The sequence below is a fragment of the Helianthus annuus genome, chromosome 17, assembly GCF_002127325.2.
Source record: "Helianthus annuus cultivar XRQ/B chromosome 17, HanXRQr2.0-SUNRISE, whole genome shotgun sequence".
Taxonomy (NCBI): Eukaryota; Viridiplantae; Streptophyta; class Magnoliopsida; order Asterales; family Asteraceae; genus Helianthus; species Helianthus annuus.
In genome coordinates this window covers 15761937-15834025 of record NC_035449.2, presented here as the reverse complement: position 1 = coordinate 15834025, position 72089 = coordinate 15761937, and the positions used below count along the sequence as shown (strand labels likewise).

The window sequence follows — 72089 nt, the reverse complement described above, 5'->3', positions numbered from 1 at the left end:
TTGATCACGAGGCGGTCGAGTTTCGATGTGGGGGTACAACCTATAGAACCTCCATGGCACAGTTCGGATCAATCATTGGGTTGTACAAAGACGAAGAAGCGGGGAATGAAGAGAATACCGGGGGATTGCGAGATTTGGACGCAAACTGAACGCCAAGCCGCATGGGCTCAAATCGGTGAGGGGATCTACAACTCCAGCAGCACAAAGAGTACCAAACTGAGAGACCCGTTATATCGCTACATCCACAGGCTCCTCACATACTCGCTGAACCAACGTCACGACAGTAGTGGCGTTGTTGGGGTTAGAGATTTGGTTGTCCTTCACTGCATCCACAACCGGAAGCCTCTCGATGTTCCTTACCTCCTACTGCGGAACATGCACTTGAACCGCCTTGCCTCTGCTCCTACACCAATCTTCTTCGGGGGATGGGTGTACCGTCTTTTCAAGCACTTCGCGAACATCCCGAAGTCCTTCGAAAGGAGTCCATGGTCGGGACGGGTTGATTACCATATCTGCCGGGCCATGAACTTGCTCTATGAAGCGGAGGACGGGACGGTGAGCTTTCAGAGGACGCAAGGCTACGCATGGAACCCGCAAGAGGCTCTAGTTCTTCATGCACCACCTCCACAGTACCAATACCCTCCCCAAGGCGAACAGGGTCAATCCTCCTCTCAAGGAGGCGTTTTTCCTAATTTCCAAAGTTTGCATGATCTTTTGCAGGAAAACCTCATGTGCACCCGGAACACCTACAACCTCGCCAACAACACACACCTCCGGGTAGGAGCTATCGAACGCAGCGTCAACGATATACAAGATGATATCGGTAGCATCCGGGAGTACATGGCGAGGCAGGGAGGCGGAGGTGAAGACAGTGATGAAGATATGGAGTAAGAGGCTGGGAGGAGCAAAGGGCTAGCTGGTGATGAGCCCACAGGTTTGATTACCCTTCTTTTCCATCGAACAATTCATGGCCTGCGTGCCATTTGTCAAGACAATTTACTTTCCTTAACTACTTTTTATCTTTATTTTGTTTTTACTTTATGTTTGGATAATATTTGACTATGGTAAGATTAGGATGGTTTGTGCTTGGTTGGATGGTATTGAATACTTGAACAGGTGCAATGCAAGGGTTAGAATGCTAAACATTAGCACTCGCAGCCCTAGGAGGAAGAAACCGGGAGAAAACCCTATTTTTTCTGGCTAACAGACTGTCCACACGGGGACGTGTCCAGCCGACACGCCCCCGTGTCCATCTCCCAGTTCTGCTGTTTGGCTACTGACCTGCAGATCTTTGTCGAACACGTGGCCGTGTTCACCCAACACGCCCCCGTGTTCACCCTCTGTAAGTTTTTCGTTACTGGCAGTTCGCCACGGGGCCGTGTCCAATGGACACGGGGCCGTGTCCAGAGTGCCAGTAACACAAATCTTTGTTTTTAAACACACTTTTACATATTCTAATCAACCAAAAACTTTATTTTTGGACACATTGAGGACAATGTGTAATTTAAGTGTGGGGGGGATGCTAAAACCTTGGAATTTTGCAAAATCCTAAAACAAGCCTTACACAAAACTCTATTGGAACCGCTAAACACCCCAAATTTTTTCAAAAACTTTTTCAATTTTTTTTTATTTTATTTACTTGTCTTAGTTTAAGTTGGGAATAACAAGTTATAAAAGGGTTATATTTTTACAAACTTACAACCGATAGCGTCGTGATAAAAAGAACTAACATAAGAAAATTATGAAACGGTATAACAAGTCTAGCTAAAATTCGATTATATATGCTTGGTCACATTAAAAACCCATTCCCACAAAAAGTGAGTTTTGAGCCTTTATTGAGCATAAAAATACACATATTTAGATTAAATGCTCATTTTTCGTTTCTTGTGTGAATAGCCGCTCGGTCTTTACAAATCTAGAACTTGCCACGACGATACATTCCCGGTCCTTACCAACTTAAACCCAAGTAAGTAAATGATGGAGGCATTAGGACTAACTATTTTTCTTTCAAAACCATTATTTTTCATTTTTTTTACCTACCCAAAATCCCCCTAGAAAACCCCTTTGAGCCTAAACCTTTCATTTCATTACCCCCAAAACAATTTTTTTTTTACCCACCAAAAACCTTTTTCATTTTTTCACCTTTATTTTAGTGACAAACTCGGTTTTTCATAAACATACCTTTACGTGAAAAAAAAAAAAAAAAAAATGAAGTCAAAAACAAACATAAGCTACAAAAAGCTTGTTTGGAGAAATACTTCAAAAATAAATGTCACCAAAAATAAGGTATTTCACGAAAACCGACACTTGTTACGATTTTCGCCCTTCTTACTAACCACTAACCAACCACCCACCTTTAAACCCAAGCCTTCACCCCAAAAGACCTCTTGATATTTACAAAGGTAAAAAGTTAAAAAGGAGGAGGATTGATCGCTTGGCAAGCATATGGAAAATGTAAATCCGTGCCGCTCTCGAGCGATTCACTTAAATATACACCTTCGGCCGAGTGATTGAGTGATCTCCCGTGAGGTATGTGAACTTGTATATAAATGGAATTTTAATAAGGCATGCTATGCCCAAATAAGTAGTTTATCTTATGAAAAGTTCAAAATAAACCATGACGAATAAGATTGTAAATAAGGTAAAAATAGAACCTATACAAACCTTGGATTCCCGACACTCTAGGACAAGTTAAAAAAAAACTTCTCTTCTACCTATTCCATTTGGGAGTGTAAGCCACATTAAAAGAGTTTTGCTTGAGGACAAGCAAAAGTTCAAGTGTGGGGGTATTTGATGTGTGTAAAATGCAACATATAAAACACATCAATTAAGGCATAAAACTAACCCTTTTTAAGTACTAATGTTGGAAAAAGAGTGTTTTTGTCTTCCTTTTGTATTTTCAGGATGAAATGAGCTCAAAATCACAAAAGAAGCAAAAAGACCACTAATTCTACCATAAATACAAGAAAAGGAACAAAAGTAAACTGCCCGGACCCTCAACGGCACCTCCCAAGACAAAGAGAAAAGAACAGAGTCTGAACACGCCCCGTGTTCAGTGAACACGGGGGCGTGCCCAGGAAGCAGCAGAAAAGACAAACCAGTAGAAGCTTCCATTGCTCACCACGGGGCCGTGCCCAGCGGACACGGGGGCGTGTTGAAAGTACAGCAGGCGCATTAATTGTAATTCGCAATTACAATTAATGAAGAGAGAGAATGTCAGACGGGCACGGGGCCGTGTCCAGCGGACACGGGGCCGTGTCCAGCGTTCTGTTCAGCCTATAAATAGAGGAGCTTGGCTTCATTCTCTCTCATCCCTTGGCACACCACCTCTCTCACACTTCATCCACCACCCACCACCACCATAACACCATCATCCACCACCATCATCCATTGTCCATCATAGAGTGTGTGAGTCGTCTCGGGATCCAAGATTGATCGTAAGAGTTCTTGACAATCAAGGCCATGTTTGCCTAAGTCTCTTACATCACTTGGTGAAGACAAGTGTTTAGTATAATACTTTTTATTTTTAATCTTTTGCACTTTTTATTTGGTTTTGTATTAATGACTTTAATAACTAGTTACTTATGTTGAAGGTGATCTTTCCTTATCGTTTGTCCGTGGTGTCTTGGCGTTATTTTACTGTCTATATAAAATAAAAGATTTTCACCATTCATATCTCCACGGTCTATATGGAGGTATGTTGGCTACCTGGTCGGGGGTTAAGGGAACGGTTTGGTAAAGGTCTTGCCCTTGTTCAGCGTTTAGAGGTCCTGCTTGGGACCTGGGTCAAATTTAGTAGGATCTCCTTCAATGCCCATAGGTATTGGATGGCGGGGATCCAAACTCTTTGACCCCCTCATAAGCTAACTACTATTAATACTATAACCCGGCTATTTAGGACTGTATCCCTGCTGACTCAGACTACTTAGCCGAGGGTAACGTCACCGCCAAAAGCGGGGCCTACCATAATTTGCATTAATAACTTAATTCATTATCTTTCAATAATCCGACCCTTTAGGATTGTATCCTTGCTGACTCAAACTACTGGGTTGAGGGTAACGTCGCCTTCAAAAGAGGGGCCTACTACAATAACTAAGATAATCTCTTAAACAAGTGCAAAAGTGCGAAAATAATCAAAGGTTATACTAATACACGTGTCGGATCCAAGTGATTCATCTTGTCTATCTGTTTTTATTTTATTTTCTTTTTCAGCATTTAGTTAGTTTTTATTTTTCTTAGTTTAAAACATTTTTCTAACTTTTTGATTTGATTAGACGTTGAGGATAAACCGGTATTAAAAGCTCTTGTGTCCTTGGACGACCTCGGTATCTTACCAACACTATACTACGTCCACGATGGGTGCACTTGCCCATATGTGTGTTTAGTGTTAGTAAATATCGTGTTTTATAAATTTAAAACTTGGCTAAAAGTGTAAAAAGGGCTTAAATATATATCTAAAAACATATATACACTAACACGCATCAATAATCTAGGGATAAAACCCCGGTAATTTACAATAAGATGATTTCACTGGGAAATCTTTATTTTACAAAACATGTTTCTTTATTTATTTACATTGAGCCACTTTCTTAAGCTTGAAGTGCTTCACGGCACTTTTCCTGGATCATAACAGATTACCTGAAACATGTTTGAAAAATGTTTTGTCAGCGGGAAATACTGAGTGAGTTCATTCAGGTTTTATAAAATGACACTTAGTTATAAAATTACATCATAAGAGCAATTACAATGGTTTATATCTTATTTTTATCTGGCGCTGTGTCACAATGGTGACATGTCACAATGGTGACGATGGTCATACCACTATTAGGTCAATGAACCCAAATAGTGATGATTATCCCTAGTAGGTCAATGAACCTAACTGGGAGAAAATTAGTAATGTGCACAATACCCCACTAGCCAGTGATTAAGATATCCACGACTTAATCCCTGTAATTATAACATTTGAAAATAATTTGGAGTATTGTAAAACAGTTGATAAAAAGAGAATGACTCACATTGCAGATTTAACGAGCAGAGTATTAGCCTTGATTAACCTAATTTGAATAACAACGCACACACAAACGGGTTAGTAACTAATACAGCAGTTACGACAATTCACGAGATTAAACCCTCACAACGATTTACGAGTGCAATACTTAACAATTCAGCGGATTCACAACGAATGACAGAGTATAGTCCGAGTTCGAACAGCACTCAAACATTCAAGTCGAAATCACTATGAATAACAAAGTATAAACTCAATTTGAGCAGCACTCAAACAATCGTTGGATAGTTACAATCGATCGGACGTTGAATCGTAATAGCGATCGAGTTATTACCCTGATTGCGGCAACAGTGATTCGTGATTTATGTGTTTCTGTAGTATTTCAGTGATATCTCTGTGTATAAACGGAATTTGGACGTCGATTTATCACAGAATTTCAAGTGCCAACATCCCCTATTTATATCTGAAAAATGCCCCCCTTCGCGCCACGCGAAAGAGACATGTGTACCCGTCGCGTGGCGCGACGGGTCTACTTTCTAGCCTAGGTTGTGTCGTGTCTCAGATAGCCTTGGTGAGTAATTTGTACGAACAAATTTCAATTCTACAGCAAATTTAGAAGATAATTATCAGCTAGGGTTTACCCCCCTTGAGTTTTAGGGGCCCTGATCCTGATCCTGATTCTGATTGTTATGAAAATTTTAGGGTTTATGCAGAATTGCTTGGGTTCCTCAATTAGGGTTTCCTTAATAAATAATTATCATCCTAAGTATTTAATTTTTAGTGAGAGTTGTTACATCCTCCCCACCTTAAGAAAAATCTCGTCCTCGAGATTCACTGAAATAGATGAGGGTATTTCCGCTTCATTTCTGATTCCAGCTCCCAAGTGTATTCTGGTCCTCTCTTTGAATCCCATTTGACTTTGACTAATACTAGTGTTTGAGAAACTTGATCTTTCTATCTTCTATTTGTAATGGTTTCTCTATAAATTTCAATTTTTCATTTACCTCTATATCTTGAGGAGGTACTACAAGGGATTCGCCTGATAAACATTTCTTGAGATTGGATATATGAAATACATCATGTACTCTAACTAGCTCTTCTGGTAGTTGTAAACGATAAGCAATTGGTCTTATTTGTTGTATTACTGGAAATGGTCCTATGTACCTTGGACTTAGCTTTCCTTTCTTACTGAATCTAACAACTCCTTTCCAAGGAGATAGCATTTTGTCTCCAACTTGAAATTCCAACGGCTTTTGTCTATTATATGTATAACTCTTCTGGTGATCTCTAGCCGTCTTCAGCCTTTCCTTCGTGATACTGAATATCACAGTTGTAGTCACTTAAGATTTTCATCCATCTCCTTTTCCTTATGTTTATTTCTTCTTGCTTCAATATATATCTTAAATTCTTATGACCCGTATAGACAGTAAACTTACTTTCATACAGATAATGTCTCCATATCTTAAGGGCAAAATTATGGTTCCTAATTCTAAGTAGTGAGTGGTATAGTTTTCTTTCAATTACCTTGAGGCATACGCAGTTACCTTTTTGCGTTTAACACGCATCCAAATCCTAACTTTAAAGCATCACCAAATACTTTAAAATATTCTGTTCCTTCTGGTAAGGCTGGGATTAGGGCATTTGTTAATTTATGCTTTAAGATCCTAAAGGCTTCTTTAGGTCCTTATTCAAACTTAACTGTTTTACAGGTTAGCTTAGTTAGGGGTACAGCTATCTTGGAAAAATTCTTAATAAATCGTCTATAGTATCCGGTTAAACCTACAAAACTCCTAATTTCCATTGCGGATTACGGAATCTTCTATTTGATAATTGCTGCTATCAGGATCTATGTGAATACCTTCATGATTCACCATATGACCTAGAAATTGTACTTCTGGCAGCCAAAATTCACACTTCGAGAATTTGGCGAAAAGCTTCTCTTTTCTTAACAAAGTTAATGAGTGCATGTAAGTGCTAGCAATGTTCTTCCTGACTTTTGGAATAAATACGTATATCGTCGATGAAGACAATTACAAATTTATCCAAATATGGTTTACAGATCCTATTCATCATGTCCATGAATGCTGCAGGTGCATTCGTTAATCCGAAGGGCATGACTGTAAACTTGTAATGACCATACCTAGTTCCGAAAGCAGTTTTAGGTATGTCTTCCTCTTGTATTTTCAATCGATGATATCCGAAATGTAGGTATATTTTAGAAAAATATCTAGCTCCTTGAATTTGATCGAAAAGATCATCAATCCGAGGTAATGGGTATCGATTCTTAATTGTAACCTTATTTAATTCTCTATAATCAATACACATTCTTATCGGACCATCCTTTTTCTTAATAAACAACACTGGTGCCTCCTCCCACGGGGATAACTAGGTTGTATAAATCCTTTGCTTAGTAATTCATCTAACTGTTTCTTCAATTCTAGCATTTCGGTGGGTGCTAATCGATAAGGTGCCTTGGCTATCGGTATAGTTTCTGGAATTAGATGAATCCTAATCTATACTTCTCTATCAGGTGGTAACCCAGGTAATTCTTCCGGAAAGACGTCTGGGTATTCTGAGACTATAGGAATGTCCTGGAGTTCCTTACTTGTAGTGTTAATGATTACCTAAATCACATACACCATTTCTTGTTTTCTTGAATAACTAGCCAACTTCATTACTGAAATGAATTTCAGTGGCTTTCGTGGTTTATGTCCTGTAATTAAAATTACCTCTCCTGTGGGTGTACAAATTTCTATGGAATTCTTATCACAGATAATTTAAGCATGGTTGTTTTACTAACTAATTCATTCCTAACACATCATCAAATTCAACTAAGTTCATAGATAATGGGGTTGCAGAAATTTATGAATTAAAAGTTCTATTTCTACGTTTTGCAGAACCTTATTTATTTTAACCGAATTCTCATCTGCCGTTTCTACTGTAGAAATTTGCCTAATGCTGGTTAAAGGTAAGTTAAGAGTTTGGCAGGATAAAATATTTATAAAACTTTGGTTTGCACCAGAGTCAAATAATTCTTTTGTGTAAACGTTGTAAACCAGGAACGTACCGGCTATCACATCTGGAATGAGCTCTGCTTCCTGAGCAGTCAGTTGGAAGGCTCTTACATTCCTTTTTGCTTCTTCTGCAGGTTTGGCTTTATTGTTAGATAGTTTGTTCAGTTTTGGACAATCTGGCCTAAGATGTCCAGCCTCTCCACAGTTGTAGCAGACTGAAAATCTCTTCCTCCTGCAGTCTTCTTCTTGATGCCCCGGAATTTTGCAAAAATTGCAATATCCTTTGCATTTTCCAAAATGCTTTCTTTTGCAAGAATTGCAAAATACGCTAGTGGAAGATTGCCCATTCCCTCCTTTCTTGAAATTGTTATGGTTACCCGAACGGAATCCTTGGGTAATCTTTCGGGCTACTTCCTTCCTTCTATTTTCTTCTCTTGTCCGTACTAGTTCGTCGGTCAGAGTATTGGCTAAATCCACCGCATCATCAATCGTGCGAGGTTTCGCAGCCTTGACGATATTACGGATTTCAGCAATCAATCCCCAAATATAACAAGAAATAAGTACCGGCTCTGGCGAAGCCAGGGTTGGTACTACTCGAGCATACTCGAAGAATGTCGAAGTATACTTTCGACAATCTACATCTACCATCCGGTGGGTTAAAAACTTATTTGTCATTTGTTCTTTTTCATATTCGGGACAGAATTTTCTTTCTACAAAGCTCTTAAATTCTTCCCAGTTCATAGCATATGCCATCCTTCTTCCTTTTACTTGTAACACCGTATTCCACCATTCTAGCGCCCCTTCTTTAAAAAGGTTTGACGCATACATGACCTGATCATCCTGAGCACATTTACTTATGGCAATTACTGCCTCGGTTTTCTCTAACCAACGCAGTGCCGCAGTTGCTCCTTCATTGCCTGCAAACTCAGATGGTTTACAAGCAAGAAATTCTTTGTAAGTGCAACCAGGCGTTGCAGCTTTCATTTTCTTAGGGAGCGGAGCTTGTCGTGGTTCATTATCATGATTAACATGATTATTGCCTCCGTTTACGCTATTACTGAAGTTATCTTCAGAAATACGTTTGCTAGGAACGATTTGTTGTGGTTCTATTGGATTTTTAACAGCGGCCACAATTGCTGGAATAGCGTTGGCTATCCCTTGAGCAACTATTGCTGGAATAGCGTTGGCTATCCCTTGAGCAATTATATTTTCTATATCCTGCCTAGTCATATATTGATCCCCCGGTTGTTGCTCAGATTGATTAACCTCGTTAACTGGTTCATTATTAGCGTTTTCCATCTGATAACTAATTTATAGATAAATAATTAGTATATAAGAAATAATCCAATGTCACACTTAATTGCACATAATCATGTAAACGAACCAAAATTTGTAAATTTTCTAAAATTTCATTTGTTTTATTGATTATATCATGCTTCTATATACAATCGTTTTATTATTTATTTTACACATACTGATTTTACTATTACTATTACACAACCATAGTTTCATAAATCCTCTGTCCTTTGTCAAATGATATTCTAGTAACGGCATTCCCTCTCATCGTATTTCCAGGAGATCTGTCCCCTAATCTCTTGGATCCTATTCCCAGTATCCATTAGTTCTTCACCAAAGTGAAGTTTAGCCGTATTCTCGTTACTTATTGGTGGATTTGGTAAAGGTTCTGGATTGAACTGAGGAAAAAGCTTATAAGGATGGTTTTGTAACTGTATTTCATTAGTCAACCATTCATCTATTTGCGAGTGGATTGAAGGGTTTAGAATAGCTGGTTCTAATTTCATTGGTAGTTGTGTTTCAAAAGAGTGAATAAAAACATTTTCATTATCAGGCTTAATAGTATTATAGCTTGCCAATATAAAATCTAGCTCTTCCTGAGATGGTAACCTTTCAATTTGCCTAGAACTTTCTCCAATTCCTATTTTCTTAGGCTTGGGTTTCTCGATAGGTAAAGGGTTGAATTCTATAGGTTCTTCTATGTCTGGTATATACCTATTGAAATCTCTGGAAACCTCTATTCTTACTGGATAGAGATTTAAATTCTAAAGGGCGTCAGATAAGTCACTCATGCTGTTTAGCAAAATATACACAATTTCTAATTTAAAATTCATAACAAAATTTTATAGAAAAACTTTTAAATATTCAAAACAACTGAAATTTAAAACACACTAGGTTTTATTTGTAAATTTATTTATTTACTGAATGAGGTTTCTAGACGGTAGATAATAAAGGTACATTAATTGCTACGTTGGCTAGCATATAAAGATCTGCCCATACTTTATACAATTAGTCAGATAATAAAACACATAATAGTAATTAGAAATTCCTAAGTATTTCTTAATTACTTTAATAGGCTAAAATCAATAGTAAGCTTAAATCAGTGGCTCTGATACCACCTTTTTCTGTCACGGCCCCCGACCCGGTTTGACCCGTTTCAGGAGCCGCGGGACAGAAATCCCGTGGTTTTTAATTTAGGCGACAGCGGAAGTCTTTTTAAAACAGGATCTTTCAATATTTAAAACTGCCCGTTTATATAATCTAGGGATAAAACCCCGGTAATTTACAATAAGATGATTTCACTGGGAAATCTTTATTTTACAAAACATGTTTTTTTATTTATTTACACTGAGCCACTTTCTTAAGCTTGAAGTGCTTCACGGCACTTTTCCTGGATCATAACAGATTACCTGAAACATGTTTGAAAAAGGTTTTGTCAGCGGGAAATACTGAGTGAGTTCATTCAGGTTTTATAAAATGACACTTAGTTATAAAATTACAGCATAAGAGCGATTACAATGGTTTATATCTTATTTTTATCTGGCGCTGTGTCACAATGGTGACATGTCACAATGGTGACGATGGTCATACCACTATTAGGTCAATGAACCCAAATAGTGATGATTATCCCTAGTAGGTCAATGAACCTAACTGGGAGAAAATTAGTAATGTGCACAATACCCCACTAGCCAGTGATTAAGATATCCACGACTTAATCCCTGTAATTATAACATTTGAAAATAATTTGGAGTATTGTAAAACAGTTGATAAAAAGAGAATGACTCACATTGCAGATTTAACGAGCAGAGTATTAGCCTTGATTAACCTAATTTGAATAACAACGCACACACAAACGGGTTAGTAACTAATACAGCAGTGACGACAATTCACGAGATTAAACCCTCACAACGATTTACGAGTGCAATACTTAACAATTCAGCGGATTCACAACGAATGACAGAGTATAGTCCGAGTTCGAACAGCACTCAAACATTCAAGTCGAAATCACTATGAATAACAAAGTATAAACTCAATTTGAGCAGCACTCAAACAATCGTTGGATAGTTACAATCGATCGGACGTTGAATCGTAATAGCGATCGAGTTATTACCCTGATTGCGGCAACAGTGATTCGTGATTTGTGTGTTTCTGTAGTATTTCAGTGATATCTCTGTGTATAAACAGAATTTGGACGTCGATTTATCATAGAATTTCAAGTGCCAACATCCCCTATTTATATCTGAAAAATGCCCCCCTTCGCGCCACGCGAAAGAGACATGTGTACCCGTCGCGTGGCGCGACGGGTCTACTTTCTAGCCTAGGTTGTGTCGTGTCTCAGATAGCCTTGGTGAGTAATTTGTACGAACAAATTTCAATTCTACAGCAAATTTAGAAGATAATTATCAGCTAGGGTTTACCCCCCTTGAGTTTTAGGGGCCCTGATCCTGATTCTGATTGTTATGAAAATTTTAGGGTTTATGCAGAATTGCTTGGGTTCCTCAATTAGGGTTTCCTTAATAAATAATTATCATCCTAAGTATTTAATTTTTAGTGAGAGTTGTTACAGCAAGTGCTACAACAATCCCTGAGTTTCAAAATGCCATGGAGGAATTGAAAGCTTTTAACAAAAAAACTCACTTGTGGCTGTCTAAAATCCCCCCTCTACACTGGACAAGGTCCCATTTCTCTGGTATGTACATTGTGGTTTGATTTTAATAGTTATGCACTTATGGTATACACTTCACTAATGGTAAAAACTAATCAACAGGTAGGGCATCAAGGGACATGTTACTTAGGCAAGATAATGGAAGGAAGGGACAAGCCTGTCATTGCTGCTCTAGAGTATATTAGGGAGTACCTAATAAGGAGGATTGTGACAGTGTTGAAGGTTATAGAAAAGACTGAAGGTCTTCTCATACATTGGGCACAAGAACAGCTTCAAACAATTAAGAAAGATGCAGCCTTTTATCATGTGTAGTGGAATGGAGAGGATTAGTATGGGGTGAGTGGTAAACCTGGACACACAAGGGTGGTGGACTAGGCCAAAAAGACTTGTGCTTGTAGAGGCTGGGAAATCACAGGTATATTGTTATCTGATTGTGACTGCCTTTTATCATGTGCAGTGTCTAATGTTAACAGATTATTCATGATTGTGACAGGCATGCCCTGCAGACATGGAGTGGCTGCAATATGGTTCATGGCTACTAATGGTCAAAGAGTTTGTGCTTTGGAAAGCTGGTTTCATCCAGTCTACACAATGGGCACGTGGAAAGAGGTGTATGCTTGCAAGATAAACCCTATAAATGGCAGAGCTCTATGGTCGAAGAGTGATGTTCCTATTAGGATAACACTACTAAACATCACAAACAAGTGGGTATGCCAAAGAAGGCTAGGAAAAGGTCAGCTGTGGAGATGGAGGATAAAAGCTCAAGCAAAAAGAAGGGCAGGTTATCAAAGAAGAATACCAAGGGTGTATGTGGAAAATGTGGGAACACAGGACACAATCAAAGGACTTGCAAGGGGCAAGGTGAAAAAAGGAAGGACTAGATCTGTTGGCAGGGGTTTAACTTTTGACTTTTGGTTTGTTATGTCTTGACTTAGTATTTTATGGGATATGTATTAACTGTAGATGTTTGGAACATGTTTAAAACATGTCTGTTATAACTTACTTATCTATGCCAATGCTGCAGTTTTTGTGCTAGATGTCTATGTCTTGTCTTGTTTGTTTGTCTTGTTTGTTTGCCATTTGCAGCAATTGAATGGGTCACAACAGGTTATGTTGGTCAAATTGTATTGACCTTGTGTTTGATGTCTATGGCTTATGTGTTGTTTGCCATTTGCAACAATTGAATGGGTCACAACAGGTTATGTTTAGGTTAGCATGGTTAATGTACAGGAAAGACTATATTTGCCGAAGCGAAATTGCATTATATTGGTCTTTTGAAAATGTGCCGAAGCCAAAGGTACTGCATTACATTCATTATATTGGTCTTTTGAAATTTGCCGAAGCGAAATTGCATTACATTGGTCTTTTGAAAATGTGCCGAACACATATTACCACATTTTAGTACATCAAAATTGCATTGTAATCATCATACCAAAAACCTGCATTACATCAAAACTACTTACATCACCACATTTTAATACATAAACTACTTGCATTAAACTGCATTACATCAACACTGCTTTGCATTACATAGACAGATACACAATGAAGCACAACCAACTTAAAAACAAAATCTTTTTCAGCTTCTTTGTCTCAGATTTAAGTTCTTTCACCTTCTCCTCTAACAGGTTCCTGTTTCGTAGCAGACCTGGGATGATGTTTACACATGAATGGCAATTGGACTGATCTACCCATCCTATGAATCGGCATGTCGATCCTTGATCAGGACACCCATAACCCCCCCCCCCCCCCCCCCCGTGAAAACCTAAAAAAAACTAACCCCCCCCCCTCCCCCACAAACTTAATGCTAAAAACTAAACCATAAAATTAAACCCCATAACTAAATGCTAAAAAAAATTACAAAATTACGCTACAAGATCAAAATTACTCTACAAGAACATTTTACAAAATTACTCTACAAGATCAAAATTAGAATTAATTACATAGTTAGTCCCTTTGGTTTGCACAAAGTAACATACTTAGGTACTTAATAGTTTAAAATCACATATAGGGTATTAACTTTTAATTTTGTAACGTTTGAAGGTATTAACGTTATTTGTAGGTTCAAAATCACATTCTATTAGTACCTAAGTATGTTATTTTGTGCAAACCACATGGACTAACTATGTTAATACCCTAAAAGTTAATATCTCCAAACGTTACAAAATGAAAAGTTAATACCATAGAAGGTGATTTTAAACTATTAGTACATAAGTATGTTATTTTGTGCAAACCACATGAACTAACTATGTAATTAACTCTCAAAATTACTATACAGGATCATTTTACAAAATTACTCTACATGATCATTTGTAGAGTAAATTTGAATTGTATGTTGTTTGATAAACTTGCAGAGTAATTTTGATTCACCTGTAGAGTAATTTTGATGCAGAGTAATTTTGATACACTTGTACAGTAATTTTGATAATTACCCTACAAGATCAAAATTACTCTACAGGAACATTTTACAAAATTACTCTACAAAGATCAAAATTACTCTATAGGATCATTTGTAGAGTAATTTTGATAATTACTAATAATTATGAAAATGTCACCGCGTTTTTTCAGCCTAACCTTCAGTTCATACGTTTTGTACATTAATTTTATTTGTATTTGATCTTTTGTCATATATCCAAAACAAAACAAAACAAAATAAATGTAAAAAACAGAAACGAAAAGCAAAGAGTAAATTGCCATTTTAGTCCCTGAGGTTTGACCACAATTGCTACTTTAGTTCAAATAGTTTTTTTGTTGCCATTTTAGTTCAAATAGTTTTGTTTTCTGTCATTTTAGTTCCCGACTGAAGAAACAGTGATCTAATTAGGGAGTTAATTAGATTGGTTTATGTTCCTTTCATGATGGTTAATCTTCTTAAGGATATTTGAGCTCCGACTTGGTAATCAATCCTGCAAAACAGAACACCGTTACTCGTTAAGAGGGGAATGTGGGGGTTTCCCTCTTAACCAGGCTCCGGCGTGAGAATAAGCGACTGCTTTGAGAGTAATTAAGTGTAAAGAGTGAGAGTAGAGGGAATAGAATGTTTAACCTGTGGAATGAGGTCTCTATTTATAGCCGGAGAGGTGTAAGAGGTTATGGGCTGATGGGCCTTGGGCCATAAACGGACAACATAACGAATATGCTCTTTGCCTTGCTGGCATCGACCGCTTAGTGGCTTCTAGACGTTCGTTGGTGCTGGCGCACCTTGACTGGAGCCACGTGTCATTGTTGTCGGCCTTGTTGTCCTTCTGTCATCAGCAGACAAGTGGAGATCGTGGGACAGTTGTCTCCGTCGCTTGATTGGTGCCATGTAGGCGTCCTTGTGTACTTTTCTTCAGGCGATCGTGGCGCACGATTGACCAGAGCCTGCTGGACGCTCATTGGCTCCTTTTACTGCCACTTGTACCTTGTGTACCACTGTAGGTAGCTGTGTGCTTCCCTACTGAGTGGTTCTTGTTGGACAGCAACTAACCCGCGCGGGGTTAGTGTGCTCATTTATACCATTATTTATGCTAAGTGTTGATATCTGAGCTTCTTGTCTGCCTTGCCTCGCGCGAGATAGATCGTAACGTGATGTAGGCTGCGCGAGGATTTTGGTAACAAGTTTGTTACAATAAGGAGTATGGTCCCGCGCGTAACCTGGGCAGAGGTTTGCGCGGCTTTTTGGGACCATACCCCTTCAAGTCCCCCCAGTCCAGTGCTGCACCATGCGCAACGCAAGTGGTTGGAGCTCTGGACTTAATAAAAATAAGGGAAATAGGAGTGAAGGGAGATGCTCTTTTGATCTTGATTGGTGCGGCGCATGTGGAAATTGTTGTTTTCAGTTGCGCAAGTACCATTCAAGTCTTGCTCGATTTAGCTCGCGCGGCTCTTGTAACTTCTGTATGAAGCTACTTGTAATGTTTATGGCGGGAAACTTCGAAATTTGAACTTCTGACAGGTTGGTGAGATAAGTCGCTGAGAGTGACGTTTGAGTTGACCCCTGGCACGGATGTCATCATGCCACCTGCGGCGGTTGCACTTCATGTCAGGAGAGTGAGGCCCACGCGCGCGTGGTAACCGTCACCCCTGGTTTTCCGCTTGACGTGGCAACCTCTCGTTGGTTAGCCTAGCGGCGAACGCGGCACGGTTACCCATCGCATTAAATGCGATGGGTATATATATCCGAAGAGAAGGTGAGAGACTCTCACTTCTCTTCGTTTCTTCCCTACTTTCTTCTCAAACCTCTTTGAATCTTCAAAGTTGCTCTTCATATCTTCGAGATTTCTTCAAATCTTCAAAGTTTTTTCCAGAATTTTCAGATATGAGCGAAGAACACCAAGAAGTTGCTGTTACTGAGGAAGGACCAGTTCCTGTCCTCAGATGGGATCTAGGGCTTTTTGAACAAATTGTTCGAAGCTTTCGATTCCCGTCGGAGTGGGATGCCCGGTATCCGGCTCAGGGCCAAACCACGGCTGATGCACCACCCGGATATATTACTTTATATGAAGACCTCTTTCTTCAGGGCAATTTCCGACTGCCGGCGACCAACTTCATGGGCAATATCCTCCATCACTACAACTTCCATCTATCGCAGATGAGCCCACCGGGAATGGTTAGGATACGACACTTCGAGTTTTTGTGCCATTCTCATGGCATTGAGCCGTCGGTGGATAAATTCCGGGCCTTTTATCAGTTGCAAAGGACGATGGGCTTCTTCTCCTTTGCGAGCCGTGGTGCGGCTAAGAAGATCTTGTTAAACCCACCGAAGAGTTTCCACGACTGGAAACCTAAGTTCTTCTTTATCCGGGAGGAGGTTTTGCCGATTGCTATGCCCTTTAGGGACTGGACCGAGGCCATACCGAAGGAAGACCTACCGATTCCCAAAAACGCCCTGTGGTACCAGCAGCTAACCCCAACCCCGAATCGGGTGTTTGGGGAAAACGTTTTGGTCGCAGCGAAGATGAGTGACCAGTGGTCACCTAGCAGCAGGGAGATTCCGGTGTTAAAGCTTGGCGATCAAGGTTAGTTATTTTTTTGTTCTTTTTCCAAGTAGGTTTGCTTTAATTGTTACTTACTTACTTCCATGTGTAGAAGCGCAACTCTATCAAGCTGCCTTCTCTACATTTGGTGGCTCCATGGGCGTTCGCCCGTTGCGCGATGATGAGGAAAGCTGGTATGACCAGATTAAAGTCAACTTCATGTTCCCAGCTGCTGATGCCTTTGCTTCGCCGCCAACCACTACTGAAGGTGCGCAATACCCTAAACCCCGTCCTTTGCGCTATGTGACCTTCGCTGGGAAAGAGACTCTCTATCTTTCCAGCGAGGAGTCAGTAGGTTCTTCCAGCGGCGAGCTAAGTTCCTGGTCTAAAATCTTTGCAGGTGTGTTGCGCGACCTGGGGATTGACCCCGAGGAGAAGAAGAAGAAACCTGTAAAGAAGAAGAAGAAGGTGGAGCCTGAAGTGACCAGCAAGGGCACTGGCACTAGTCATGCGACAACTGCTGCTGTCAAAGGTACTCTTCGCCTTCGTCAACGTGACTTAGATGATTATGTGATCATCAGTGACTCATTTGAAGGCTTGTCACGTGTAGCGAAGGGAAAAACTGGTGCTGGCGGGTCGAAAAGCTCTGGGAGCGCGGGTTCTCGTAACCCTGAAGCTGGCGCGACTCCATCTTTTCCTGAAGATGATGAAGCTGAAGAAGAAGATGCTGGTGCCCAGCTTATTGGGCGGAAGAGGGGTAGGAGCGAAGCCACGACTGGTGTGGCTTCCGCCCCTACATTTGTTGTGATTCCCGCGGTTGGGAAAACGAGCAAGCTGCGCTCGTTATACAAATTTTCTCCTGGTATGTTCTTCGCTTCTCTTCTTAATACTTTTATCTTTGCTTAAATGCACTTGCTTTATTTTTTCAGAAATCAAGAAGAAGACCCCTGAGAAGGGTGTCACGTTCAGTGAGGCTGCGGCGAAGAGGCCCAAGATTACCATCAAGTCCACTGACACTGCTGCTCAGGATGCCGCGAAGGCTGCTGAGGCGCAGCGAAAGGTGGAGGAGGGTCGGAAGAGAGAGGAAGAGAAGAAGAGAGTTGCAGAGAAGAAGAGGAAGGATGAAGAAGAGAGGAAGAGGAAGGAGGAGGAGGAGAAGAAAAAGAAAGAGGAGGAGAGAAAGCAGAAGGCGGAGCAGGAGAGGTTGGCCGAAGCGGCGAAGAAGAGGGCCTTGGAGGAGTCAGAAAAGAAGAAGGCTATGGAACAGCCTGTTAATGTCCAAGGGCCTGAGGTCACAAAATCTACCCACCCCGCGCACGTCCAAGGGCCTAAGGGGTCAGGACGTTTCTCCTCTAGCGGCGCGAGCTCTGGTGGAGCTGGGGGTTATAACCCAAATGTGGTTGGGGCGAAGGACACCGTTGGCGATATCTACTATAAAACTTACAATGAAGAAGAACGCGGCGATGCTCCTCACCAAGCCCCTTGGAGCTTAAAGCAAAAAGATACATTTCATGAATTTGCCCCTTGCCGCGAGTGGTTTTTGAATTCGTTTACCCCTGCAGAGGTCAACCGTCAAAGGGCGAAACCCCATGAAATGTTATATCGCACCTTTATACTTGGAGAAGCCAACGCTCGTGCTGCCAACCACCAGATAGTTCGCGAATGGCGAACAATGGTTAGAGAACGCGCCGACTGGGAGGGTTATCGTGAGCGCTCGTTAAAACGCATTGCTGAGTTTGAGAAGTCCAAGGCTGCTCTTGATGAGGAGAGAGCCAAGTTTGAAGCCGATAAGAAGGCCGAAGAATGGGGCCGCGAAGGCCTGCAAAAGAAACTTCATAATGTTGAAGAGCAACTGGCCAAAGAGAAAGCCGAGTTTAAACGTATTTGTGCCCAAGACAACGAGCGCGCCTACGCGGCTCGACAGAAGATTGTTGATCTTGAGGCTAAAGTTGCTGATTTGACATCGAAGGTAGAGGAGGCGCAGGGAGAGAAGGCTGCCAAGCAACAGGTGGAGGTTAGTCTTATTTGTTTTCCTTTATTCTGGCTATGTTGTTAACAAACCAGCCTAAGTTGTTTTGTCGGCCTTCAGGTTGAGTTGTCTGAGGCCAAGGTGCAGGCTGAGCCGGCTGTGAACAGGGCCTCGCTGAAGGTTTGACGGATAGTCGTAGTAACTATCCGTTTCCCCTCTTGTATCGCGCGTGTCTTGTACGCTTAAACGTCTTGTAGGGGGGCCTGTTGATTCTGCCTTGTAGATTGGCTGGCGGGGGCATTTGGCGCACCCCCTGACTTTGAGGGGTGACCAAGGACGGTTCTGCCGTCAAAACTGCTTGCTGCGCGATCAGCGATTGGTGGCGATGTTCTTGGCATACCACGAGGCTGGGGTTTCACCTTCTGGTAAGCCTAGTAATGCAGATACATTTTGAGGTGGCGCTGTGTTCGACGGTCCTTCACCGTTGTTCCCTGGGGTGACCACTTGGGTGATGCGGGTAATGCTTCCGCGCAGACCCCCGGTATTGTTAATTTCAACTTCGCCGATTTCTTCGATTTGTTGGGCTTGGAAGTTTTGGATTCCTTCACCCAACGCCATGTTAGAGTTGGTTCCGAAACCGAACTCTGGAATGGTTCCTTGACCAGTCATAGTCGAAGGAAGAAAAAGATGTCAAAGGCTCAAATAAAAGAAGATGAGGTTGGTCATAGAAAAAATCGGTGGGTGCCAATGAAGAAACAGTGATCTAATTAGGGAGTTAATTAGATTGGTTTATGTTCCTTTCATGATGGTTAATCTTCTTAAGGATATTTGAGCTCCGACTTGGTAATCAATCCTGCAAAACAGAACACCATTACTCGTTAAGAGGGGAATGTGGGGGTTTCCCTCTTAACCAGGCTCCGGCGTGAGAATAAGCGACTGCTTTGAGAGTAATTAAGTGTAAAGAGTGAGAGTAGAGGGAATAGAATGTTTAACCTGTGGAATGAGGTCTCTATTTATAGCCGGAGAGGTGTAAGAGGTTATGGGCTGATGGGCCTTGGGCCATAAACGGACAACATAACGAATATGCTCTTTGCCTTGCTGGCATCGACCGCTTAGTGGCTTCTAGACGTTCGTTGGTGCTGGCGCACCTTGACTGGAGCCACGTGTCATTGTTGTCGGCCTTGTTGTCCTTCTGTCATCAGCAGACAAGTGGAGATCGTGGGACAGTTGTCTCCGTCGCTTGATTGGTGCCATGTAGGCGTCCTTGTGTACTTTTCTTCAGGCGATCGTGGCGCACGATTGACCAGAGCCTGCTGGACGCTCATTGGCTCCTTTTACTGCCACTTGTACCCTGTGTACCACTGTAGGTAGCTGTGTGCTTCCCTACTGAGTGGTTCTTGTTGGACAGCAACTAACCCGCGCGGGGTTAGTGTGCTCATTTATACCATTATTTATGCTAAGTGTTGATATCTGAGCTTCTTATCTGCCTTGCCTCGCACGAGATAGATCGTAACGTGATGTAGGCTGCGCGAGGATTTTGGTAACAAGTTTGTTACAATAAGGAGTATGGTCCCGCGCGTAACCTGGGCAGAGGTTTGCGCGGCTTTTTGGGACCATACCCCTTCACCGACTTTTGTCATTTTTTGTCATTTTCATCCAACCTACTAACTTCATTCAAAAAAATTTAGTTAACTTAGATGAATTTTGGTCAAAACATATTTTTCTTTCTTTCTTTCTTTTCTTTTTTTTTTTTTGCAGGTGCGATGGTATGGGGATGGTGTTGTGCCGGTTTACAGTGAAGATGATGGTGGTGATTATTGGTTTTACGATGATGGTGGTGGTGTTGGTTGATGACGTAGTTGGCGGAAAAGTGGCCGGTGGTGGTGGAAATGGTGGGTGGTGCTGGTGGTGGTGACGGTGCAGGCAGGTGGTGGCGATGATAGAGTGTTGTGATAGGGTGAGTGGTGGTCGATGAAATGGCAAAAAAATAACAAGTCAGGGATTAAAATGATAGAAAACAAAATTATTTGAACAAATGGTAAGTAAAAAACTATTTAAACTAGGGGCAATTTTTTTCAAAGGTTAGGAATAAAATGACAATTTAATCAAAAGCAAATATCAAATTCAGTTTGTGTAACCGTCGTGGTACCAAACCAACTATTTAACAAATTCAAAGTTCGATAAGCTTGTGAGCACAAAGCAACGAACTGTAGAGAAATCTCATCAACCAAACACAACAGAGGAAGAGCAGCAACAACTAGCAATGTCAATCGTAACCACCACAGTCTCAATCGGAGATCCATGGGAGGTTCAGTACGCTCGCTTCTTCAACTGTCCATCTCACTCCACTTCCGCCGGTGCACTTCATCCCTCACTGGTTCCGTTTTCTAAAAAGTCCAAAGGCTCCTGGATCTCTTCATTCACGTCTCTCGCTTGCCTCAGATTGCTCACCACCGCCACCAGTCACTCCGTCATCATCACAGTTACTCTCGTCGATCACGTCATCGTGAGTTATCGTTGTTTATTACAGATCTATCGGTTTTTGCTCTCCAACGGATTTAGCATCGCTATTTGACTTGTTTCTGTTGTTTATTGTTGATTTGAACTCTGACCGTGTTTATTTCTGCAATTTCTGTGCATTTGATAGCAAATTGAAACGGTTATCAAGCGATTGAGATATTAGTTGATCCTGTAACCATCTCTGTTTGTTGTTAATTGATTATACGCGATTGTGAACCAGTTAACTGTACGAGTTCATGACATATTTTGTTAGAAGTTATATAAGATGGCCAGTTATGTAGATTTATCATTAAATTTCACCAGTTCGTTAGTACACGCAGTTTGCATGTTAATAGTGACGTATCAATAGTCTAATTCATCAATTACGCGTTTCGCCTATGTGATTTAGTATCACTAATTGACTTGTTTGTGTTGCTTATCGTTAATTGAAACTCTGACTGTGTTTATTTTATAATTCCTGTGCATTTGATAGCAAATTGAAACGATTGAGATATGAATTTATCCTGTAACTATCTCTATTTTGTGTTAACTGATTTTACTCAGTTGTGAACGAATTACCTATATCGTATCATAATTTGTTTTTGATCATTTAAGATGGCCAATTGTGTAGGTTGACTAGTAGATTAAACCAGTTCGTTCATGCACGCAGCTTGCTAGTCCGTAGTAAAGTGTAAATAGTCTTGAGTTATCAGTTACACAGTTCGCCTAGGTGATTTAGTTCCAAATTAGGTCTAAATCTCCAGTTACCTATTTTCATGGTTTATTAGAGTAGCATTCACATCCTGTAGAATAATTAGCTGATACTTAAACCTTGCTGTTACACGATGATCTGTGAGTGTTGTTAGGTATCTGATAATATTGTTTGGTTTAGGATATCTTCGGTTGACTCAGTACAATATTTTTAAGCTTCCTATTGCATTTCAGCTTCCTGAAATGTTTTAGGTAGTGTGAATACTGAATAGTGCTCATAATTCATCATCATAGCTCTATTCTTTTAGTGTAAGATATGAATGTATATAGCGGAACTACGATTAATGTTTACTGATAGCTTGATGCTTCTGATCGGAATATTTTGCTTTTCTAAATTCGTGATTAGTGATAAGTAGCAATGTACAATTTGACCAATGATCACGGAACATTCTGATCATTCCTTAAAATAGTTGATTCATACACAATTTAAGACGAAGAAAAATAGAGAAGTTGCATGCTAGCTAGCTATTGTACATTGGAAGGCTTAAAACCTTGCATCTTTTGTAATGTTATCTGTGTCTCTTTGATGCAATTAGGCAAACAGGCATTAGTTTGGTTTACACATTTCCTATATTAATTTTGATTGGTTACTTCTCTTATGCTTATCGTGCCAGTTATGACTATATAGTCTGTTTACTATGCATCTTTATCATAACTTAGCATAAACCTAACAAAACTTTGGGTACTGAATCATTCCAGGAAGAGCATTACATTTCAAAGCTACATTTCACCTGGCCTCAGGTCTCATGTTTGACTGGATACTCTCCTAGGGGTAGCAAAGTTGTATTCATGAGTTATAAAGATCAAGTAGGACAGGCAAGACACTCAAATCTGGTCATTCTGTTTATATATTTACCTACTGTGTATCTTTTGTAATGTATGTGTGTTCTGTCCTGCAACCAAAAACCGATGTTATTTTCGTTTTCTTGGGTAGTGAGCCATGAACTAAGGCATTTTGTTGTTTGCAGATTCAAAAGTTTGCTGTGCGATTTCTCACAACTGACGAGACTGAAAGATTTATAAATTTTTTAAAGGTTCAACCCATTCTCTCCCTTCCCGTAGTTGTAGGGGCACAAGTGTAATTTCATCTTCTGTTATGTAGGAAGCCTTTGGTCATGAAAGTATTAACGCGTCTACATCTGGCATCTCTAAATCCAAAACATCTTGTGAATCTGAGATCGTCCCTTTTGAAGCTGAAAATAGGTTGGTGGAGATAATATAAAAAATGAATCATGTATTCAATACTTCAGTTTACGTTCATAACTGATTTCTTTTTGCAGACCAACACAAGACTGGGATCTGATAACCAATTTTTCTGAACCCGTGTATAGGTGGGATCTGAAACTAGATTGTTGAGACTTGAGAGACTAGAGCCAAAATGTAAACAGATTAACTGAAATTTAACTTGTTTTTACAGACCAATACAAGACTCTAGTGCAAACGCATCTTCTGCTGACACTTATATCCAACCGTATTATCCGGTTGAGAACCATGATGGCATCCTAAACTCGAACCATTTAAGTCAGGATGTTCAAGGAAAACTCTCGGCTTTTCCTCCGAGTTTCACGTCATTACTGATGAACTGCTACCCTGTTGCTGAATTAGGTGCGTTTATTTTCCCTTCTTTTATTTTGTGTAAATGAGGACAATGCCTCCGGAAAATGTTTATTGATAATGATTTGTACCTTTCTTTTGTCGAAAAGGTAACAATTTTAATCTTGTTACATTGAAGTAGGTTCATTTAAGTTGTATTTATATCAAACTAGAAATTTTACCCTGCACATTGCCACGGGAGCTTGATTATCAGTACAGTACCGACACTAGGTGTAGCAACCGAAAGAGATAACGTAAAACCATGGGAAAAAGAACATCAAATCGTCAACATACATATTCAGAAAAAACACTAATAGACAAACAGTAAAAGCAAAAAAAATACCGGTTCTGACAATATGGATTCCGGTAACGATATTGTTCGGTTGGAGTCAGCTTGGTTCGTTACGTTAGTGAGGAAAAAACACTAAAAGGCAACATAAGAAAAGGAACAAAAGTAGAGGGACTAAACATGTATATCATCAAAGTTAAATAGAGGGTCGAAACATGTATATAAGCAAAGTTAGTCTACGAAGGAAAAATCTTAATTAAAGTAGAGGGGGCTAAACACGTATATTACGATAGTTAAAGTTGAGGGGTTGTATAGTAAATATAGTAAAGATCAAGGGGTGTAATTAGAAAATCCACTAAAAGAGAAAACCGTTGGCTACTGTAGCTAGAGTTGTGTTTTAGTAAATATCAAATGTGTCAAACGGGTATTACATACAAAAATACAAAATCTAAAAAAGTCGAATGGGTTGAAAGTGAAATTTAAATGTTTACGATCACTTAACTCGATTAATTGTTTATAAGTTCAGGCAAAAGGAATGAAAAAGGTATTGTTTTGACTTTTGACCCGTTACACAACCCACCTGTTTTGCCACCTATACTTGCAATATTCTATTTGATTCTGATACTCATTACATGAACATGTGACAGCATTGCAACCAAGTGATCCAGAGGAAGTTATTCTCAAAAAGGATATCATGGTATTTCCTATGACTCTTATCTTTTCATGGTTAATATACCTGTATTTATAATGTTGTAACTGCTAATGCATATGATTCTTTTCCACAGAAATATCTGGAAGACTCTTCCTTCCAAGGTATATTTGTTTTCGCGCAAATGGTATTTCATTAAACAATTTGAATTAACATTCTTTAAGCTGGTCATCATAGTCTCCCCTCCATACCATGAAAACTAACCTTATTTATACCTAGTTTGATAAGAATGTTTGAATAGTTAAAGTTTTGATTTCTAACAGATATGCTGAGCAAGGTACAGAAGGTCGTAAATGAATTTGGAGATGAATTGCTGTTGTAAACATCTTGTAGACCACAGCAATATCAATAAGTAAAGTTCATCTGATTCTGATTTTCCTTTTTAATGCACTTGACATTAGCTCAGTATTACTAATGTATATGAGATAAATGAACACTTGAGCACAAGCCATAAAGTTGTAGCACTAGTAGCCATAATCATTTGTATAGTATGGATGCCTGACTATACATGACATTATTACAATGCAATTTGAAATGAGCCATGATTTGTGCTTCCCAATATTTCGTTAGGAACTGACTCCCGAATCTTGCCATTGACGGGTTAGTAAATTCGACACGCTTGGGATCAAGACCGGTCCAAGAAAAGACCCAAAAAAGCCTGAAAAGGCTTAGTTAAACCCGAAACATCCAGCTAGTCCTAATTATTTTCTCCCTGGCCACTCCAGTGACCAGTCTGAGCCTATTTCTAAGCCCAGCTAAGCCCGAAAGCGGACAGAAACATTTTTAAGAAAAGCCAGGTGTTTAGGCCCAAGCGAGCCGAGCCAGCTTCACCTCGGGCTCGAAGCTAAATGAGACAGCTCAGCTCGGATCGACTTGTTTAGTCTTAACTAGCCGAAATTTGAGCTCAAACCACCTAGTTTATTTTTCAAATTTTTAATAAATTAATATATTACTACATAAATTTCAAATTCTTAAACTGATTCAATACAGGTCAAACAAGTGAGCCAACAAGCTTATAAACATATAAACTTGGAACTAGAAAGATTACGACTGTACTATTATTTGAGTGGCAACTTATAAACATATAAATGTGCGCTTATTTAAGCGAGCCAACATGCGAGCTTTCCTTGTCTCAAGCTCGGCTTGTTTACAAACGAGCTGATTGCGAGCGAGCCACGAGTTTATTACAGCCCTACAGACAACTACTTTTTTGTATTATTTGATGTACTTTTTAGAAATCGTTGAGAGTTTATTACAGCCCTACAGACAACTTTTTTTGTATTATTTGATGTACTTTTTAGAAATTGTTGAGTTATTGCTAATGATTCGCCTACAAACAAGTACCATTTTGTATAATTAGATGTGCTTTTTAGAAATTGTTGAGTTATTGCTAATGATTTATAGTACTTGTAACATTTAGTTGTAAATTAAAAACAGCTTTATATTATGTTGATTTTAAACCAATTTTAACCTTGGTGCTTAAAATTTTACATAACAAAAGGATAATAAAAAGGGGGCCCAAAAAGCCTGAGCATTGGCCTGTTGAGACGAATAAGATCCAAACTTTTTTAGACAGACTGGGCTATCTAGGCCCAAGCTACATGATCTAAACCAAATTTTTCTGTTTACACCATTGTGCTCATAATATGCATATTAACCAATCTTAAATTTTAACAGTGATCTAACCAAAGTTGCATGTCATCATATGGCCAGATAACAAAGTATCGGACCGAGAACCTAAATGATCTAGTGCCAATTCAATTTACTTGGTTTTCTCGGTTTCAACCATTCTTTACTCACCCTTAGCGGCTATGCTTTTCAGGTAGTCCCGCAAATCATGAGTTAATGTTAAACAGGCTGGCTAAGTTTTAAGTTTTATCTATAGTTGCCATGACATGATAGTATGTTTCAGTAGCCAAAAAAGAAGGTTAAAATTGATAGAATAAACTTATTAAACTTAATTATTTATGATATGTAAGTGTATATACGTATTCGTATAACTTAGAACTCGGATCAAGGTGATAAGCGGTGGCGGGTGATAAGCAAAGTAATTTGAAAAACTGTTCGATGACAGTTTTTCCCGCCACACTTAACCGCCATTTTCTTATGTATAAATAATGTGGAACCGGCAACATTGTTCGGTACCAAGACAATCAATCTTATTCTATTATTGTTTGTCCATTCATTCGTATCATCTATTGATCAAACATGTCAAACGATTCCGTTGTCAACAAGTTCATGATTCATCAGAATGATGATGATGATCAAGTGACTGGGACAACATGTGGTATCAGAGCCACATCAACAACCCTTCCATGCCAACACTGTCATGAAGAACAAATCAAGTTGCAGAAAAGAAACCAAAGAACAAGATTATGTTTCTACTGTCGTCGTCCAGGACATTACATTTACGAATGTAAATCGAAAGAAAACGATGAAAACACACAACTGATAAGTCAAGCAGTAAATGCAGGAATTCGAAATCAAAGGATGTCTGCAGGAGATCGGAACGAATTGATAGTGACAGGAACCGAAGGCGGAATGTGAGGAGACATATGGTATGTCAGTAATTCTTTTTCACAACACTATGCCGGTAATATAAATGTTTTTAAACGAATAAAACATTTAGTGGGGGTTGAAACAAATTCAGGGGAAAATGATTTTTTGTTTATGCGGGGCATAGGGGTTGTAGAAGTTAAGTCAAATAATGAAAGATTGTTGATTCAAAGCGTTATCTACACGCCGGAACTAGACAGGAATGTTCTTAGTATGAATCAATTGACCTTGCAAGGATTCACGGTCAAAAGGGCCGGAGATACTTGCAAGATCTTCCCCATGTTCTCCTCTCCGATAATTAATACGGTAAATGAAATCACGGGGTTGTCCAAGGAAGATGAATTGGGTCTGAAAGAAAAGCAAAAGGTGATAAGTTTGAACGATGTAAATGAAAAATATAAGGAAGGATATCTGAATTCTTACTTCGAAGATCTACATGTTTCCTCCGGTGAAACGGATTGGAGTGTGATGATTATAAGGGCCTTGGATTTCAAGGATTTCAATGATTGCAAAAATCTGTTAAGAATGTTAGAAGATGAGAAGTTTGTATTTCACTACAAACATGAATTAGAGAAGAAGTTTGAAGAAATGGTATCATGGTTCATCACAGTCTTCTTGGGGATCACCACAAGACCGATACCACCGGTGATGACAGAAAACAGAAGGATAGACTTGTTAAGTCTTTACATGATAGTAGAAAGAGACGGTGGATATAGCAGCGTGACCGAAGACAACATCTGGCCGATAATTGCCAAAGATTTGGGTTACGAGTATAAGGATGGGGAGTACATGCGAGTAGTTTATGCCATGTACTTGGATGTTTTAGTTTACTATTACAGGTTAGTTTATGCCATGTACTTGGATGTTTTAGTTTACTATTACAGGTTTAAAGATGTACAAGAGAAAGCAGAGGATTTAGAAAGAATGAAAGAAAAGGAAGATGCACCGGAATGCAGCCATGGAAGAAGTGCAAGTGCAGAAGTAATCAAGGATGTGACTGCAATGGATCATTATGCACTTTATGCGGGCAACGATTAGGAAGGTGCGTGGAACATGCAAAAGAAGAGAAGGAAGTTCAATTTCAATCAAGCTCGGAAAGCCATCGAAGAAGCCAATGAAAGTGTTCTCAAGTTTGCTGCTAAACATAATTAAGTTTAGGGGGAAGTGATAGAATAAACTTATTAAACTTAATTATTTATGATATGTAAGTGTATATACGTATTCGTATAACTTAGAACTCGGATCAAGGTGATAAGCGGTGGCGGGTGATAAGCAAAGTAATTTGAAAAACTGTTCGATGACAGTTTTTCCCGCCACACTTAACCGCCATTTTCTTATGTATAAATAATGTGGAACCGGCAACATTGTACGGTACCAAGACAATCAATCTTATTCTGTTATTGTTTGTCCATTCATTCGTATCATCTATTGATCAAACATGTCAAACGATTCCGCTGTCAACAAGTTCATGATTCATCAGAATGATGATGATGATCAAGTGACTGGGACAACAAAAATGAAGCATATGGTTTGTGAAGAGGGTGAAACTGAATACATAGAAATGAATTTATAGCTGTACAACAGTGATGCATACACGCATCATTCTATCCGAAGAATATCAATACACAGCTCGGTTACAAATGTCTATGTATGTATGGCAGCTAACCTCCTCATTCAACATGGTCTGGCATTGTTGGAATCTTTCTAAACGCGTGTTTCCTACAGCGCTCAAAAATACTGTCGTATATCAGATCAAACTGTACCCCTGCTCTTTCTCGGTTTACTATGAAAAGAATGTGATCCCCCTCCACTATCTTGTAGTACCTGCATAAAGCCATATAAATATTCAAAACGCACATCCAAACACCTCTTGAAGAACATATTGAACGTAAATCATACCAAATTCCAGGTTGCAAAGGCTGGCATTCGGAATCTTTAACCACAAATCGACTAGGGTGTTCAACTGGGAACCTAGGGTGCGTCATGGACACGGTATTTAACGCACCATCGTTGTCCCACCATTCTTCATCCCTAAGAACCAAATTATATAAAATGTTAAATACAATATTTTGTAAAAATGTTGTAACTTTTTAAAGAAGTTTAACGAACCTATAGCCCTTAAAAGGTGGAGGGACATCAGGCGGGTGCCTCCATTGACACATCTGCAAGACTCTGATAAAAAGCAACGGGTGGATTCCTAGTATATTTGAAGGTACCGTAAAACCCAAGAACTTCGTGGTACGTTTTGTTGCATAGCTAAAATAGTATGTACTAGGAAAGGTGTTTAGATGGCTGTTGAGACGTAACGACCCTTGAATAGTTAGATCCGGAAGGATCCAATCTCCAGAAGCGAACGGGCCTGAATTTCCTAGAAGACAATCAACAAGTCCCCATATGCCAGCTTTTCTCCATGACATGTTGTAATGATCAAACCCAAAATTGTAATAATATTTCAAAATAGGAATGTCGATCCAATCATATACGATAACTCCAACACGCAATAATTGGAGTAGGCATATGGGTTTCATCGATTTCCCGTCTTCTGGCCTGAAAAAAAAAACATAAATTTCAAAGCATGAGCATCAGTGTTCAATCAATAACTAATGATTTAAAGAAACCGAGAGATCAAACTTACTGCATTCCATCCAAGTAAGCGCGAGTAGTCCCGTTAAACGCACCAGATAAAGATGTCACACTTAATACCCAGTTTTCGGACGTGTTTTCATATCCCTTGAACGCCTGCAAACACACAAACCATATTCATATTTCAAAACGAACCTCAACCACACGCGTTCTCTACAAAACAAAAGACCATAAAACGAAAACGAAAACGTCGACATCACCCCGAATCAAAAACAAACCTTATCAGCCAACATTTGCTGCAAAACCCTTATCACCTGAGTTCCGGCCGAATGCCCAACAAAGTGAATAGGATGATCTTCATCCCATTGAGGGTAGTGCCCTAATATATATATATATATATATATATATATATAAAACCAAATATTGTCAATTTTCTTCATATTCCTCTAGAATATTGACTCAAACCAAACAGGGCCAACTTTTAACTTTTTAATCTAACCTTCTTCATATATCCTTCCAAATTGAGAATGGCCACAAGCCTTACTATGTTCTTCACCATAATCCACCTGTCCACCTTTCAAGTAATAGAACAATTCTCTAGCCCTTAAAAAAAAAAAAAAAAAAAAAAAAAAAAAAAAAAAAAAAAAAAACCCCAAAATCAGAATCCAAATATCCTATATAAACATAACAAGATCAAGAAAACAAAATTAACAAGAAACCTGTCATAAATGCTGGTTAATGAACCCAAATCAGGCACAAGAACCTTCTCATCTTTCTTCTCAGCCCCAGCAAAATAAGACAAGCCACCTAACCTCTGTAACAAAACCAAGATTCTTTAAAGCAACAAACTTTACAACAAATTTGACAAGAAAACCAACCACTTACCCCTTTACCAAATCCGAAGATCCCATGAACCAACACAATGGGTGGCAAATCATTATCCGAATTGACAGACCCAACATCCCTAATCGATGCTTCAATATTCGACTTGAAAAACAGAGCATTTATGGCTAAGGAAAGATCACCAGCAACCGCAGAGCTGAATATGTAAAACCCATATAACAAATGAACAGCAGAACTTAGAAACAGCTCGATCAATTGAAGGGCTGCTGTGGAAAGCCTAAACATTTTCCAGTGCCAGATTAATGTTATTATTATTCAAGAAATATAGAGCCTTCTTCTTTCAAATAAATCTAGAAGAAGGCCCTAATTTCTTCAACAATTTCTGGAAGAATCAAGAGAGGTAGGTGGGTTGAATAATTGTATTTTTATAGGATTTTTCTGGAATTTGGTTGAAGGGGAACGAATTTCTGAATTTTGTTGCCGTTCACTCATTATTTGTACCAAGATAATGATAATATTAATTGGTATAAAAGATTGGGGACACGTAGGCATGGTGTAGGAATCAACGCGTGGGAATCAATGTGGATTGGATAAAATAAAATTTGTTAGATATATCTTGTTGGGTGAATCAAAATTGGGATATCGTCTTAAATAAACGGCTTTAACTTTCACTTTAACGTGTGATTTTAATATATAAAGTGCATTTAAATAACCATCATCACTAGCGCTCTACTGGTGCTCACGGGTATTTAAGTTCCACTTATAGTAGGTCTGGATGAGTTTTTCCCTCAAGGTCTCAAGTTCGAGTCTTGGTGATAGAGGTTTCTCATTGAGGGGTTTAAATTGAGGATCTATTGTGCGAGAGGGCTCTCTAGCGCGGACCCAGTTAAGACAACGTGTGCTAGACCTCCCGACATTCGCGAATAATTCACACCTTTAAAAAAAAGTGCATTTAAATACTCCACTAGCTATATGAAACTAGTTTTTCTTTACGTGACACGCGTTGCTTCGGCGTCAAAACTTAAGGTAACTTGAATTTATACCTTTTTTTTAAGTAAACTTCATTAAAAAACACAAGCTGCCTCAAACCGAGGCAACCGAAAACAACATCACAACTTTACAAATTTACAAACTTACACCAGTCAACCCAGGACGTATCAATTCTTTTATTCCTAGTCTTATACCACAAAAAACCCATCTTCTTGACTTGACTTCCCCGAATAGTGAATTTATACCATTGAATATTTGATTCGACTTGTTATCGAACATATTTAATGTCAAAACATATACCAACTTAAAACGCACGTGAAAATAAGTACGAAAAGTATTAAATTTGAGCTGACTCACTACCGAGAGAATTTACCTCGAAACGTCAACCAACTTGGATTTACAAAACGTACTTAAAAATAAGCATGTAAGAAAATAATGTTTTTTTACGTTAAAGAATGATAGCACATGTTGCGACGGAGTTGAAACGTGAAGTAACTCGAATTTGTACAGCCTAGTGAAAATGTATTATATTTGACTTGACTCGTTTCTGAACAAAGCGTAGACCAACAAAAAAACGTACATAAAAATAAGCACGTAAACTCGAGTGCGGGGGGGGGGGGGGGTATAAATGACATTTTACAAAGTTCTTAGAAACTAAGAGGGTGTAACTGGCAATGCTAGAAATTGAAAAGTTGAATACATGAAAAAAAATCATGGGTTAATAGCATTTTTGTAAAAAAAAAATTGATAAAGAAAAATAATAAAAAAGAGGTATGTCTTACGTATTATTCCTATGACACTCTCTTTTGTTATATAATAATAACTAGGTTATTCACCCCGTGTGTTACACGGATTCAGGAAAAAAAATATCAATAAAAAATACTTACGAATCAAATTTCACAAAATGTGAAGGTATAATATGAATATAAGTTATAATACTTCTGCAAAAAAAAATACTTACGAATCAAATTTCACAAAATGAGTATGTTATTTATTTGAAGTCTTTTATTATATTAATTTATAGGTCAACTGTCAAAAAAAAAAAAGATTGACTATTATATTAATTTATAGGTGCTACAAACCCATGTATCATAAAGGTTGGATATCGAAAAGAATGTAAATCATAAACTTCTATATAATCTTTATCAAACGGTTAAAAAGTCATAATATTATAATTTTATACATTCATAATTCATGAATTTGATCACAAGGGTTGAGAAAATATACATTGTGATCTTATAAAAATGTGATTTACGATTAGTAAAATAATATTATTATTTTATCACACGGTTGAATATGTGTATTGGTATGGATATATTAATTGTTTCATAAATTATATTATTATTTAAATTTTCCGTCTGATAAATCCAATTGTTTTTTCGTTTATAAGATTTGTACGAAGCTAGTATATTATAAACTAAAATTATATGATATTTATTTTCTAGTATTTTGAAGTTTGATAAGTTTTTAAAGTAAAAATGATATATATAATATTAAAATAAATTAAAACAAAAGTGTGGTTTTATATATTTCAAAAAAAGTTAGATATTATAACTTGTAACTTGTTAAAAAATAATTATAGTGTATGTGAAATAAATTGTTAAAAAGAAAAAAAAAATAAATTAACAACCATTTGATTGCTGATACGTGAAGTCCAGCCCACCGACCCAAAAATGGGTCAAGACAAGTTTTTTTTAATAGTTTTTATTATAAATAATAATAATAATTAGGATAAGGATCAAAATATATTTTTAAATAAAATAAATGTAAATAATGAGGGTGAAGGAGAAAATGCCACGTGGCATTTAATGGAGTCTTTTATTAGTATTTAGATAACAATAATAATAATAATAATAATAATAATAATAATAATAATAATAATGGATTAAAAGATTTGTTTTCTCTAATCACAGAAAGTATACTTTTAACTGCAAAATTGAAACTGACATAAAATACGAAACTAGTTGGGAGCTAGAAACCAAGAATACAAAACAAATAAGACAACAAATAAAGATAAAACCTATATATCTAAACATTGATACCACCATGGACCTATTTTGTTTTAGGCCATCATTTTCATTTGGAACAAGAACGCGCCACATGTGATTATAATCTCGTATATTATTGAGTAGAACATGTCCATCTCCTGACGGTATCTTTGCATTACTTCAATCTCTATCGGATAATAATTTTGATACGCTCAATCGACAACCCACCTGATGTCTTTTGAGACCACCTCCATTTAGGGATGATACACAAGCAGGGTGATTATCTTTTAAAGTGTGTAACTTTTATTTGTGAAAACGTTTATATAATTACGAATTATGATTATGTACTGTATATATGTATAAATAGCGTGGGAATTATGATTATGTAATATATATATATATATATATATATGTATGTATGTATGTATAAATAACGTGTAATTATAATTAACGTAACTAATTACATAAATTATCTGCATATTTCACCATGGTATGTATAGTTATCAACATTTCTTTTAAACTTTTTTTTTAATATATCAATACTTTATTCAAGTCAAGGATAATAAAATTCTTGATTATGTGCCATATATTTTTTAAAATTTTTAATAAAGTGTATAAAATCTATTTGAATTAAAAAATGTTGAAAGTGAAATTACCCTGAAAAAGTTACTACTCTGTATATGATTTTAACATTGTCTCAATTATAATGTAACTCCTTCATTTATATTATCGTTTAGCTTCTAAAAAAAATACGTCCAACACTGAAAATTAGATACTTTCAATTCGTTTAACATCTAAACCAAAATACGTCCTAACACTAAAAAAATCTACTAAAACTAGTTAATTAAATAACCGTCCGCCATATGTACGTTATTCCTATATTTATAATTATACTTTTCTTAACAACGAAAAATTCTATGATTATAAAGCTGAGGGTGTGGTTAGAGCCCCCTAAGGTCTTTATTAGACCACGTCAGCGTCACCCAGGATCCACCTCAGCCATGGGCTTTATCACGCTCCCCTTTAATTTGCATGGTGTGGATGCAACCCCCTGTTAAACAAAATAAAAAAAAATGCATTGGTTTAAATCGTGAGCCCCACCTGATAAAGCCCTTCTCCCTCGTTACCATGATGGAGCCCTTCTATAGCGCACCCCTTTAATTCTCTCGGTGTGGTTGTATAGTGCCCCGGGACGCTATAGAGACTGAGTTGACCATAGTAACGCCTCCACACCCTCCGTCCTAAAAGCGGGATAGTTGAATAAAAGTTCGAAATCGAAAAGAATTGAATTAAAAAATAAAAAAAAAGTTTTTAACCACCGAAACTGAGCAGAGGCGTGCTGGATTCGAGCTGGATGATTCCTTATCCAGTCAACTTCCAACGGTCCTACCCTCAACCATATTCACAAAATGGAAACCACTCGCTTTACATAAATATTTCACAGAAACGATGTAAATTTATTTCTATATAAACAAAAATATTTAATATTTTGTTATTTTGTTTTTTAAAATTCTTTTAAAAGGCAAAAAGCTAGGAGCTAACATAAAAAAAAAAATTATTGATTTATATTAACAATTAGGTTATACTCCGGTGTATATACTTGAATAACAAAAATAGTTTATTTGAAAATAAGATAATTAGACGTACATGATATTCATTTCACAAAGACTACCATTTTTGTAAGATGCCATTTTTGTACAAAGACTACCGGTATCCGAAAATTTAGGAATGAGTTCTATAGTTCTGTCGCTTGCAAAGATCCCAACTATGTGAACGTTTGAAAATGTTCTAGGTAAATCTTGTAATACTTAGCTAGATTTATCTTATAAATGTTATACATGAGCCCCGGTCTTATTAAATTCGACTAAAACATCAATATCTCATAGTTAACATAAAAACACATAGTAACCCATTAAGCTTAAAAATATGCCTTACTTTTATTTCAAAGCCTTGAGAGCTATTGATCTATTGTCCATTTATCAAATACGTACCAAAACCAATGCTATTATTTTTAATAATTACTTGAATTCATCTATTTTAACCACATTTTTATATTTCAAAGCCTTGAGTGCTATTGACCTGTTGTCCATTTATCAAATACGTACCAAAACCAATGCTATTATTATTTCTAATAATTACTTGAATTCATCTATTTTAAGCATATTTTTATAAGAAAATATTTTATTCTATATTGAGACAAAGTAATAACTTGTTGAAGCGTGTGATGAAAACCTATCGATCGGATCACATAAGTTTTTTCTCTTCGTTTGACTTTCAATGTATCTACATTTTGCAACTACCCATAATTTATAACGAGGGCAATGATACAACGGATACAGGTGAGCATTGGGTTGTTGATATTTTATTAATTATTATTTCCTATTAATATGTTATCGGCCCATGCTGGTAGCCTGGTATTCTTTCTAGGGGCGGAACTAGAGTGATAGAAGGGGTAACCTCTGTTGTCCCTTGACGCTCCGGTGACGCTCCGACGGTAGTGTAAATTTTGGAAAAATTTGACGTTTTTTCGATTTCGTTACCCCTTTTTATTGAAACGTTACCCCTATGCGAATCTTCTAGATCCGCAACTGATTCTTTCATACCCACTTGATTGATTTTAACCTTTTTATATATAAACATACATATATGGGCCTTATACATCATGTGTTTTACTTTCAAGTTGAATCTTAAAGCTATAAATGAATCTAAACAGTGCCAGTGGCGGATCTAAAAAATATTTTCAAAAGGTGCGAACAAGGGGCTTAACCAAATTCAAGGGGTACGCTCACGCACCCAGACCTCTCTGCCTAGGTTCGCCCCTGAATCTAAACAGGTTCTTCATTTATCGGATAAAACGGGTAATTGATGAATTTGATTCAATTAAAACTATGTCAAATGAACCGAGCGGATCTAAACGAATTAATAATCATTTGGTATATGTTATTAAACGAGTTTACGCTAACCCACGCGTTGCAGCGGGATGTTGACATTGTTCATTCAAATACCCAATTCAATTTAAATTAGAGATCACGATTTCTTGCAAAGCCTATTATTTCGCCCAAAACAAATAAGATCAAGATTTCGGAATCCGGATAATGTTTCGTGCAAAGCCAACCGGTGGATAAAAAGTGTTTCAATCACAAAATGCAATGTTTCTTTGAAGTATTTATATAGTTACCCATATTTTTTTCATCCAACTTTTTTTCCTCCAAGATATTATTACTTTATTTTAAAATAACTATAATAGTAAGTACAAATATTACAACAATAGCATCAATGGTGGTATGGTGGTGGTGGTGGTGGTGGTGAATAATGATAATAATAAATATCATTCATGTGTTTTTGTTCAAAGAATCAAAATTATATGGTTTTATAGTGTATATGCATAAGAAAGTATTTTTTTTGACAATATTCCACACTATCATAATTTAACAATATTATTCCACACTAACATAATTTTTGTAATTGAACGTTAGTAAAATAAAATAAATATTATGTAAAGGTTATATAAAAATTGGATTTTCTGTTATAAAATAAAAGGCTAATAAATAAAAATCTATGTCCCCAATCCTCTGTCACCTCTCTTACTGTATAGACATACGTATATTATATCACCATCCATATTCCTTGTTATGAAATTAATTTTCATATATCAAAAAGAAAATTACACGATGAACATTAATACTTCATCCTTAATTTTAAATAAAAATTGATCCACAACTTACTTTATTTAAATTAATAATAATAATAATAATAACAATAATAATAATAATGATGATGATAATTCAATAGTCACTGAGTTATTGATTTTTTTCGAAAACCATGTGCTTTATTGGAAACCCTTGTCATATCTCACACAAACATCTCTCCCTCACACTCTTTAACCTTTTTTTTTCGTGGAACTCCAGAAGATTTATTTCTCAAATTTGTGATGAATCGAAACTAATCATCACCACTCTCCACCACCGTTCTTAGATTAGCAAAAATGAACCATTACATACGCTCCTTCGACGGATGAAGATTTGATGCTGGTCGCTAATGGCCTGATTTTTTTGAATATCGTGGTCGCTAGTGGCCGTCTTGTTCAATATTATTAAAAAAATATTTTCATTTACTTAGACATGACCGGTGGTTTTTTTGTGATGGTGTTGAGGATTATATAGGGTGGTGAAAGGGAGGCCGGAAAACGATGAGCCGATACGTCCCAACCATACTCAATGGTAACAATGGTTATTTGGTGATGTTTGACCAGATAGGTCATTGATGAGCCGATAGAACGGTTGGCCGGAAAGACGTAAGTGTGAACCGAAGAATCGTTTTTGTTTCTAACCGACGCGATGTGTCGGTAATCGATCGCGTCGGTAATCGTATATGTATTTGTTGTTAACCGACATGACACTTAGGTAATTGGATATGCTTTTGTTTTAAATCAAACGGTTGGACGTTGAAATCAAACCGGTCCGTTACAATGAAAGGATGCGATGTGTGTCAAAGACAACCCAAGTTGGTAATGCTCATCCCTAATTATCTTCTATAATCTGGTAAAACATAAATACATGTAAGCGAAATACATAAAGTAAATTAGGGAACATTCATGAGTATTAATTTGTGGTTTACATTTAGTCTAACAATCAATTTGCTCTAAAAAAAACTACATACAGAAACACTGAAACACATAAATATTAACATTTGGATTTGATATGAAGATTTTAAGATATGAACGTTATTTGGTATGAGGATTTTAAAATATGAACGTTACACTAATCCTAATTTGCCCTCAAAAAAACTACATACAGAAACACATAAATATAAGGAGAGGGTGAAACAATCTTGACTAATCATATAATTTACTAAGAGGACAGGGTGAAACACATAAATAGAAACACATAATCCTAATTTCAAGTGGAGGGGGTGAAACAATTTTCACTAATCATATAATTTACCCTAATTGAAACCATGAACACAGAATATAGGAATTAAATGAACACAGTGGAATCGAATTAACATAGTTTAATCGAAGGAACGCAGTAAATCCAATGTGCCTGTAGTGGATGAACAGAGTAAGAAGGATAGTGGAATAGGGATAGGGTTAATCTGGGCGGTTGGGATGTGAGAAGATGAAGAGGGATGAGGAAATGAGATGTTATTTGATTATTATAAACCTAAAGCAAGACGTGTGTTAATTAAAAATTTAATAATGTTAAAAGGTGTCATATTTAAGGGGTTTGATATGAAGAGACACAATTTATGTTATATATAATATAACTAGGTTATCACCCGCGATTGCTTCGCGGGTAGTTTAATTTTATTAGTTAAAAAACTTGTATTTTTATTAAAATGTAACATATTATTTCATTAAATTTTAAGACAAAAATGTTGAAATACATAAAAAACACAAGAATATAAGAACTTGTTGAACAAATACAAAATAAACCAACATGTAACATTAATATAACAGGACGAAAGTTAAAAGTCAACGGAAAGAAAGAAAAAAATATATATCATAAGTTGCCAAAAATCTCTTTGTAAACGACGTTGGCAGTTTGATTTGTTGGTTTTCCTTCATCATCGAATATTAAAATCTTCACACCATCTCTCGTCTTAACTCTTGATAGCGCAACATACAGTTGACCGTGCGTGAAAACAGGATCTTTTAGATATAGACCAACTATTATGAGTAATAACTGATAATTATAGAAGAGATGTAACTTATTCAATTTACCAAAATAAGGATTCGAATTTGATAAAGATTTTATTTATTAACTTTGAAATTCAAAATTATTTAAAAAGGTCAAACTAATCAATTAATATGGTGATAATTATAGAAGAAATGTAACTTATTCAGTTTACCAAAATAAGGATTCGAATTTGATAAAGATTTTATTTATTAACTTTGAAATTCAAAATTATTTAAAAAGGTCAAACTAATCAACTTTGAAATTCAAAATTATTTACAAAAAAGAATTAATTTTTTTACCTGCTCAACTTTGGAATTGCGTGGTGCAATATCACATAAGGCATGCAAAAGTCTAAGTCCTGATAACAGGTTTCTGAAAAGTTGTTCATCTCGTTTGGATTCCAGAAGCTTTGCAATTAGGTGTAATGTCATATATCTTGCCAAGGCTTCTTTGCATATAAAAGATTCGAAGTGTATATCAATGCATAAAAGATTTAACGATAAAACAAACTGGTTGAATATCTTCCAGAAGCCAAAAGATTTAACGATGAAACAAACTGGTTGAAATTCGAAGTGTATATCAATGCATAAAACCCCATCAATCGTTTGCTTATTTAGGAAGTAGATTACTCATTACTACTGTAATAGCATAGTTTTTGTAATCATATTTAGCAAACGAATCAGTTATGAAATAAAAAAAACATATAATAAGAATCATACACTGTTACTGAGATCAAAAGCAGTCTTCTTGATAACATCAGTTGTTAAATGTGCATATCCGGTTTGCAGTGCCTTGAAAATGTGGAAATAAGCATATCGTTTACATGTGAAGTGCAAAGAGCGTGAATAAGGCTTTTACTTGGCGATGAATTCTGGAAACTGTCGAAATAAACCATATAATCATCACTTTATTACTTATGTAAAACCATATATATACACATCATTAGCTTCTTAAACATCCAGCTTGAAAGAACGATAATTATAATCTATTTATAACGATTTGGTAGTTGCTTTTTGTGTTTATAATAGATTTCACTAAGGTAACACAATATTTGAACTGATTTTATTAGCCCTAGATCGAAGTGAGACTATCAAATGCACAACACAAGCGATCAAACTAACCGGGATCGAGGTTGGTTTCTTCCAACACAATATGTCAACAACAAAGTTTTTATACCAACTGGGCAACTGGCACAACACTGTAACATCCCATAATTTATAAGATAGAATGCTCTAATAATTGAAAGTATTATATAATTAGTTATGGTAATTGTATTAGAACCTAAAGAAAGTTTATAAAACATGGAATGGGTAATAAAGGTTAATAAGCCTAACTTGAGGGATTGATAGTGTAACATTTAGAATATTATGACATAAAAATTAAAAACCCAGTATGTGTGGGTAGTGTGGGTCGCGACCAGGGGGAAGAACAAGGGGGAAACCCTAACCTCATCTACTAACATCAATTTCAGTAAGATTGTGAAGAATTCCAGCCATAAATTGAATGATTGTGCTTAATTATCTTCTAATCCAAGTGTATTAAGCATAAGGTAAGATAGAATTTCATGTTTTGATGCTTGTTGATGAACTAGGGTTTATACCAATTCGTGAATTAGTATGAAATTAGGGTGCATGTGAGTTAGAAACATCATATAGAAGGTGTATTGTGCTTGAATTAGATTTACTAAAGATTTTGGGGAAAACCCACTTGTTCTAGTATGACAATGAGTAGGTAATTGATTAGTTGAGTAAATCTTCAAGTAAAGTTGTATGAATGTTAGAATATTGATAGTTTATATTGTGTGGAATGAATATTTGAACATGAGTAGTTGATTATGTGAAAGATGATGTGTTCTAGAGAAATTATGCATAAGATACATGTACATAAGGCTTAATAAGTAGTACGCATGTTAGGTGTTCGATTAAATGCCACAATGACAATCTAAATAGTTTTGAATAAATCATGAACGAATGGCCTTGTATGTTGAAAGTTAATGCATTGTAAATTGTTATATAAGTGGCATTGATACTTGAAAGTATGGTTATGATTGTAAGGATTATGATCTAAATAAGAACGAATTCATGTAGGATCGAAAGAAGAAGGAGCTAGTTCCGGATCACAAACAAAAGCACAAGATCGAGGTAAGTTCGTTACTTACATGTTTATTTATGAGTTTAATCAATAGCCTTCTTTAAAGATCTGTTATACAAATTAATATGTTTGTTTCAAATAATAATGTGAAAGTAGGAATCCGTATCGGTCCATGGTGGTTGGGTCGGTTCGGGTTCGAATGAGAAGGAATTTAATGGAAGTTTTATCCTTGATCCGTGCTAAACGGATTATTGGAAGCAAATGAGAAAGAGTTGTGTTAATTGACTAGAATGAAATGGCATGGTTTAAGATCAATTGGTAACTTATCTTGTAAATCCGAGAATGTGTATTGTGATAGGATGAAAACGTTATGTGTGCCATACTAATTTATTTTGTTTGTTGAATGGTTGTAGGTAAAGCACCCGTGTGATTGTCTTTGCGCCGCTCGGATACGAACACACCTTGATCACCCATGATGCGCTTCCGCAACTTTTGTAGTAACCTTGATAGTTTAAGGTTTTTGTCAAAGTTAGTAGTGTTGAAGTTTTATGTTTTAAATAGATGTTTGTGAATACTTAAGTAACTTAGACTCGATGTTTGAAACGGTAGTCCAAATGTTATGGTCTTTCGTATGGTTTCTTAAAGGTGTCGCTATTTAAGTATTTTGTTATATTAAAAACAGGGAAGTTGTTCAATTTGCGAACGGGTCATGCCCAAATTTTAAATTTTTAGGTGATTAAACTATGCGACGTTTTGTGATTTTCAAGTACCAAATTAGAGGGTGTTACAAGTTGGTATCAGAGCCTAGGTTTGAGGGATTTGAGCAGCCAGTGTTCAAACTCAAACCGAAAGCTCATATGATGTGGGTGTTCGATCCGCGACGCGAAACAAGTAAGTAAATTATTTTTTTTAGACTTTAAATACTTGCATAATGAATAAAATGGTTGAGTAGGTGATGAAACGTTACGGTATGGTTCCGGGAAGGCTAGGAGATAATCCGGGTCAGAATGGGTTGAATAGGGATGGTTCGGGTTATAACGAAACTTGGAAAATGGTCGAATATGCGAAAAATCAATAAATCAGCGCCAGTAACACAGAAAGGGCGTCGCCGACGGCCCCTGGCCCGTCGCCGACGGCCCCTGATGTTCCCACGGCTTAACCGTCTGCCGACGGGTTTAATGAGCCGACGCGAATTTTTAAGAGGCGTCGCCGACGGCCCCATGCCCGTCGCCGACGGCCTGTGCAAATCTTGAAACGCTGATTTCCTTGTTTTTGTTCCGTGTGACGACCCGAACCTCCCGAAATCTGTTCGCCGACTCTTGATTAATTCCGGTAGCCGCCTAAAACTAATAAACAAAAGTAATGCGTGTGAGTCAATCTAGCAAAAACATATCGGGAATGGAACCTTCCGAAAGAATGAACAAGAATGAGTAAAAGAACGATGGTGTAAGTTGTGATTAATGTACGAGTGTCCCTGGAACATTTTAGAATGTGATATAAGAATGTACGAGAATGTGATTTATTTACAGTTGGGTAATATTAATAAAAGAAAGAAATGCTTTATGTAGATGACGGATGCGAGTAATGTTGATGATGCTGAAATAGCCAGACAAGAGGCACTCAATAATAAGATGATGGAGGCGGCAGAAAAAGTAATGAACGCTAACCTTCCCAAGTTAGCTCAAGAAGTCGAGAGCCGAGTCTTGGGGGTTGTTGATGAGATGATGGCTAGTAAGATTGAGGAGTTAAAGGAAATGATTGAAGGATCCTGGATAAAAAGTAAGGAAAGAAGGTGTACATATAAGGATTTTATGGCATGTAATCCCTTTTCATATAAAGGGGAGGTGGATCCGATAAAGTGTCAAAGATGGATATCAAACGTTGAAGCGGTATTTGTGCGTAGTCGATGTGAGAAGGAAGATCAAGTAATGTTTGCTACGGGTCAGCTTCAGCAACAAGCCAAGGATTGGTGGGATACTAAATGTAAAGAGATAGGGGAAGAAAGACTCCAGACCTTGACATGGCAAGAGTTCAAAGAGTTGTTCTTAAAGCATCATTGCCCGCAATCGGCAATTGATAGAATACAAGATGAGTTTTTGCATCTTCGCCAACAGAACGAGTCTATTGATGAAATTACCAATATATTCTACGATAAGCTGAAGTTCTGTGATGATTTCGTCAAATCTGAAAGGATGAAGATAAATCGGTACTATGGAATGTTGAAGGCCGAGTATAGGGAGTTCATTACTCCTTCCAAGTGTGAAACGTTGGGTGAACTCATCAATTTAGCCCGGGATAGAGAGATAGAACTGAAACGACAAGTCGAAAGAGGAGAGAAACGGTCAGCTGAAAAGCCATCAACTACGAGTCCTTCCAAGAAGCCTAAGCAACACGACACTAGAGGTAAAGGAGGAGCGAAAAGTAGTATTCCCCCATGTAAAACTTGTGGAAAGCTTCACACCGGAGAATGTTTAATGGGAAAGAAAGGGTGTTACAACTGTGGGCAAGAGGGACATCCTTACTTTAAGTGTCCTAGTCCTGTAAGAACGTGTTTCAATTGTTTCACTCCTGGTCATGTAAAAGCCGAATGTCCGAAGCTTAAACAACAAGGGCAGAAAGATGAAAAGAAGAATGAAAACCAGAAGGCTCGGGGAAGAATGTTTCAGATTACTACTGAGGAAGCCAAGGTTTCACCGAATGTCGTATCAGGTATTTTCTTAATCAACCAAATACCCGTGAATGTGTTATTCGATTCCGGTGCTAGTAAATCTTTCGTATCGGATGAACTTATGTGTTACCCCTCCTTTAGAAAGGAACGAATGCCCATACCATTAGAAGTAGAAGTAGCGGATAGTAAAAGTTATTTGTTATGTGAAGTTTGTAAGAATTGTAAGATAACCATAGAAAATGAAGAATTTGAAATAGATCTCATTCCTATGACTTTGGGGGAATTTAAAGTAGTAGTAGGGATGGATTGGTTATCCCGCTATCACGCGGAAATTCAATGCGAGGCGAAAGTCATTCATCTACTCTCACCTAGTGGGGCTCGAATAAGTATTCATGGAGAAAGAAAGCTCGAGACAAAACTGTGCACGATTGTTGAAGCAGTTAAGTACGCAAGAAATGAAGGAAGTGTTTACTTGGCTTATGTTGTGGATACAAGACAGAAGGTACCTGAATTTGAAGAGGTAGAAGTGGTGAATGAGTATGCGGATGTGTTTCCGGATGAATTACCGGGATTACCACCTGAGCGAGAAGTGGAATTCCGAATTGAATTAAATCCGGGTGCCAAGCCAGTGGCTAAAGCTCCTTATAGATTAGCTCCCACTGAGATGCGAGAGCTAATGTCACAGATACAGGAATTACTCGATAAGGGTTTCGTACGCCCGAGTGTGTCGCCTTGGGGAGCCCCGGTACTTTTTGTGAAAAAGAAAGACGGCACGATGCGCATGTGCATAGATTATCGAGAATTAAACAAGTTGACCGTGAAGAATAAATACCCCTTACCTCGAATAGATGATCTTTTCGACCAGCTGCAAGGAGCAAGTTGGTTTTCAAAAATCGATTTGCGTTCGGGGTATCATCAACTTCGGGTACGAGAAGAAGATGTTGCGAAAACTGCGTTCAGAACCCGATACGGACATTACGAGTTTTTAGTAATGCCATTCGGACTGACTAACGCCCCGGCCGCTTTCATGGACCTGATGAATAGAGTATGTCGGCCCATGTTAGATAAGTCTGTTATAGTGTTTATAGATGATATCCTCGTGTACTCTCGGAGTAGAGCTGAACATGCAAATCAATTGCGTGAAGTGTTAGAGGTTCTTCGGAAAGAGAAGTTATATGCAAAATTTTCCAAATGTGCCTTCTGGCTTAGGGAGGTGCAATTTCTGGGCCACGTCATTAATAAGGATGGTGTCTTGGTTGACCCAACTAAAGTAGAGGCTGTTGTGGATTGGGTTCCTCCTAAGAACCCGAGTGAAGTGAGAAGTTTTCTGGGATTGGCTGGGTATTACCGAAGGTTTATACAGGATTTTTCCAAAATAGCGTTACCTTTAACCAGACTAACCAAGAAGAATGAGAAGTTTGTGTGGGAAGTTGAGCAAGAGAAGGCATTCCAAACCTTGAAGGATAAGCTGTCTGACGCCCCAATTCTAACCTTACCCGAAGGTTCAGAAGACTTGGTAGTATATACTGATGCTTCACATCAGGGCTTGGGGGCTGTTTTAATGCAACGGGGTAAAGTGATAGCATATGCTTCAAGGCAGCTTAAACCACATGAAAGTAACTACCCAACACACGATTTAGAGTTGGCTGCAGTAGTATTTGCGTTGAAACTGTGGCGACATTATTTGTACGGAACTAAATGTACCATATATTCGGATCACAAAAGTCTCAAGTACTTCTTCGAACAAAAAGAATTGAATATGAGACAACGAAGGTGGTTAGAATTAATTAAGGATTATGATTGCGAAATCCTTTATCATCCGGGGAAGGCTAATGTCGTAGCAGATGCGTTAAGCCGGAAGGAATACCCATCACCCATACAAGTTAAGTCAATGAAGTTGACTGTCACCTCTAAACTTTTGGAGTCGATCAAAGAGGCACAAATAAAATCCTTAAATGGTGATCCAAAGAAGGAAAGAATGAAAGGCCTAATTGGAGAATTAAAGATGAATGCCGATGGCGTCATGACCAGGTACGACCGAATCTGGGTACCATGGTTATCCGAGGTGAAATCCTTACTGCTAGAGGAGGCTCACAAATCCCGCTATACGGTACACCCTGGGGCTACAAAAATGTATCAAGATTTAAAGAAAGGGTATTGGTGGCCTGGAATGAAACGCGACATTGTTAAGTACGTGGCTAAGTGCTTGACATGTTCCCAAGTGAAGGCGGAGCACCAAAAACCGTATGGTAAATTGCAGTCGTTAGAAATACCAGTTTGGAAGTGGGAGGACATAACCATGGACCTTATTACAAAGTTACCCAGAACGAAACGAGGTCACGATGCTATTTGGGTTATTGTCGACCGACTTACAAAAAGCGCTCACTTTTTACCAATACGAGAATCTATTTCATCCGAAAAATTGGCGGAAATTTATATGAATGAAATAATTGCTCGTCACGGAGTACCCGTGTCTATTGTGTCGGATCGTGACACAAGATTCACGTCTCGTTTTTGGCGAAAATTTCACGAAGACGTGGGCACAAACTTGCGACTGAGTACCGCGTACCATCCGCAGACGGATGGACAGTCGGAAAGAACTATACAAACGTTGCTAGATATGTTGAGAGCTTGTGTTATAGACCTTGGGGGTAATTGGGATAACCATTTACCGTTGGTAGAGTTCGCGTACAACAACAGTTATCAAAGTAGTATCAAAATGGCGCCATATGAAATGTTGTACGGTAGAAAGTGTCGAACACCTGTAAGTTGGGGTGAAATCGGCCAACGGGAACTCGCGCCTAAAGATGTTGTGGCAATAACGAATGAAAAGATTGATCAAGTCCGGGCCCGTTTGAAGGCGGCGCAAGACAGGCAAAAATCCTATGCAGATAAAAGAAGGCGCCCCATTGAATTTCAAGAAGGTGATCGTGTGTTTTTAAAGGTCTCGCCGTGGAAGGGCATAATACGGTTCTGCAAGCGGGGAAAATTGGGTCCTCGGTACATCGGACCGTTCAGAATAGTGTCTCGTGTTGGTAAAGTGGCATACCGGTTAGAATTACCTCCAGCTCTGGATGGAATCCATAACACGTTTCACGTGTCTCAACTAAGAAGGTGCCTCGCGGATGATACAGCGCATGTGTCACTTGATGACATTGAATTGGATGATAAAATGAATTATATTGAAAAGCCGGTAGCTATCAAGGATTCTAAAATAAAGCATTTACGAAACAAGGCCATTCGACAAGTGTTAGTGCAATGGCGGCATCGGAAAGGATCGGATCTAACTTGGGAATCTGAAGATGAAATGCGAAAGCACTACCCGTCTCTTTTTGGTACGTATTAAGGTTTCGGGGACGAAACCTCTTTTAAGGAGGGTAGATTTGTAACATCCAATAATTTATAAGATAGAATGCTCTAATAATTGAAAGTATTATATAATTAGTTATGGTAATTGTATTAGAACCTAAAGAAAGTTTATAAAACATGGAATGGGTAATAAAGGTTAATAAGCCTAACTTGAGGGATTGATAGTGTAACATTTAGAATATTATGACATAAAAATTAAAAACCCAGTATGTGTGGGTAGTGTGGGTCGCGACCAGGGGGAAGAACAAGGGGGAAACCCTAACCTCATCTACTAACATCAATTTCAGTAAGATTGTGAAGAATTCCAGCCATAAATTGAATGATTGTGCTTAATTATCTTCTAATCCAAGTGTATTAAGCATAAGGTAAGATAGAATTTCATGTTTTGATGCTTGTTGATGAACTAGGGTTTATACCAATTCGTGAATTAGTATGAAATTAGGGTGCATGTGAGTTAGAAACATCATATAGAAGGTGTATTGTGCTTGAATTAGATTTACTAAAGATTTTGGGGAAAAACCCACTTGTTCTAGTATGACAATGAGTAGGTAATTGATTAGTTGAGTAAATCTTCAAGTAAAGTTGTATGAATGTTAGAATATTGATAGTTTATATTGTGTGGAATGAATATTTGAACATGAGTAGTTGATTATGTGAAAGATGATGTGTTCTAGAGAAATTATGCATAAGATACATGTACATAAGGCTTAATAAGTAGTACGCATGTTAGGTGTTCGATTAAATGCCACAATGACAATCTAAATAGTTTTGAATAAATCATGAACGAATGGCCTTGTATGTTGAAAGTTAATGCATTGTAAATTGTTATATAAGTGGCATTGATACTTGAAAGTATGGTTATGATTGTAAGGATTATGATCTAAATAAGAACGAATTCATGTAGGATCGAAAGAAGAAGGAGCTAGTTCCGGATCACAAACAAAAGCACAAGATCGAGGTAAGTTCGTTACTTACATGTTTATTTATGAGTTTAATCAATAGCCTTCTTTAAAGATTTGTTATACAAATTAATATGTTTGTTTCAAATAATAATGTGAAAGTAGGAATCCGTATCGGTCCATGGTGGTTGGGTCGGTTCGGGTTCGAATGAGAAGGAATTTAATGGAAGTTTTATCCTTGATCCGTGCTAAACGGATTATTGGAAGCAAATGAGAAAGAGTTGTGTTAATTGACTAGAATGAAATGGCATGGTTTAAGATCAATTGGTAACTTATCTTGTAAATCCGAGAATGTGTATTGTGATAGGATGAAAACGTTATGTGTACCATACTAATTTATTTTGTTTGTTGAATGGTTGTAGGTAAAGCACCCGTGTGATTGTCTTTGCGCCGCTCGGATACGAACACACCTTGATCACCCATGATGCGCTTCCGCAACTTTTGTAGTAACCTTGATAGTTTAAGGTTTTTGTCAAAGTTAGTAGTGTTGAAGTTTTATGTTTTAAATAGATGTTTGTGAATACTTAAGTAACTTAGACTCGATGTTTGAAACGGTAGTCCAAATGTTATGGTCTTTCGTATGGTTTCTTAAAGGTGTCGCTATTTGAGTATTTTGTTATATTAAAAACAGGGAAGTTGTTCAATTTGCGAACGGGTCATGCCCAAATTTTAAATTTTTAGGTGATTAAACTATGCGACGTTTTGTGATTTTCAAGTACCAAATTAGAGGGTGTTGATTGCAAAGCGTCACATGTACCACACAATACGAAAGAGAAAAAGATTGGATATAACAAAACTTGAATGGGAGAATATGTATTAACCTATATAAATTAGTAACCTAATTAACAATTACGAAGGAGTCTATGATGTTGACAACTGAAATATGAAGTTCAGCCACAGTAACCCACACATTAACTACCAAATCGTTATATACACATCCAGCTTCTTAAACATCCAGCTTGAAAAACCATATATATACACATCATTATGAAAAACCATATCTACCAAATCGTTATTATGGGAATCCAATATAAAACCTCTCCCTTAATTTAATATTTCATTTCAAGTGAAGTTCATTAATTTACAGCGAAGGTCAATAAATCATCACAGAATATAAGAAACCCTAATTTAAAAAAACCCAAAAATGTTAAGAATCAAATTAAAACACGGGATGAATAAGAAAGATTAGAAATGGAATATTTAAAATTTACCCTGTATTACATCGGATCGTTCTTGTCAAACGCACCAACGTTACGGGGATTATTGTACTGGTCCACAACCCTCTCATGATAAAACTGGTTCGCCGCCGGTGAAGACCACCGTGTCGGGGCTAATCCTGACCCTGTGATTCTCTTAGCAGCGTGTCTCAACTTTTTTGGGATTGATTGTTGTTCTGGATGAGAAATTAGGGTTTGAAAGTGGATGGTTGGAGGCGGACAACAAATGAAATACAGCAAATGAAGATACATTTTTGGGATTGATTTTTTTATAACATATATATACGGATCCGAATTAGTTGATCCGGATACAAAACGGGGCTTCATTATATGTGAAAAGAATACCCATTCAGTTTCCCGCCAAAACCAAATCTAGGAAGCCCTAATATTGTGCCAAGTGTCCCAAATTTTTTTTGTTTATTATATATAATAGATAATAGATTAAATGAAAGGGTGTGAGTTAAATAATCTAAAGGGTGTAAAATTAAATGAAAGGGTGTGAGTTAAAGAATCTAAAGGGTGCAACTCAATGTTTTAAAAACCGGTTTTTAAGTCATACCAGGTTGGGCTCTAAAATGGTTCAACCGGTTGAACCGATTGTATCGGCCGGTTGAACCGGGTTACTAATTACCCCTATAAATTTCATAAAATACAAATTCATCTAAAAAACAATCCAATCTCCACTTGGATTTATGTGTCCGTTCATAGTTTTATCTAAAAACAACTATTTTTATTGTAAACTATAAAGCATTTTAAGAATAATTTTTTTAGTTATAAACAATACTGTATTGTACGAGGTGAGTAACAGTTCAACAATGATGAAATATTGGAATAGAAGACACTAGGTTAATTACCGGAAATATGGAAGATCAATATTACCTTAATATCGTATTTTATTAAATTTAAGAAATCAAATCTTAAGATAATGCAAACCGGTTCAACGGTTTGAACCGGTAGAACCGGATTTACCGCCGGTACATAAGACATAACGTATTCGGGTTTTACCGGCCTTTATCGTACCGGACTCATGTCCGATATCCGGTTTAACCGGTTGTAACACCCTAATTCGTAAATGACTAAAGTCGCAGCGGAAACGCGTACCATAAAATTTCTTTCCTTATAATTACCTTGACTTACTTAAAACTTCATTTTAACACGACTTTTTCACATGAAGTCATCAACCGACTCATTTACAATTAAATACATGACATGGTTTTTTCTAAAATTTCAACACCAACGTTCCCGTACAATCTGTCTTGTGACTCGATCCTCGATCTCTAATCCTTGAAGATCCTCATGACTCGTACAACCCGCGCTCACCGCATTATAATTTATAACATTAGTACGCATTATAACATACAAGATCTATTCACGTTCACTTTCCGTTCCGTTAACTCTTTTACATCCCGATTTTCCATCTAATCATAAAATCCATGGTGAGGCATCCTTGCTATTCCTGCGTTACACTTCATTCACCAGACACGCTATTAATATCATTAGTACTCAATTTCATTGAAACATATGCGTACCGACATTTATACATACTTATACATTTTTCCTATGTTCACACATAGTTAATTATGTACATAAATACATACCCACATATAAACACCACTACGTTAATACATGCATATCTACATACACCCATATCCACATTATCACGCACACTCGAGACATTATACATATATGCATACATACATCCCTACTTGTACACCTTTCAAACTCATACATGCCTACTCTCATACATACCGTCATATAACCACGTACTTGCTCACATACTTATAAACATACATCCATACCTATCTACACATGTTCATACACTTAAACTTATAAAAACGTGGGTTAATTAGTCGTACGTAACTTGAAACGCGTTTAAAACGAGTTCCCGATACAAAACGGAGCAAACGAACAGTTTTCGCCAAGCAGCTACCCACCTATATTTACCTATGCCTTTCTACTTATTTCGCTCCATATATATATGCATACACGCTCATCGCATCCCATAAACATTCTATAATAAGTTTAGAATACGATTCGGGACTCCTTTTCGGTTACGGGACTGTTTTGTACGAATTCTGCACATTATACTGAACTGGCAGCTGATGCACGGCCATGCGTCCAACCGCACGGCCGTGCAGTTCCTACGACGTTGGGGGCACTGGCAGTGCACAAGCTAGTGCAATGATTTTCTCGAAATCGCACGACCATGCGGCCAAGCGCATGACCATGCGGCCAAGCGCACGACCATGCGGCCAAGCGCATGACCATGCGCCATTTCGTTGCAGATCCATTTCGATGTCCGAAAACGCTAAAACTTGCGTAACTTTTGAACCGTTTACCCGTTTAACCTCCCGTTTCTTCCCACATGCTTGTAAATTCACATTCTACCATATGGACTTAAAATCCTACCTTCGGATTAAGGAAAATATTCACTTAAAGCTCTCGGCTCATTACCTTTTTACAAGTTTTGACCCGTTTATGCATTTACCAACATAACTTGCTTATTTGACCCAAATTTTCCGAAAACCTTATGATTTCAATATTACCAATCATAAAGATTAAATCCTTGGATGCCTTGCATCCTCTTAACCTATTTTCGCTCCAAAAGCTTATTTTGACCCATTAAGGGTATTTGCGCATTTTAAGGTCCTTGGCTTACGAAAATCATATTTCTCGCTTTCCTACTTTTTCAAAACATTCACCTAATCAAATAGATTGTTTCTAATCAACTTTTAAGACCATTTACCCGTTTTACCCATCAAGAGCGATTTTGTCAACTTTGACCCATCCTTTACTACAAAAGACTTCATTGCATAATTAACCAATCCTACTACTTAACTACAACTCTAATCACACATACCTGGCTCGGATCAAAGCTATGACCCGTTTTAATACTTCATGCACTAAATAGCTAGTTAATAACAACATAATTCCTTTCGCTATTCATCCTATGAAAGCATAATACTTGACAAAACAATTCGTTAGTTATTATCGCCAAATGGTGATATCTTCACCATTTGACCCGTTAAGTCTAAACGTCCAATTTATTCTTGAGGGATTTTGGTTATTCATTATCCCATCCATATAACTTATTCCTCCGTTAACTCGTAACAAAATCACTATAATACCCTTTTTACCCTTTTTGACCATCAAACTTAGCTTCTTAACATCGACACATGTTCCGACCCATATCAAAGCTTGTCGGAACATTATAATTTACATAATTACTTGCCATGTTCGTAATCACTATATTGAATAGATATTTTACAAAAAGGGGTGTAAGCTTTACTTACCTCACATCCAAATATGCTTCCCTTTTGCATAAGTCTCGTTTGACCCGCTTCTTTCCCAAGCTTCCTTGCCGCTTACCAAGCATCAACTATCATATATCATTCTAATGATAGTTAGTTTATTCATCATTCGTCACAACCCTTTCATCACACGGACCTTATATGGAATTTATCATTCAACTTTATAACATGCTAATCTATCGTTTCTTATCCGTTTTCTTTAAGCATTCGCACACATGTATGATTTCAAACATCATTAACATAAGTAGTTTATCATTTTACATTACATTATCTAAACGCACTTCTCGCATTAGTTAACTATCAAATATCTCATTATCACATTCTACACCTAATTACCACGTTCTTGCATACAATTTCACCTTCTAGTTTCACCTAGTTATTTTATCAAACACTTGGCGCGCGTACAACATTTTAAGCTCTATGTACATGTGTTTTATGCATAACCTACTAGTAAACTTCACTAAACTCAACCATTCAACAATTTCACATGATTCATTCATCCTATAACATGATTGGCTATTAATACATTAGTAATTATGCTTTCATTCAACAAAATTACACAATTGGAAGATCATCATTCATTAACATACTACTAGAACAAGTGGGTTTCTCCTCAATTCTTCATTATAACCAAATTCAAGCATAAGTCATATTCAATATGGTGATTCTAACTCATATGCATCTTCAATTCATTCAATTTTCATAATTTGATTGAAACCCATTTCATCAACTACCATCAAAACACAAAATTTAACATACCTCATGTTGAGAACTCATAGATAACTGAAAATCCAGTCACATGCATTCGAAATTCGTCCTCAATCTCACCCAATTTATAAATTTTTGGATCAATTGGAGAAGAAGGGTTTTCCTTCTCCTGCTCCTGCCTTGCGTCGCACATACACACATCCCACACACTACACTTTCAATTTTATTCTTATTAATTTGTTACATGTTCACTTCCAACCCCTAAGGTTTCACTTGGTTATTAATAAGGCAAAGCTTTTATTCTTTCTACCCCTTTTTCTTTTTTTTCATACAACCTAACTTAGTTAATTAACTAAAACCTTTAAACACAAGGTAAATTCACAATTCGGATTTTTGGGGCGTTACAAGTCTACCCCCCTTAAAGGAGGTTTCGTCCCCGAAACCTTCCTTATTCGAATCAAACCAATTCTACTCGTACTCCTTTTAAGTTGTTCATTCACAATACTTATGCTAGACTCTATTCCAGAGCTCTTATTAGTGTCCTTCATTTCATATTGCTAGTTTCTAGCACATATCATCCCTAGCATTTCATTCATTGGACTTAATCCAAAAGTATACAATCCTTACTCGTATTGATTTTAAGTTTACGGCTTGTCTCTAACTTCCTATTTAAGCATATTACATTCATATATCAAAATAAATCGATTTATTTCCTTCTACTCATACATCATGTACAATCTTTCATTTTATTCGCCTTGAGTCATCCTTAGCATCCCATTACTAATGTTACTTCTAATTATCTTAATGTTTATACGAGAGGTCAACATATCATTATAGGCATACTATAATCATCTATTTATATCAATACTTACTCATAATCACAAGCCAAACATCTTACTAACCTTGACTTCGTCGTGTATACCAACGGTTTGTGGCCCGAGTCGGTCCGTTTCTTCATGGGTTCATGTAATACTTACATTGATTGCTTCCATTGATTTGATGAGCACCCGCCTATGCACATCCTTTCAACAATGCCTTGTTCAAATGAACATGGCCAACAAGCCCAACATCAAAATTAGCACTTTCCATCGATACTCGTCATTATTACTTTTTCTCCATACTTATTTTATTTGGGGTTTTAAATGCTCCTAATTCTTTTATTCTTAAAATTATTTCATTAACCTTTTTGTAGAACTTCCCCTTCCCGGCCATACTTAAGTTATCAAAACATTAACTAACGAGCCCAAATGGCAATCGCCATCTAACCCGCATAACTCGTTTGTCCTTTCGACCTTCTTGCATGCAACGCATTCGCATAAATACATTCATATATATATAAATATATATGAAAATTTAAGCATAGTTAGAATCATATTACTTAAGAAACATTTACTTGTCTGGTTCGTAATTACTTACACCTTCGGATATTTTCACTCCTATCATACTTTAGTTCCTTTGCTTTACGTTTACTTATATGACTTGTGTAACATAATTATGGTCAGACTATTGACTTCTTCTCGAGTAGACTAGCTTTAGACGTTTATACCTTAAATCCGTTTCGCGGATTTGAACACCTTACTCATACCTTTCGTACCTTTCATGTTTTGAATCCGTCTCACGAATTCAAATATTGCATTCACCTCTTTCATTCTTTGAAGCCGTCTCGCGGATTCAATCATTTCATTCGCATCTTTCATTCCTTGAATCCGTCTCGCGGATTCAAGCATCGCATTCGCATATTTCATTCCTTGAATCCGTCTCGCGGATTCAGGCATCGCATTCGCATATTTCATTCCTTGAATCCGTCTCGCGGATTCAGGCATCGCATTCGCATATTTCATTCCTTGAATCCGTCTCGCGGATTCAAGCATCGCATTCGCATATTTCATTCCTTCAAAGTACTCTCAATCCCCCGAGAGTCTTACTACCCATTTTACCCACACGCCTAGCTGCTACCAAACTCTATCGGACATACCTGTAATAATTATCACGGTCTCACGAACGTCATACGTTTCTTGTGTACTGGCCAGGCACACATTCCACGTACTAGTTTCGTGTCTTCGCGTAATCGTCACCTTATGTCCGAAGAATCTAGTTTCGGCTCGTGTAACATTTTCAAAACTTATTTACCGTGTCGTTATCATAATTTGTTCAAAATTTTTCTTTCACTTGCTTAACCATACCATTTCATACGCCCATACGTTAGGTTTACGTACCTGGGGTCAATTCGTTTCATTACTTGCCTCGATGCCGGTCCTAGATCGCATTCACGGATCATCTCTTCCAACAATTGCGCTTACCCTTCACAAAACATACGATTAGTTTCCTTCAATTACATAATCTAATACCTACTTACATTCACTTTTGCCCTTAGGCCTCGATCGAGTCTTGGATTGTACGGGTTCTTGGTCACGAGAGCACACCGGTTTGAGTTCAAGTATTTACCTCCTGTTACTTGATTCTCTCAAACCAGGGCTCTGATACCAACTTGTAACACCCTAATTCGTAAATGACTAAAGTCGCAGCGGAAACGCGTACCATAAAATTTCTTTCCTTATAATTACCTTGACTTACTTAAAACTTCATTTTAACACGACTTTTTCACATGAAGTCATCAACCGACTCATTTACAATTAAATACATGACATGGTTTTTTCTAAAATTTCAACACCAACGTTCCCGTACAATCTGTCTTGTGACTCGATCCTCGATCTCTAATCCTTGAAGATCCTCATGACTCGTACAACCCGCGCTCACCGCATTATAATTTATAACATTAGTACGCATTATAACATACAAGATCTATTCACGTTCACTTTCCGTTCCGTTAACTCTTTTACATCCCGATTTTCCATCTAATCATAAAATCCATGGTGAGGCATCCTTGCTATTCCTGCGTTACACTTCATTCACCAGACACGCTATTAATATCATTAGTACTCAATTTCATTGAAACATATGCGTACCGACATTTATACATACTTATACATTTTTCCTATGTTCACACATAGTTAATTATGTACATAAATACATACCCACATATAAACACCACTACGTTAATACATGCATATCTACATACACCCATATCCACATTATCACGCACACTCGAGACATTATACATATATGCATACATACATCCCTACTTGTACACCTTTCAAACTCATACATGCCTACTCTCATACATACCGTCATATAACCACGTACTTGCTCACATACTTATAAACATATATCCATACCTATCTACACATGTTCATACACTTAAACTTATAAAAACGTGGGTTAATTAGTCGTACGTAACTTGAAACGCGTTTAAAACGAGTTCCCGATACAAAACGGAGCAAACGAACAGTTTTCGCCAAGCAGCTACCCACCTATATTTACCTATGCCTTTCTACTTATTTCGCTCCATATATATATGCATACACGCTCATCGCATCCCATAAACATTCTATAATAAGTTTAGAATACGATTCGGGACTCCTTTTCGGTTACGGGACTGTTTTGTACGAATTCTGCACATTATACTGAACTGGCAGCTGATGCACGGCCATGCGTCCAACCGCACGGCCGTGCAGTTCCTACGACGTTGGGGGCACTGGCAGTGCACAAGCTAGTGCAATGATTTTCTCGAAATCGCACGACCATGCGGCCAAGCGCATGACCATGCGGCCAAGCGCACGACCATGCGGCCAAGCGCACGACCATGCGGCCAAGCGCATGACCATGCGCCATTTCGTTGCAGATCCATTTCGATGTCCGAAAACGCTAAAACTTGCGTAACTTTTGAACCGTTTACCCGTTTAACCTCCCGTTTCTTCCCACATGCTTGTAAATTCACATTCTACCATATGGACTTAAAATCCTACCTCCGGATTAAGGAAAATATTCACTTAAAGCTCTCGGCTCATTACCTTTTTACAAGTTTTGACCCGTTTATGCATTTACCAACATAACTTGCTTATTTGACCCAAATTTTCCGAAAACCTTATGATTTCAATATTACCAATCATAAAGATTAAATCCTTGGATGCCTTGCATCCTCTTAACCTATTTTCGCTCCAAAAGCTTATTTTGACCCATTAAGGGTATTTGCGCATTTTAAGGTCCTTGGCTTACGAAAATCATATTTCTCGCTTTCCTACTTTTTCAAAACATTCACCTAATCAAATAGATTGTTTCTAATCAACTTTTAAGACCATTTGCCCGTTTTACCCATCAAGAGCGATTTTTTCAACTTTGACCCATCCTTTACTACAAAAGACTTCATTGCATAATTAACCAATCCTACTACTTAACTACAACTCTAATCACACATACCTGGCTCGGATCAAAGCTATGACCCGTTTTAATACTTCATGCACTAAATAGCTAGTTAATAACAACATAATTCCTTTCGCTATTCATCCTATGAAAGCATAATACTTGACAAAACAATTCGTTAGTTATTATCGCCAAATGGTGATATCTTCACCATTTGACCCGTTAAGTCTAAACGTCCAATTTATTCTTGAGGGATTTTGGTTATTCATTATCCCATCCATATAACTTATTCCTCCGTTAACTCGTAACAAAATCACTATAATACCCTTTTTACCCTTTTTGACCATCAAACTTAGCTTCTTAACATCGACACATGTTCCGACCCATATCAAAGCTTGTCGGAACATTATAATTTACATAATTACTTGCCATGTTCGTAATCACTATATTGAATAGATATTTTACAAAAAGGGGTGTAAGCTTTACTTACCTCACATCCAAATATGCTTCCCTTTTGCATAAGTCTCGTTTGACCCGCTTCTTTCCCAAGCTTCCTTGCCGCTTACCAAGCATCAACTATCATATATCATTCTAATGATAGTTAGTTTATTCATCATTCGTCACAACCCTTTCATCACACGGACCTTATATGGAATTTATCATTCAACTTTATAACATGCTAATCTATCGTTTCTTATCCGTTTTCTTTAAGCATTCGCACACATGTATGATTTCAAACATCATTAACATAAGTAGTTTATCATTTTACATCACATTATCTAAACGCACTTCTCGCATTAGTTAACTATCAAATATCTCATTATCACATTCTACACCTAATTACCACGTTCTTGCATACAATTTCACCTTCTAGTTTCACCTAGTTATTTTATCAAACACTTGGCGCGCGTACAACATTTTAAGCTCTATGTACGTGTGTTTTATGCATAACCTACTAGTAAACTTCACTAAACTCAACCATTCAACAATTTCACATGATTCATTCATCCTATAACATGATTGGCTATTAATACATTAGTAATTATGCTTTCATTCAACAAAATTACACAATTGGAAGATCATCATTCATTAACATACTACTAGAACAAGTGGGTTTCTCCTCAATTCTTCATTATAACCAAATTCAAGCATAAGTCATATTCAATATGGTGATTCTAACTCATATGCATCTTCAATTCATTCAATTTTCATAATTTGATTGAAACCCATTTCATCAACTACCATCAAAACACAAAATTTAACATACCTCATGTTGAGAACTCGTAGATAACTGAAAATCCAGTCACATGCATTCGAAATTCGTCCTCAATCTCACCCAATTTATAAATTTTTGGATCAATTGGAGAAGAAGGGTTTTCCTTCTCCTGCTCCTGCCTTGCGTCGCACATACACACATCCCACACACTACACTTTCAATTTTATTCTTATTAATTTGTTACATGTTCACTTCCAACCCCTAAGGTTTCACTTGGTTATTAATAAGGCAAAGCTTTTATTCTTTCTACCCCTTTTTCTTTTTTTTCATACAACCTAACTTAGTTAATTAACTAAAACCTTTAAACACAAGGTAAATTCACAATTCGGATTTTTGGGGCGTTACACCGGTATAACCGGCCGGTTCATACCGGTATTTAAAACATTGGTGCAACTTTTAAACAAATTGAACATAACCCAAGTTTCCTAATTAAATGAAAGGGTGTGAGAAAAATAATCTAAAAGGTGTGACTTTTAAACTAATGAGACATAACCTAAGTTGGTAAATGTATAAGGGTATAATTACAATTACATACAATATCTTAATGCTTTTTACATTTTAATTTAGATAAAATACGACATCTTAATTATTTTAAAATAAAATAACGTAATAAACAAAAGCGGACACCACATGCAAGCATTATCATTGAAAGACAGCATGTTGAGTTATTATTGGTTTGGCAATGGATTGGATTCACTCAAAGCTTTGTCCCCATTCCGCTAAACGTCGAATGGGCTCACTTTTCACATTATTTTGTATTTTTTAAGTTGTAAATAGATTCTTAATTATCATCATTCGTTTTATATTTATAAAAGATTAAAGTATCATTATTGATCATTAGTTAGTTAGGCCAGATTGGCAAGAATGTTATTCATGCGATTTTAGTTGAGATACCGAAAGAAGATATTAGTTGGGTACAGATATTTTTAGTCGTTAAATAAATAAAAACATTACTTTTAGAAATTTAAATCATTAGTCGTTAAACAAATGTAAGCCCAAGTTCGTTTTCTGCTAGCTATAAAAATAAGTACTCAACTTAGAGATTATCACACTTAGGGATAGGGGTGGTCATCACTCATCACTCACTCACAACTTCCAATCAAGTTCCGCCATGTCATCACCCATTACTCCATCACTAGCGATGGATTTTAGTGGAAATGACATCACCTGTGATGGAATTCCATCACTCACAATCTTTTTTTGTTTTTTTTTTAAATTATAAATTAACAATAAAACAATTAAATTATAAATTATAAATTTTATTTAAATTACTAGTTCACTTAAACATAGTAGAAATATTTAAGACTACAATAAAAAATAAAAACATACATAAAGAAACTCTACTACTCGTCCGAATTAGGAAATTTCAAACCTAAAGAACCTACTAGTTCAATTAAATCGTATCTCAACCAAAAGTGAATTTCTTCATCACGCAAGTCTTGTTGGATATTTTCGGGAACATGAACTTGTATAGGAGGATTCGACACCCAATCTGGAGATATTGCATGTCCGTCTTGTTTGATTAGCATATTGTGCAATATGATACATGCATATACTATGCAATGTATTGATTTCTTATTCATCGCACGAACCGGTTGGCTTAGTATGATCCATCTACCCTTTAAAACACCAAAAGCCCTCTCAACATCTTTTCTTGCCGATTCTTGCGACCTTTTAAACTTCTTTTCTTTAGCCTCGACAGGAAATGAAGGAGCTTTCACAAAAACAGACCATGATGGGTAGATACCATCCACAAGAAGAAAGCCTCGTCTGTAATATCGTCCGTTAACATAGAATGGACAGAAGGGTGCGGTACCATCCGTTACGATTTGGAACAACGGCGACGTGTGCAAAACATTGATATCGTTGTTTGAACCTGGAACACCAAATAATGAATGCCAAAACCATAAATCATTCGACGTCACCGCTTCAAGTATGATGGTTGGTCTTTTGACGTCACCCCTAACATACACCCCTCGCAACTCTCTTGGACAATTTCTCCACTCGACAGGTGTACAATCGATGCTACCGAGCATCCCTGGAAAATGCCATATAACCTCATGTGCGGCGTAAATATGTGAGATGTCGTGTATCGTCGGTTTACGTAAAAACTCTTTACCATACAATTTAATGACCGCGTTACAAAAAAAAATGCAGACATTCACGTGAAGTTATGTCCGACATAGTTAAGTATTCATCAAATTGATCGGGAGGGTTACCTGTCGCTAGTTGGCGAATGGCGGACGTGCATTTTTGTATCGCGTGAAACTTGGTTTGCCCCTCGCGTCGTAACGTTCTTGAAACCATTCTTCAGTTGCTTCGATGTCTCCAACAATCTTTAAAAATAATTATTTTGGTAAACGAAACCGATCTCTAAACGTTTCGGTATTGTAGACCGGATTCTCCACAAAATAATTGTTCATTAACACTTCGTTAGCATGTATACAATCACGATCCACCATTTTCTTCTCTGGGCGGTTCGAACTTGCTTCAAGTTCGTTATACACCGACACGAAAAATTCAAGCGTCTCATTTTCGGAAGACGATTGGCTATCGCTATCGCTGTCAATCGGAAACGACGAAGATGTAGGAAAATCCATTTGTGAAATATGTAGAATGTGTGATATGTGTTTATGTTTTGGTGTGGGTGAAATGATATAAAAATGTGAAGTATATATAGATTGTTTAAAGGTTTTTTTAATTAAATATAATGTTAAAGACACGGTCAAAACAACGAACAACGGTCGGATTTTTTAAAATACAACGCGTAAAAAATACAACGCGTTTTAAGTTTAACGCGTGATACATAGGGAGTGGCGGCAGTGTTTTGTTTCCCACCACGCATGATGGTGGTTTATAACGTACCACCCCGGGTGGCCTTATAACCAAACAGAGATGATGTTGTGATGAAGTACAGTTGGTTAAGTGATTATCGGGTTGTTGAAGAGAAAAAGATTTTAGGAAAACTTCATTTGTAATTGATCAATTATTATATAGGAAATGATTTAAGAAAACTAGAAAAAGAAAAGATGTATGAGATACAAGCAGTGGCTGACCAAGAATTTTTTTTCATGCGCGGGGGGGGGGGGCAGATTTTTTCGAGGGTAGGTTGTCTATCACTAAATATTAAAAAATGGTCCGTTTCAGGTCGAGTCGGGTCGGTTAAACCTTGTAGCGTCGTCAGCCTTATTGGTCCATTGGTCCTAATCTTTGAAATAAGACTAAATGACCAAGTTTGTTGATTCATGTGAGGTTTTATCCCACTGCATGGTAGTTAAGCGTGGGGAGCTCCTTGTCTATGTGGTCTAGACATGACGCTGATGTAGCGTGATAAAACCCCCATATAGCCTTACGAGTGACAACCTTGAATATTGGTAACTGAGCATCATCAATAAATTGGTCATCTATCAAAACTAAGTTAATGTTGATAGAGTTTTTACTGAAGGCTTTCCCACTGATATAGTTGTCCAACTGTCGACGGTACTGTCAAATGTCATACTCTTTCATGAAGAGTTGTAACATTTTGTTGTGTTGGTTCCCTTCCCACTTATATATAAGAATGATTTTGGCACGTTTCTCGTAACATCGTTTGCATAAAATCTTGGTTGCTTTTGAATTATTTGAATACCGTTAAGTTACTTCTATCTAGAAGTGATTAGTACACAATTTAAAAGACTACGAACGTACATAAATACATAGAACTACGCATGCATACATACATACATAATACATTAATAACTAGAGTAAGTCAATCCATTTAAAGTTAGTAGTTTGATGGGCTAATCCCAGATTTTAATTGTAGTCAAGTGTGTTAGTTAGTAACTAAGTTGGCTCGAATCATAAATTTTGACTTGAGAGTGCGAAATTTGAACCTGTTAGGCTGTTTTGGAATTGGACAACATTGAATTAAAGAAAAAAAACTGGGCCTAGATTTACTCTATGCGTTGGGCCTTGTTAAAAAAGCCTTCTTTCCCTATTGGCCTACTACTCCTTGAAGCCCAACTTAGAAGGGTCCAATTTCTATGAATTCAATAACTCTTTATGTAATGCAAAATTCAGATGAACTGAACAAGACAAAGTAGACTAGGGCACCATAAAACGAAAACATATGGATCATTTAAAATCAAAACTGCCAAATTTACATCATTTTATCGATCTATAATTCCGTCACATGCTTGAAAAATCGAAAGAATAGCCGTGTATAAAGAAACTCGATCAACCAATCGAAGTCAAATAACAAAACTGTTGGTAAAACCTTCACCCACGTATTTGTACTCTAAACGGGCAACCCGGTCCAACCGATTTTAGGGACATCTTGGGTTTTTACCAGGCCCACCGTAATAAATATAATTACCCCAAACATTATTAATCCCACCTCTAATATCATAGCAATTCGGATTATCAGCTACTACTTTCAAATTAGACAATGGGATTAAGCTATTATCCCAATCCACAACTTGCATGTTACGAAAATACGAGGCTTTCCCGAACCCTTCCCCCGCGAAATGGCCACTTCCCATTTGGGTTGAAGTATGAGAACCCGAGGGTTGACTATTCACAATTTCGCCCCCGAATTGTACCATACTTGCATGATCACGAAGATGAGTGAACAAAGAGGCCGGCCAGTATCCAACCAAAACCCCCGATCCAAATTCGAGCCACCAGTTCCCATGCTTTGGGTCCTGTAGCACAAAAAATGTTACTTATTGCTAGATGCTATTTTATGGTAACTTGAAATAAGATTGAAAGAAATAGATTACACTGATAGGTAAATACTATATATTGTATTTAATCAGTTTAGGCCATGCGTAAAGGAGCATTATAGGGGCGTGAAAGGGCTTGATAATGCCTCTAAAACCTCCATCTGGGCGTTAAAGGAGGATGAAAAGGGATAGACATTTCTAGTATAATGCCCAATGAAGACAAAACAAAACCAAAAAGTAATAATTGAAAAGGCATAAAGGGTGATAACCATTACATATTAAGGGGTGTTATGATGCTAATGTGATGAAAATTACGAATAGTATTTTATATGTATTAAAATATATATGGAATGATTATTAATAAATACAAGAAGCCATTTTGGTATGATTTTGTTTATGGAATTCTTGCCTTTTAAGTTATACATAATTTATCTCCAAAAAAAGCATAAGAAATAATTTGTTCGTAGGGTACAAGGCAAGGTTACTTTGAAGTATATGATGACACTTCCACCCCCGAAACAAACCATAATTGTTCTCACTTTTTTCCTTTTTCTTTTTATAAGAAAAGAACCATTTTTCTTTATTTATAGTTTAAAATCTCTTTTATGCAATATTTAATTTTTTATTTACAGCATAAGATTTGTACAACATTTTTCTAAGACATAAATATGTTCATATTTGTTTTATAAACTTTGTTAAAGAGTTTACCTTCCATATCAGTAAACTAATATCAAATTGTCCACCATTGTATGACGAAGTTGGAGATATGGCTGCGCCGATCGCAATTCTGTTATTTGTTTGAACAAAACCCGAGCAAAGCAGATTGTAGCATCCAGTAGCTTGATACGCATCAGTCTACATAAATTATAAAAATGTAGAATTAATTATAAAACTGATTCAACATATTTATATTTATTGAAAATAATAAAATACTGAGCTAAAAGAAAAGTTAAAAAGAACAAAACTTACAGTCCAATAAGTGAAGAATCTAGGGTAGTTGTCCCCATACAACTCTGGGCTAACCTGCCATCCAGCTTCAATGGTGTTGAGATCATCACCAAAAGCACCCGAAATCACCCACATTTGCGACAAACTGAACTCGAATCGATCCGTCACCTTTGGATCCCACACGTTTATGCTTGCTTTTGCTCCATAGTATTCGTCTCCACTCACATAACCAACTGCATGCTGCCATTCGCAACGAGAATTATACTTTAGCAATGAAATTGCCTTAGTGGGACCCAGCCTCCAGTGGGGAGGTGCGATGAGTCCATATAGATAATTTGTCGTTCAAAAAAAAATACATTTCATTTTCTTAGGTACTTAATTATATGGTCTACACATTTATTTGAATAATATTACATGTATAGGTACTAATGTCACCATGAAACTTTATAATTAATCAAAACAAGTTAAAAAAAATTCAGTAATTCATAATCCAAATTTTGAAAAAAAAAAAAAAAAAAGAAAAAGTAGTGGGAGGAATGAAATTACCTCATGGCCACCACTAGAAGAATCTCTTCTAACTGGTCTTGCAATTTTTCTACCAAATCGTTTGATAGAATTTGCTCGTAAAATATCTTGTTCTGTTGTTCTTCTGATCGGAATTGTTCCCTCGGGGCAGTACTCGCCGGATAAACTCCATAATTGATAGTTTTCTAACTCCATCCCTGCATGATGATGCCCATTTGGTCTATCTGGAGGGTTCTAATAATTAAAAAAAATAAAGAATAAGAAATTAAACAAAAAGAAGAAAAAAATGAAATATGTAAATTAAACTAACCAATGGCTTGGTTCCTTTGAGCACAGGATGATCAAAAGCTGGCTGATGATGAACCATGACACAATCCAATATATCCCCATCTGGGCTCTAGAGTATAAGTAGTTTCAAATTAATAAAATATATATATGAAGAAAAAATTGTATGCTTTTGTCATTTAATTAAACATGGTACAAGGGTTCAAATACTGCAAAGCGCAAATAAATATGGTTTATAAGAGTATTTAATAGTAAGTTAGTTTGTCGTTAAAAAAATTGTTACCTGGATTGTTTTGACAGAAGGCTTGTTGATTTTCAACAGATGGGTTCTAATTAATTTCATTTTCTTTGACTCTTCTCCGGGCCGAAAAGTTTGATTCAGTCGCCGAAAATCATCGAATTGTGAGGCGGAGATTGCGGTTGAAGACAACAAGAGGAAGAAAACAAAGGAGGAAATGATTAGAAAATGAAAAGTGAAATCCATTCTTGTATGTACTATTCTTCTTCTTCTTCTTCCAAACAAATCTGTTTCTTGTTTTTGTTTTTGTTTTGTGCATTTGCCTTCTTCTTGTCTCCTTCTGAAATCAAACCAAAAACAAATATTCTCTGTTTTGTCACAATGAAAACTAGCCATTTTGAAGTTACTCTAATGCCATTTTTCAAAGATTCTTTTTTTTTTTTTTTGAAAAAGGGCGGAATTTTATAAAAACTCAAGCAAGATGCTCAAGAAACAGTACAAATGAAAAAGAAACGAAACGAAACATACATTAATAAAATTAGTGACAAGAATAAAACAAAGACTAGAGACTAAAGCCTCTCCATTTCTCCCATTTTTCAAAGATTCAGATGATATTTTTTGGAACAAAAACAAAATCCCACTTCTTGCTCTAGATTTTCTATACTAATTATGTTGCTTGATTTGTATGTTCTGACACAAGCAATAGGTGTTGATGATTTGAGCACAAAAATGTTGGTTTTGAAGTTTTTTTTTTTTGGAGTTTAAAGCATGTGGAATTTGGACATAAATATTGGTTGTGACCAAGACATGCAACTTTTGAGAGATTAGAATCGAGTAGAGAGAGAAATAGGGGGTGGGGTGGGGGTGTTCGTTCCGGTCTTCAATACAAAGACTGCAACTTTACTTTTATTTTTACCACTTAAAATATATAATATTTATTTAGTATGTATTTTTTAATTTGTATGAGATAAAAACTTTTGTTTGATAATGTATAACTCCCTTGTTGATTTCATGAGATCAAGGATAGATATGTTCATTAGATTTGAAACAGTTTTGGTACACTTTTAAGTTAAAAAATAAGAACAAAAATAATAGTAAATATTGGTATGTTTATTAAAGGTTTATTACATCACACACTAAGTTGAACTTTTAAGTTTTTATTATTGTATGTAATAATTTACTTCTTTACTAGATCAACCTTTTATTTCGTTATAATATACAGTTAACTTGTAACCGTAAAAATAATAGTTCACCATAGATAATTAGAAGTCAAAAAAATTGTAAACATTGTTCTCCTATTCTCACACTCCTAAATCTTGTTTTCACATCATTTTTTTTTACTTTATCTCTCTATATGTATCTATTTAAGTATGTATAGAAAGATGACGAAGAGGGATGTGTGAGTATTTAACTCTCTATTTTTTTTCGAGTTTCTTATTAATATGTATGCAATGTAAGTAAACATAAAAAAGGAGGGGATAGTGACATTCTTTGCTTTGGGGGTGACAGAAGGGAATTACAATTGATTCTGGGTCTCAAAGTTGCCTGCTTGCTTTCACTTCTCCCTATATGTTCTTTCTGTTACTCTATTCTTTTTTAAATATTCCACTATTTTACCTTCCATTTTAATATATAATATAAAAAAATCTTTTTATATTATCAAGATCTTAAATAAGTGTATAAGGTGGATATAATCATATGTAGTGAGGGAAAAGAGACAGTTAAAAACCACATTATGTAACATGTTTAAGACATCATGTACAAATGTCTATATGTTATTAAGGTTCTCTATTTACAACTAATATGAATTATTGAAGAAACCTGTATATAGAGGATAAGGTTTATTAGGAAACAACTATATTACTGCAAGAATAATAAGAAATAAACCTAAAATCATTAAAAAAATTATCAAAGGTTCATAATTTTGAAATTTTGTACTTCTTAGACTTAATGGAGTATGTTTATTTAAATAAAGACCTATCAAACAAAATTCTTGTTGTGCTTTAAAAGTTTTAACCATTATTAGCTACACATTTGTAGGTAATATAAGATACACATGACTTAATCGATATGTGTTTATTATTTATAATTTCAATGGATGAATTAACATTCGTGTGTGTATATGTAGGTAATATAAGATACACATGACTTACTCGATATGTGTTCATTATTTATAATTTCAATGGATGAATTAACATCCGTGTGTATATAGATTAAAAAAACTTTGAAAAACCACATAAACACGTGTACATAGCTCTTCAAATGAATTAATGAAGAAACATGTATATAGAGGATAAAATTTACTACAAAACAACTATATTACTGCAAGAATAATAAGAAATAAACCTATAATCATTAAAATTTTTTTATCAAAAGTTCATAGTTTTGAAATTTTGTACTTCTTATTAGATATATGTTGGTGCACTTGTGTCTGTACTTTGTCTGTATTCGGTCTGTATGTAAACGATGTCCTAAGTGAGTCTGTAAGTTGACCAAGTCAACTATCCTCCTAGTTTGACTTGGCCAATAAGTTGTATGTTTGTCTGTATCGAAGGATAGCCTCGAAGGATACTGTTGATCCTTCGAGGTGCTCGAAAGATATGTTTCGAATGTTAGACCTCGAAGGATCATCCTTCGAGGTCCATGCTCATCTTTCGAATGAAGTATACTCGATAGATGATCCTTCGGACCATCTATCGGATCCTTCGGACCAGACATCTTGGGCTGGGTATATATATACCCATGCAGTGTAGTGTGAAAGATAGATGCACACAGACAGACAGAAAGAGAGTTGAGAGCATTCTGTCCGAAACACACACACACACACTTTGAGAGTTTGCAAACTGATTGTAAACATTGTGCTTGTAACCGGAAACTTTCTACGCATTAATACAAGTGGTGTTAATCGTTGAGTCTTGTGTGTTCTTGTGTTTGTTCTTGCATCATCCCGGTTTGCTCGCTAGCTTGGATTCCGCACTCGCTAGTGAGTTTGTATAACAAGGTTTAGGTTTGTTCTCGATCCTCCGAGAAAAGGGACCTACAAGTGGTATCAGAGCTTGGCTCTTTACCTTGTTTAAAACCTGATGTTGTTCAAGATCTTTGGTGTGTTTGGACACTTGGTTTAGCACCCGTTTTTGGTGGTTTTCTTGCTTGTTTAAACTGAAAAACGGCTTCTAAACCTTCGGGAGTGTTCAAGGTTGGGTTGGGTAACTTGAAAACTTGTTTTTAAGAGACTTTGATTTTTCCGGCCATTTTCCGTTCATATTTCCGGCGACTGGTTGTGGATAAGGTGTTGTCCATTTTGGGAAAACTTTTCAAAGTTTGGTGAAAAGTTGTGTCTGCACATACCTTCTGCCGAAAGTTGTGCACCAACCCATCACCTTTCCCACCTACCCGTCAACTTTGTGTCAGTTGTGTCAGAAGTTCCGAAAGATATCCTTCGACTTCGAAAGATCATCTTTCGATCAGCGACAGCTCGAAAGATTAGCATCCTTCGAGTAGTCTTTCGAAGTCTAAGAATTATCCTTCGAGTCAAGGAATCTTTTCGAAAGATCATCCTTCGAGTCACTGTTTATTTCGAAAGATAAGGATCCTTCGTGTTAGGTGAATCTTTCAAGGTTATCTTTCGAGGTTAGTGTTCGAGCCATCAACAGTGATCCTTCGAACACTGTTGATCTTTCGAACAAGTGTCATCTTTCGAGATCTGTGTACGAAAGATAAGGATCTTTCATTGTTGAATCTTTCGATAAGGGGAATCTTTCGAAATCATCTTTCGAAAGATAAGGATCCTTCGAAGTAATTGTTTGAAACTCAACAGTGATCTTACGAACACTGTTGATCCTTCAAACAGGTTGTGATCTTTCGATCAGATTGTGTCTTTCGATTCTTATTTGTTTGCACTTAACAGTTGTGTTTGTGTAGATTTTCTATTTGCATTTTACAAAAATGAGCTGTACAAGTCCTTGGGATTGGAGTTTGAACTCACAACATACTCAAGAACCAACCTCTGTTGCTGATTGGGCAAAGAGTATGATTCCACAGCCATCAATCAGTGCAAGTCAATGGGCTTTGGTGTCAAAGCAAAATCAAGACATGCAGAATTTTGTGGTGGAAAGAGGAGAAGGATATGCAGCTACTACTAAGATACGCCAGGATCTGTTGAAGAAGAAATTCGAATCATTTCGTTTCTTAGAGAATGAAACACTAAATGATATAACGAATCGTTATTATCATTTAATGTGTGAAATGCGTGCTTTTGGTGTTCCTACATCTCAACAGGAAATGGTGGCACGGTTTGCTGATGCTCTACCTCCAAAGTGGAGTTCATTCATTGAGCAGCTGAAGCATACGGGTACTCTGAATACAGTCAACATCTATGAATTCATTGAGAAGCTGGAACACAAGAATAACCAAGAAATCCGGAAAGCTCAGCGAGCTCTTATTCCTCAAAACACAGAAATGTATTTGCCTGGTTTTGGTCCTTCAGCTAGTTCTAGTTCTGTTCAGCAACCAAAGCTTCAAACTGCTTTTGTGTCCAATACGAGTTCCTTTCCATTTCCTCAGTCAACAGCTGTTTCACAACCTCAATTCGATCCGAGGTCGTGCATTCCTGTCCCAACACAGCCACAACCACAACCTCAAGTTTCCACAACAAAACCTCAATTTGACCAAAGCGTGGATTGTGGTACGGATATATAGTTGGGAAACGGTGACCAAACAAGAACTGCATTTTACGTTGAGATTGTCAAGAATGTCAATGATGGTCAATCTTCGGAAGATGATAACAGTTCAGGATACAGTGGCAGTTCAGATGAAGAATCCAATCTGAATGAAAGAATTGATTCTGAAGCTAATGATTTGTCGAATGAGGCTGACAAGAAATCTGGCTTGATCGAGAAAGCTGATGCTACATCGAAAGAAATGGAGAAGATTCTCACTGAAGATGGATCTTTCTCTTCTCAAACTGTCTCTATGACTAATGTCACAGCTTCTTCAAGTCAGGTAAAGGTTGAAACTCCTAGCATATGTAGTGAATGTGCTAAAATGAAGCATGAATGTGTTGAATTGAGACGTGAATCTGAAACGGTTCATAGTCACAATCAAAGTTTGGTAATTGAACTGGCCAAATGCAAAGAGGCAAACATGGCGTTAACTCAAAACGAAAAGGAGTTTAAAACTGTGATTGAAACTCTAAAGAAAAGTGTTTCCGAATTGAACAAAGTTGTGTATCATAAACAAGTTAGTATTAACGACTATATCAACCTTGTTGAGGAAACCAAAAAGCAATTAGCCATTGCCCAATGCGAGCATGATGCGATCAAACAAAAATTGGATAGTTATTCTAACTCCCAATTTGTGCTTGATCACATCATCGAGGTTCAACAACCGAAAGGAAATCAGAAGGGGATAGGATATAAGAAATGTCCGCCCCCTTTGATGAACAACTATACCAAGATGCCCGATGAAGAGGAAATGCCTCGGTATGAACCCAGTGTGCCTCTTGATGTTGAGGAATTTGCTACTGGCCTAGGGTTCAAACCGGACAATTCATCGGAGGGCTCATCTGATAACAAAGAAAAGTCATCATGTGCTTCAAATCAAAGTCCTCCAACTATTGAGGAATGTGATTCTTCAGATGATGAATCAGATGTGAATGAACAGGATGAATCACTTGATGAGACGAAAGGAGTAGAAATTCCAATTGAGAATCATATTCTTTGTGATCCTCCTACTCCTGTCGTGCAACCTGTTGCCAAGAAAGTGATAAATCCTGTCAAAGATGTCAAGAATGACAAAGAAAGTGTGTTTGCTGTTAAAAGCTATAATTTGTTGTACACTTTGGTCGGAGATGTTAAAATCTATTCAAACAATGATTTTCCAATTAAAAATGTCAATCCATCCTTGATTGATAAAGTTTTTGAAGATAACACAAGCAAGTTTTTGGGAAAGACGATCCCTGGAGTTACTGTAACTCAATGTGATCCAATTCCAAAGGCTGAAATCAGAAAACAATTTGGAAATCAGAAATCACCGACAAAGCAACAACCAATTGTTTTTAAGGGTAAACAACAACAACGAGCTCCAAAGCCAAAGGCTAAGGTTGAATCAAAAGGAGCTCGTTACAA

The 72089-nt window shown here is 37.1% G+C and overlaps 3 protein-coding genes and 2 long non-coding RNA genes across 5 annotated transcripts; 3 read left to right on the top strand and 2 right to left on the bottom strand.

Moving 5' to 3' along the window:
- Nucleotides 1–21045: 21045 nt before the first annotated feature.
- On the top strand, nt 21046–25324 carry LOC110923387 (protein POOR HOMOLOGOUS SYNAPSIS 1). Its single transcript, XM_022167489.2, has 9 exons — nt 21046–21413; nt 22877–22993; nt 23146–23211; nt 23280–23380; nt 23458–23508; nt 23595–23782; nt 24707–24756; nt 24845–24872; nt 25032–25324. The coding sequence occupies exons 1-9, from the start codon at nt 21171–21173 to the stop codon at nt 25088–25090; spliced, it is 903 nt and encodes a 300-aa protein (XP_022023181.1). The 5' UTR covers nt 21046–21170; the 3' UTR covers nt 25091–25324.
- A 3526-nt stretch (nt 25325–28850) lies between these two features.
- LOC110926100 (lipase) lies at nt 28851–31254 on the bottom strand. Its single transcript, XM_022169846.2, has 8 exons — nt 30793–31254; nt 30627–30721; nt 30407–30510; nt 30186–30286; nt 29960–30063; nt 29434–29871; nt 29224–29355; nt 28851–29148 (listed from the first exon to the last, which is right to left on the bottom strand). Exons 1-8 carry the CDS (start codon nt 31033–31035, stop codon nt 28995–28997), a joined length of 1371 nt encoding a protein of 456 aa, XP_022025538.1. The 5' UTR covers nt 31036–31254; the 3' UTR covers nt 28851–28994.
- A 9573-nt stretch (nt 31255–40827) lies between these two features.
- On the top strand, nt 40828–42141 carry LOC110925750. The gene is made up of 3 exons (XR_002584704.2): nt 40828–40955; nt 41494–41547; nt 41911–42141. It is a non-coding gene; the product is annotated as an uncharacterized LOC110925750 (long non-coding RNA).
- A 5630-nt stretch (nt 42142–47771) lies between these two features.
- On the top strand, nt 47772–49137 carry LOC110924812. Its single transcript, XR_002584390.2, has 3 exons — nt 47772–47899; nt 48439–48492; nt 48856–49137. It is a non-coding gene; the product is annotated as an uncharacterized LOC110924812 (long non-coding RNA).
- Nucleotides 49138–63359: 14222 nt separating this feature from the next.
- On the bottom strand, nt 63360–66776 carry LOC110922476. Its single transcript, XM_022166771.2, has 6 exons — nt 66010–66776; nt 65752–65838; nt 65463–65675; nt 64938–65156; nt 64677–64823; nt 63360–63947 (listed from the first exon to the last, which is right to left on the bottom strand). The coding sequence occupies exons 1-6, from the start codon at nt 66358–66360 to the stop codon at nt 63570–63572; spliced, it is 1395 nt and encodes a 464-aa protein (XP_022022463.1). The 5' UTR covers nt 66361–66776; the 3' UTR covers nt 63360–63569.
- Between the last annotated feature and the right edge of the window lie 5313 nt (nt 66777–72089).

Excerpts from the sequence above, each read along its gene's own strand:
- LOC110926100 (XM_022169846.2), bottom strand. The coding sequence starts at position 31,035 with ATGTTTAGGCTTTCCACAGCAGCCCTTCAATTGATCGAGCTGTTTCTA. Across the intron at positions 30,722-30,792 it reads TCTTCGGATTTGGTAAAGGG|AGGTTAGGTGGCTTGTCTTA; the intron begins GTAAGTGGTTGG and ends GTTTTGTTACAG. Across the intron at positions 29,872-29,959 it reads GCTTACTTGGATGGAATGCA|GCCAGAAGACGGGAAATCGA; the intron begins GTAAGTTTGATC and ends TTTTTTTTTCAG.
- LOC110922476 (XM_022166771.2), bottom strand. The coding sequence starts at position 66,360 with ATGGCTAGTTTTCATTGTGACAAAACAGAGAATATTTGTTTTTGGTTT. Across the intron at positions 65,676-65,751 it reads TCAAAGGAACCAAGCCATTG|AACCCTCCAGATAGACCAAA; the intron begins GTTAGTTTAATT and ends TTTAATTATTAG. Across the intron at positions 65,157-65,462 it reads CTTCTAGTGGTGGCCATGAG|CATGCAGTTGGTTATGTGAG; the intron begins GTAATTTCATTC and ends TGCGAATGGCAG.
- LOC110923387 (XM_022167489.2), top strand. The coding sequence starts at position 21,171 with ATGTCAATCGTAACCACCACAGTCTCAATCGGAGATCCATGGGAGGTT. Across the intron at positions 22,994-23,145 it reads ATAAAGATCAAGTAGGACAG|ATTCAAAAGTTTGCTGTGCG; the intron begins GCAAGACACTCA and ends TGTTGTTTGCAG. Across the intron at positions 23,381-23,457 it reads CCTTTTGAAGCTGAAAATAG|ACCAACACAAGACTGGGATC; the intron begins GTTGGTGGAGAT and ends TTCTTTTTGCAG.